This window comes from Cucurbita pepo, chromosome 10 (genome assembly GCF_057944985.1).
Source record: "Cucurbita pepo subsp. pepo isolate OVF chromosome 10, ASM5794498v1, whole genome shotgun sequence".
Classification (NCBI taxonomy): Eukaryota; Viridiplantae; Streptophyta; class Magnoliopsida; order Cucurbitales; family Cucurbitaceae; genus Cucurbita; species Cucurbita pepo.
This window is the reverse complement of record NC_141807.1, coordinates 7,505,483-7,566,430: the sequence shown is the minus strand read 5'-3', so window position 1 is coordinate 7,566,430 and position 60,948 is coordinate 7,505,483. Positions and strand designations below refer to the sequence as shown.

General features: G+C 35.6%; 1 protein-coding gene and 1 non-coding gene across 2 annotated transcripts; one reads left to right on the top strand and one right to left on the bottom strand.

Annotated features, from left to right (window-relative positions):
• Window positions 1-1,680: 1,680 nt before the first annotated feature.
• LOC147790527 (uncharacterized) lies at window positions 1,681-47,244 on the bottom strand. The gene is made up of 2 exons (XM_087127622.1): window positions 46,456-47,244; window positions 1,681-1,992 (listed from the first exon to the last, which is right to left on the bottom strand). The coding sequence occupies exons 1-2, from the start codon at window positions 47,242-47,244 to the stop codon at window positions 1,681-1,683; spliced, it is 1,101 nt and encodes a 366-aa protein (XP_086983748.1).
• TRNAF-GAA (transfer RNA phenylalanine (anticodon GAA)) lies at window positions 27,038-27,110 on the top strand. Its single transcript has one exon. It is a non-coding gene; the product is annotated as a tRNA-Phe (tRNA).
• Window positions 47,245-60,948: the final 13,704 nt, after the last annotated feature.

Sequence of the window (60,948 nt, the reverse complement as noted above, 5' to 3'; positions counted from 1 at the left end):
TGAAAATGTAGTTAGTCAATTATAATATTTGACGTGCTAGTTTTCAAACTACTTTAAATGGGTGTAAAGAGAGCATGAGAATAACTTAGTTTCACTAATCTGACACGTGTTGGGCATGTACTGAACACTTGTTAATACGATGGATACATTACAAATTTATAATCCATCGTATCAGACACTTGACTTTGAATATATTTTGAGAGTGAAACATACATTAAGCTTTTTTTTTAAGTATACAAATATATAAATTTTTTGAAATAATTCTTTTTAATTAATGTATCATTGTCACATCGGTGTCCTAGTAAGAATGACATGTTACTGTTAGGAAGAGAAAAAGAAAACTGTAATATCATAAGAATGGGGAGAAATCTCTCATCCAATTCAAGAATGACTAAATCAAATCTAATTCAAATAACTAGATCAAATCTAATCCAAATAACTCAATCAAATCTAATCCTAACAATCCCTCCCTTAAACTGAACACGAATAGTAATCAGTTTATATCTACGATCTCAGACAAAACTTCCACCAGATAACTTCATCAATTCCCATGTGCCATTTCTGTTTATTGCTCTAGATCCTTTGCTTGTCTCCATTTCTCACTCTTCAATACTTCTCTAAAGTTCACAAAGTTTGTAGGTTCAGTAGGGGTAAACATGGCTGAGCTTCATCATCTTCTTTTCAAAAAAAACTTCTCCTATTGCATAGTCTCTCATCAAGACTGGTGGTCTCTTATTCCTTGCCTTATTCGAGCTAGGAGAGCTTGCTTCAGCCAAAGAGCCAGATGAAATATTTTCCTCTGCAGTATTTTCATCTGCCGCTTCTATATCCTTATTTTCATCTGTCGTTACTATATCATAAAGTCTGTAAGCTTTTGACTCTTCACTAACTCCCAGCAAAACATAACTCAAACTCTTATCATCTAGCTTAGTTCTCTGAGCTGCGTCCTCTTTTTGTCTCTGAATCAACTCGAGCCCACAATATTGTTCTTCTTTCTTCCGCTGCAGCTCTAGAACTAATCGTCGCTGTGCTTTTTCTACCCTTCTTCTATTCTCTTCCAGCATTTTATCTAGCTTTTCTCTCTCTTTTCGTGCTTCTTTTTTCTTTGTCTTGTAGCAGTTAGAGCGGCTTCTTTCTCTTTCTCAAGCTGCACATCAACATCATCAAACAACTTCGTGCGACCTTCCTCTATTCATCTATGTATTTCTAATTTAGTCTCTTCAGAGTTTAGCCTTTCTTCAACATTCTTCTGAATTAGTTCTTCCATCCTCCTAGCTGCATCTTCTTCTAACTTCTTCAACTCTGTTTCACGCCTTTTCTTCTCTTCTAACTCTTTCTTAAGCTTTTCTATGGAATAATTCCGATCAGTGGATGCACGACTAGGACTGGAACTGGATGATTTGGGGAAAGGAGATAACGAGGAAGACCTACTTCTGCGTTGGCGGCTGAGGGAACTTGAACGGCTGCTTCTCCTCGAATTGGTAGTGGAATGATAGGGGGAAGAACTTGAGTCCCTTATGCTTCTCTGACTATGGCGATAGGAATTGGAGCAGTGAGTGTACGACAGAGACCTTGAACCACTTCTCCCCATATGTTTCGATTGAGTTCGAACGGCTGCTACAGGTTGAGATATAGCATGCAATACGAACATTCGATTCAAAGACATCTTTGTCTCCATGATTAAGCCTCTCTCAGGATGAAACACCTTGCATGTTCCATTTTGAAACAAAAAGGTAACCCCTTTGCTTGCAATTTACCAATACTCAACAAATTGTTCCTCAGGTCTGGCACATAGAACACTCCTGTGATTATCATTATGATTTCATTCACTTCCAGCAGTACATTACCCTTTCCGGTTACAACCATGCTCGAGTTGTTGCCCAGCTTCACTGAATCTCTGAAACTTCCATCAAAATCTGAAAAATATTCCTTCTTCCCACACATATGATTGCTACATCCCGAGTCAAGGAACCACATATCTTCTCTATTGGCCTTATTCATATTCACGTAAGTCTCAGCGACATCTCTTCTTGACTCTCTGCATAGTTTGTCTCCTTCTCCTTACTTTGACATTCCCATTGAAAATGTCCTAGCTTGTGACAGCTATAGTACTCCACTGTGGCTTTGTTGAAGGTTTGTCTGCCTCGTCTGGTATTGCTTTGACATTTCCATTGAAAATGTCCTAGCTTGTGACAGTTATAGCACTCCACTATGGCCTTGTGAAGGTTTGTCTATCTCGTCTGGTATTGCTTTGACATTCCCATTGAAAATGTCCTAGCTTGTGATAGTTATAGCACTCCACTATGGCCTTGTTGAAGGTTTGTCTGCCTCGTCCCCTTCCTCTGCCTCTAAAGCTTCCACGACCTTGACTTCTTCCTCCAGCAGACTGCACAAGTGGACTCTCCATCGACATACTTTTATTATGACACACGTAGAAGACTGCTGCTTCTAGTTTTAACTAGTTTAGGGCATGACTCTGATACCAAAATGTTAGGAATAGAAAAAGAAAACTGGAAAGATCAGAAGAATCGGGAGAGATCTCTCATCCAATTGAAGAATGACTAAATCAAATCTAATTCAAATAACTAGATAAAATCTAATCCAAATAACTCGATCAAATCTAATTCTTACATTTATCATATCTATTTGGTATCATATTTATGTCTCGTATCTCTATCTCATTTTTATTTTTGTGACTCTGAGATATTTTGCTTTTATAATAGATATTTTCACGAAAATAAGTTTAATTTATGTTGAGATGGAGAATAAAAATCGACACTTAAGAACGTTGATACTTGGGACTTTGATTCCTCTTGGTGTGAAGCTTGCATCTTGCAATTACTTGGGTAGAGAATGTGTTTCACTTAAAATTCACTCAAGAGAAAATAATCAAATAACGAACCATATTTGAGAGAGGATAACTTTTTTTTTTTTTAATCTTCGAGAAATAAGAAAGAATAAAAGTTAAAACATGGCAGGAATGACATCTTCTTTCATCTTTGTTTTGTTCTCCTAAATGTATATAAAAAAAATAAAAAATAAAAATCTTATATATTTTTAGATATAATTTAAGTACCTATTTAATAAAACTTCATCCAAACTTCTACTCATAAATTTAATTATTATTTATATACAATTGTTAATATGTAAGAAAATACACGTACAAAATGTTTATACTATTGGTAATACACTAGTCTCGGTTGTTTGACTAAAACAATGCAACCATTGTCCAAACTAAAGAATTTGATTTGAGGCTATCTCCTAATATAGTGAGGCTCAATTAGACTTTGTTGTAAGATTCGACCATATCAATTTGAATAGCGTTCTCCAACTATAAATATTGAACTCCAAAGTATTCACGAGCAAAGTAAGTTTGTTGAAACTATCTATAAAAGTGTTACAAAGTGAGTCATGGAGAAGATTTGCCTTAAAATCTAGTTCCAATTAAGGATGTCAATGATGAAGAAGTTCAAGGTGTTGGAAGGTTTGCCATGGAAAATTTCAGAGGTGGTAGATATAATTTAATTTACAAGCGTGTGGTGAATGGTCTTTTCTTTTGGAGGTGCGGGCTATCGATCCCCGTACCGCTCGCATGCAAAGCGAGCGCTCGACAATCTGAACTACATCCCCATGATTTTTACATCATAAACCCTAAATGTCCCATCATCAATAATAGTGAAAATAAAAAAAATATCAAAATATTATTAACAAATAGTTTGGTTTGGTGATGCGGGGGCATCGATAAGTCTGAAAATGAAAAAATATAATAACAAATGAAATACTTTCTTTTGGAGATGCGGGTTATCAATCCCTGTACAACTCGCATGCAAAGCGAGCGCTCTACCATCTAAGCTACATCTCCACAATTTTTACGTCACAAAACCCTAAACTTCTCGTCATGAATAATAGTGAAAATGAAAAATATCGCTACTCATTATGTCATAAACAAGGAAATATTGAATAGAAATAAAATAGTAATAACGAATAGTTTCTTTTGGAGATGCGAGGTATCGATCCCCGTATCTCTCGCATGCTACAATCCCACGATTTTACATCAAAAAACTCTAAACTTCCCGTCATCAATGATATTGAAATGAAAAACTATCCCCGCTCATTATGTCATTAATAAGGAAAAATTTAAAAGAACTAATATATTTAGTAATCGTTTCCTTTGTTGATGCATGGTATTGATCCCAGTACTTCTCACATGGGATGCAAACGCTCTACATCTAAGCTATATCCTCAAGATTCTTACGTCACAAAATCCTAAACATCTCGTCATCAATAATAGTGAAAATAAAAAAATAACGCTATTCATTATGTCATAAATAAGAAAAAATTGAATAGAAATAAAATAGTAATAACGAATAGTTTCTTTAAGAGATATGGGGTATCGATCCGATCCCCGTACCTCTTGCATGCTAAGCAAGCAATCTACCATCTAAGCTACATTCCCACAATACTTATATCAAAAAACCCTAAATGTCCCGTCATCAATTCTAGTGAAAATGAAAAAATATCTCCACTAATTATGTCATAAATAAGGACCCGTCATCAATTCTAGTGAAAATGAAAAAATAACGCTATTCATTATGTCATAAATAAGAAAAAATTGAATAGAAATAAAATAGTAATAACGAATAGTTTCTTTAAGAGATATGGGGTATCGATCCGATCCCCGTACCTCTTGCATGCTAAGCAAGCAATCTACCATCTAAGCTACATTCCCACAATACTTATATCAAAAAACCCTAAATGTCCCGTCATCAATTCTAGTGAAAATGAAAAAATATCTCCACTAATTATGTCATAAATAAGGACCCGTCATCAATTCTAGTGAAAATGAAAAAATATCTCCACTAATTATGTCATAAATAAGGAAAGGTTGAATAGAAGTAAACTATTAATAACAAATAGTTTCTTTTGGAAATGTCGGATATCCGTTTACTGAAACATGCTAAATCTCTACCATCTAAGCTACATCCTCACAATTCTTACATCGTAAGACACTAAATTACCCATCATCAATAATAGTGAAAATGAAGAAAATATAGAGATGCAGGGTATTGATCCCCATATCTCTTGCATGCAAAGCGAGTGCTCTACCATCTAAGCTATATCCCCACAATTATTATATCACAAAGTCCTAAACATCTCGACATCAGTAATAGTGAAAAATGAAAAACTAACCCAGCTCATTATGTCCTAAATAAGAAAAAATTGAAAAGAAATAATATATTTAGTAATCGATTCAATTGAGATGCAAGGTATTGAAGGTATTGATCCCCGTACTTTCCACATGGGAAATTAACGCTCTACCATTTGAACTACATCCCTACGATTCTTACATCAGAAAACCCTAAACGTCCCTTCATCAATAATTGTGAAAATGAAAAAGTATCTCTGCATATTATGTCATAAATAAGAAAATATTGAATAGAAATAAAATATTAATAATAAATAGTTTCTTTTGGAGATGCGAGGTATTGATCCTCGTACATCTCATATGCTAAGTCGTACCTCTCTTATGCTAAGCGAAGCTACATCCCCACAATTCTTGCATCACAAAACCCTAAATTTTTCATCATCAATAATAGTGAAAATGAAGAAATATCGTTACTCAACCTGTCATGAATAAGAAAAAATTGAAAAGAAATAATTTTCAATAATATATTTAATAATAGATAGTTTTATTTTGGAGATGCGTGTGGTATCTATCCCCGTACCACTCGCATGCAAAGCAAGCGGTCTACCATTTAAGCTACATCCCCACGATTCTCACGTCACAAAATCCTAAACGTCTCGTCATCAATAATAGTGACATGAAAAACCATCCCTGCTCATTATGTCGTAAATAAGAAAAAATTGAAAAGAAATAATATATTTAGTGATCGATTCATTTGGAGATGCAAGATATCGATCTCCGTACTTTCCACATCAGAAGCGAGCGCTCTACCATCTGAGCTACATCCCCACGATTCTTAAATTAAAAAATCATAAACCTCCCGTCATCAGTAATTGTGAAAATGAAAAATATCTCCGCTCATTATTTCATAGAGTAATTGTCGTTGCACAGGGCGAGACCTCTAATCCATGAAATTTTTGTACTAGAAATGAAGAAACGGGAGATGGTCCCCAAACATCTGTATGGACCATTTCCAATCGCACTTTCTTTGGTTCCCTGGCAGCGTCAACAAGATTAACCCTACGGCGTGACAATCCTTGAGCTTCCACTCCTCCGTGGTCATGGTATCCAGCTTCACCCCCAAAATGGGTTCCTGAATATCTTTTTCGTATAGATAATCTTCAATCTGCATCTTCTAGAAACTGATATCGAATCCATCAAACTTTTCAATTTCAGTCTTTGAACTTTCCATCTTCACAGATCGTGGTGAATCTCTCCTCGCTCTGATACCAGTTATTAGAATCACACAACAACGCACACACTTGATCTAAATGAACACAAAGAACATGATAGAGAAAATGTAAGAAGAAATATTGACTAATGATTTTGTATTAATGACTTCTGTTATGCAAAGAGGGGATATGGAGAATGAGAAATGTACATTTAGGAATCACTGACTAATGGGTATACATATGATTTCAGTTCATTATATATAGCTTCACTCTATGTAACCGCCTACTATATATAATTATTTAGTATATATATCTCTATCAGATTTTTACTATAAATAGTCAGCCTTCCTATCCAACATTCTAGAGCCCAAATAATTAGGGATTGACATCCTCCTAGAACACAAAGTCATTTACATGCCCCTAGCAAAATGCCTAGTAGTAATGGAATCTAACCCAAGGATCATTCAGACAAACATCCATCAACCAAGCGGGGTGAAAATGATGACGATAGTACAGTTGAGAAAGAATCTTAGCCATGATGAATCTACACTTGCTGCCATTGTTGTATTTGAAAAGGGGGAGCTTAAGTGTGCCAACCTCAACAAAAACTTTATTGCCACTACATGAACACCACGAACCAAAACAAGAAGGTCAGATATTGGGTTTTAACCCCACCAAGAGAGATAAATCACAAGATTAGTTTTATGTCACCTACCACAAATAGATGTCATGCGGCTGAGCCTGAGCTAGTTGAATTCTACAAATAGCAAAATGGCATGTTCACAGTCGGGTTTATTTGACCTCTAAAGGCTCTTGTCACTAATCACTCAAATGCTTGGCAAAGACACCAAGTCAACACCACGACTGAAGAAGGGAGACAAAATAAACCACTAAAGCAACACATGTTCACCCAAAAATACCATCCAGACGGATGAAGAGAAGGGTCGACCACGATAATTTCAAAGCAACTTTGAGTTCAAAGCAACAAGAACCAAAGACTGCTTTGAAATTATCGTGGTCGACCCTTCTCTTCATCCGTCAGTGACTTGAAACGTTATTATTCTGACCAAGAAAACATCAAGTAACAGCAGGTGGTATGACGTCATGCAAAGAAGAAATTGTTTCAAGTGAAGAAAGTAGGAAAGACACCAACAGAGAAGACTTGAAGAGTTAACAAACCGATAAGTGATTTTCAATAGCTCCTAGTAGGTTGGAAAAGACTCCTCAATACTAAGATCATCTAGAAGCGCGTCGCGAGACCTAAAGTCAGCCTCATTCTACAACGTTGAGTTTATGAAGAGCCGGTTGAGAGAGATATTGACAAATTGTGTAAGGGCAGATGTCGCGGTCATGATTGGCCGAGACATGTTGCCTGTGGCTGCATGTTAGATGTCTCAGCTATTCTTGTAAACGATGTGTGGTTCATGGTGACATGCTCATTCCAAACATGTTTTACTTGGTTTCATCTTAGATAGGTCTTTACTATTATTGTTGTGCCAATACGGGGTGTATAATTAGTTCTCAAAATCATATCTACACCCATCAGGACTAAAATGTCCCAAAATGTACTATAGGAGAACGTGACCATTTGTTGTTTCTTCACTTTTAGCTTATAACATTGCTTTATTTGAAATTGTTTTTAACGTATTTCCTCGCTCAAGTTTTCTAAAATATTTCTTCTAAACGTGATTCGAGCATACACTGCTATTGTTCGTTTAGTCTAAATTTTGCATGGTTGACTTGTTCATTGGATTAGAACAAATGTCACATAATCATTGTCTCACTACTGCAAGTCTCACTACTGCAAGAGTGCGATTGTGACACTTGTCTTCCGTTCAGTTGTGGGCCGCATCTTCTGACTAGTTACGTGAGTTTGGCCTGGAGCATACGTGTAGGTTAAAAAAGAAATGGTTGGATGCGGACTGTAAATAAGGGTTGGGCCACGGAAGGTTTATTTTTTTTTACCACATATGAACTTTGGGCTACTGAGTCTTAAATTTGGGTTCGTTTGAAATTTTTTTTTTCGTTTTTTAGTTCAAACGAACCCAAATTAAACCTACTAGTTCCTTCTTTCTTGCACGACTCACTCCTATTCTCTATTCTGCCTCTTTTTGCTCTCTGAAACTTCTTTAAAGGCTATTGTTCACCGATTATTTGGGAGCATCTTCCTTAAAAGAATTGTGACCACAGATGACCTATGTAGAAAATTTGTACCCCCTTTTCTAAAACCTTTAGCGGACAACATACCCAAAACAGATGCGCTGACTAGACTGCGCTACACCTCGTCTCAACCCCCCCCCCCCTCGGAGCATATGGATCCACCTAATCGATGAACACTTAAACCAAACTTGCCCATCCTTTTTGGCACAGGGACTCGAGAACCAATCCGAGTAATCAACAGTGGGGACACCCCTTAAAGCAACAAGCGAGAATGGCTAGGTTGATAGCAGGGTTAAATAAAAGGCAAGTATTAAAAGACGTATCGCATAACCATCCCTGTAAGCAGCTTCATTCTTTCTTGATCTATGAACCGACTTTATGAAAAAAATCAGTCTTTCGGCTGAAAGTGTGACTGTTGGGTATGAATAAGCAGGACCTCTTGGTTCAGGGGAAACCGAAGATGTTGGGTAAGAAAGCTAAGCAGACAAGTACAGGACGGACAAAATGCACATACAAATTGATTGACATGATCCCTCTCCCTCTCTCTTTGGCTAGTTGCCTAGTTGCACGATAAGCGGGAAAGCATACCACGTAGGGAAAGAAAGGCTGCTCGATCTCCTGTAAGGCCAACTCTCAACGACGAGCTCACCAGGTAATGCTATAAGTTCAATAGAAGTCCAAGGTTTCGTCTACTACAGACTAGAAAGCTCTTAGAGGAGCTAACATGAAATGAGAAATACATTCGATTACGGCAACTAATAGATAGCGAACTTTTTGGTAGAAACTAAATGATCCCTTGGCTCGGACAAGGAAAAGGTAGTCGTACTCCTACCTTTTCCGTCGGACGATAGGAAAGTTTGAGCTGAAAGATTGAATCACACCTGATTAGAAAGGCGGGCTTAGCAGGTTTCTCCAAACGTATAAATAAAAAGAGGAAGCAACCGGTTCTAAAGAGGATACCGATACGCATACATTCTCGCATGGAATAACCTAGCTGAACCGGATCAAGGGTCCTAACCTAGTCCGACTGATCTTCTTTGGCTGGCCCCCGCCCCTTGTAACAAGGTCAATGCATATGTGCTTTTTCCTTTCGTTTAGAGAGATAGCTTACCAGCTCTTTCTGCTCATAGCAGCAGTATGAAAAGCGGAATCCTCATCTTGAGTCGAGTCCACATTGCCATACGAATTGACATCGGCCAAACCAAGAGCTCCTATTTTTTCTTTAACGAAAGCGGATCTAACATTTTCGATAAAACCAACATCTTTTAAAGACGGAGTCGCTCTGCCTTGATCACCGTGGACATATGCAGCTCCCGCTTTACCTTTGCCTACTGTGAAAAGGAAAGTTCCCTCACGATAGGCCCTCCCAGCTCCCGAACGTCTTTCTATCAATCGAGAGAGGTATAGAATAGTACACAAACCAACAAGACAAGAATGGACTCATAAGATGGGTGGTCAGGGAAGCGATTTCATTTGTGTTATCCGCCAAGGAAATGATCAAGGAATTCTCTATACACGGTTGAGAGATAACCGTATTGTTGCACATCCTAAATAAAGTACCGTAGGCAAGCGAAGCTTTTGAAAATGAAATCGTGTAGATCTCAGATCCACTTTCTCTTCGATTCGTAAACTTCAATTATAATTTCAATTGAGGATGTCAATGACAAAAAAGTGCAGGAGGCTAGAAGGTTTGTAGTGGAAGAAAATAACAAGAGTCATGGACATCGTTTCGTTTACAAGTTGTATCATGTGTCTTATTCATGGTTACTTAAATCTCGTTGAATTGGTGCGCCTTTCACATCAGAGACATTTGTGCCTTAAACCGAGCTCTTTGCAATAGCGAACTTATTAAAAACTCTTTGCTTGCTGCAACATTTGCTTGACAGAATTGGACCAAAGGACGATATGGACGACGGATCATGAAGTGTGACGTCGGATCTTTGTGCATACCATATTCATTAACTATAACATGGCAAGAAATTGTTTATGTTTTGACTGGGCTTGCCATATTTTGTTGTTCTTATATATCTTTAGTTACCTGTGATTAAAGCAAAGAAGTATAGACATGGTTTCCAACCAACCCTTCCTTTATAGTTAGTTCGACGAATGGGTTTTTGTTATCATTTTATCGTTAACCCTTCCGCTTGATTTTGTTTTATGATATCATACAGGGAATGAGAAGCGACCTTACTTGGACAAAATTATATACCGTTTGATAATTATTGTTGATAACAAAGATAAATTGAATTATAAGCATTTTAAGTTCAAAAGTAACAAATTACTTGTACACTTTTACTTATAATCTTCATATTCTTTATATAGCGATAAGGAAGGGAGGGATAGAAAAGATACTCATAATATCATTATGACTATGCCATATTTCATTAATAAAAGAGAGTAATACATCCACAAACACACACACATATATTTCGAGAGAGAGAGGGCTTATTATAAGTAGAGATAGCATTCTAGTAGTTGTATTGCTACTTGTGGACAAGGAACTTGAGAACTTCTTTAAAAGATGAGAGCTTATGAGTAGGTGGCGATGGATATATCACATGCACAAAAAGAAAGTTATGCACCTTTGTAATAAAAGACCAAGGGATATCATCGTTATTTATAACTTCTATCACAATAATATAAATTCTGCGAGGACGACGTTCTCTAGTCATACCAACCAGACCGTTCACCACACGCTTGTAGATAAAACGATGTCCACTATTCTCGTTATTCTTTTCAACAACGAACCTTCCTGCATTCTGCACTACTAGGATATTGACATCCTTAATTGGTACTAAAGCATCTAAAGGCAACCCTTCCACACGGCTCATTCCAACACCTTTGGTAAATAGTTCCAAGAGACATTGTTAGGCGATTTTGTTCATGAATATTTAAGAATTTGATATTTATAGTTGTAGTTGAATGCTACTTAAATTGATGAAGTGAAATCTTACAATAGATTCTAATAAAACGTTTGTCCATTATAATAGGTTGGAATTAAATTCTTTATAGTTCGAGATAATAGTTGTATTCTTTAAGTTATTGAGACTAGTGTTACTAGTACTTGTTAGTATATTTGAGTATAAATATTAAAATGATTAGTTATTAAATATTGTTTGAATTAAAGAGTTTATAATTCAAATGATCTTCATAACGTAATTCATAAAAAAATAAATAAAATAATTAGGAAGCATTTATGTGCTAGATCAAAATAAGATGCATAAAAAGAACTGGCGGTAATTACTTTATTCATCGACCTTTAATCTTAAAAGTAACTTAAAATATTGCAATATTGTGATTGAATCGCCTATTATGAAATTAGGCCCCAACTAAAAAAATAATACTTTTAAAAGATGGAAAAATTCACAAGCCAACCAAAATGTGTATTCAAAGATGAAGAATTCACAACAACAATCACAAACAATATTGATTAGCATCTTGTCTTTTGGTTTGTCACATTTTCAAACATGAACAAACCTCAATTTCGAGTCGGTGAGTATTATGAATCATAATCGACAGTACTTTGCACGTAGCTTTGAGCATTCACAAAAGGTCGAAAGTTGAATTTCTTTAGAATGGTAACCAAATAATCGATGATTATTGTTGAATTTCCAAAAAATACACCACAAATTTCATTTATAGATATAAATGGAACCATTGATATAAAACCCTGATTATATAATTGCATCTTCACTAACAAACCCACCTCGGAGTGATCATCTTCACCAAAGGCTGCAAATTAAGAAGCCTTCCACGATTACTCAAAAGTGAACTTTTAAGACAAATGAAGCTATATTTGAGCAAGAAAAATCATGTTACATTTGTCTGGGATACCACGGAGCCACCAATGCAAGCAATCACTACCACCCGAAGTTTTTCTGATATTGTAGTTGGATCTATGAGACTCATCCCTCAGATGTCAAAGAGTAATTATATCCAACATTCTTACTTGTATGCCTCTTACAGTACTCTCAACAAATGGATCGCTTGATCTATTCTACTCTACTTTACTTCCTCTTGATAACGGTGTGGTATTGACATAACTCATATTGCTGATAATCATTACTTACATCCAAAACAAGAGTATAGCGGTCGACTATCGTCAAGGACCCATTCACCATTTTCATTCCTACCGACAGAAAAGTTTTATTACATTCATTTCTTTCTCCTTTCTAACTTCTTCATTCTCACATTAAACTTTTTTCTATTTAAAAAAAAAAATTAAACGTGAAAAGAGAGAAAGAAGAAGAAGAACAAAGAAAACCCTTAATTTTGAAAGCTTATCAAATACTCTTTGACCGATGTAAAGAAAGCTTGAGAATAATTTATTCTCACGTCCCTCTTTGACACTTGTTGGATATATATCTGTCCTTCACATGTCGTATCATAATCATATCATATCGTAAAAACTTCGTGGTTATATCCTTCCCTAATTTATCATAGCCTTAACGTCCTTAGACATATCATAGTTGTGTCGTTACCTGAACGTACCTTAGTCATAACTTTACAGGAACGTATCGTAACGCTATCGTTCTATCAATCTATCATAATCCTATCCCTTTCTACCCATAACCTAATCGTATTGTTTTATGAATCCATTGTAACCATATCGTTTTTATCAATCTGTCATACCCATAGCACTTCGATACGAAACCAAACCATAACGTTTCATGAACATGTCTTACTCCTATCGTTACATTACGTTTAGTGCATCCTTCTCGTATTCTATCTCAAATATACCATTGAACACATGGTACCGTAAGTATTATCATACAATTCACATATTATAACATATCATAAGCATATCGATTCACAAATATTTCACACATATCAATATATATGACACTTGCAAAACTACGGGCACAGTCAACATCAAATATAACCATACGGATCGTAAGGCCACCTACCTGATTAGCTTAGGCTAGTGTCCCCAATTTATCCTTAAAAAAGTTTGATTTGTCCTTTGTATTAAAGTCAACCTATATGAACATGACATCAATTTCAATCATTTCTCTAAATTGTATGATGCTCTAGTGTTAGATTTCATGGGAATATTGCATGAGTAAAGTCTTGAAATGTCTATATATCAAAACTGTTTAACACTTTCCAAATCTTGATTTTTGGCCGTTTGTGTGTTTTTTTTTTTTTTTACTTGTGTTCCTGATCTTACTTTGTTATTTTTGTTACATTTTTTTTATAATTATGTTAGCAATTAGCCAATTTAATCAATTCATCCTTTATGTTTCTTTTTTTTTTTTTTAATAATTATGTTAGTCATTAATTTTGGCTAATTTAATCTATTCTATTTATTTTATTTTATGTTATTTTATTTTTCTTTTGCTATTGATGGACGTATCTTTCTAAAACATACTAAATAAAACTAAATAATTGGTTAAGAGAGGATATGAGATATAACTTAAGGTTAAATCTCTTTCCGTATGAGAATAACTCATTCTCATGTCCATCTTTACTATCGTGTACTAAATTAAGGATTTTATTTCTCTTTGGTCATAGCCTTCCTTAAAGCACAAATTTGAAGTGGTAGTCAATTATAATATTTGACGTGCTAGTTTTCAAACTACTTTAAATGGGGGTAAAGAAAGCATGAGAATAACTTAGTGTCACTAATCTGACACGTGTTGGGCATGTACTAAATACTTGTTAATATAATGGATACATTACAAATTTATAATCCATCCTATCAGACACTTGACTTTGAATATATTTTGAGAGTGAAACGTACATTAACCTTTTTTTTTTAAGTATACAAATATATAAACTTATTTATATGAATTTATTTCTAATATAAAATTGATAAATTTTTTGAAATAATTCTTTTTAATTAATGTATTATTGTCACATCGGTGTCCTAGTTTTTTAAGAATGACATGTTATTGTTAGGAACAGAAAAAGAAAACTGGAAAGATAAAAAGAATTGGAGAAATCTCTCATCCAATTGAAGTATGACTAAATCAAATCTAATTCAAATAACTAGATCAAATCTAATCCAAATAACTCAATCAAATCTAATCGTCGCTGTTGCCCAGCTTCACTGAATCTCTGAAACTTCCATCAAAATCTGCAAAATATTCATTCTTCCCACACGTATGATTGCTACATCCCTAGTCAAGGAACCACATATCTTCTATATTGGCCTTATTCATATTCACGTAAGCCATCAGTGACATCTCTTCTTGACTCTCTGCATAGTTTGTCTCCTTCTGCTTGCTTTGACATTTTCATTGAAAATGTCCTAGCTTGTGACAGTTATAACACTCCACTGTGGCCTTGTTGAAGGTTTGTCTGCCTCGTCTGGTATTGCTTTGACATTCCCATTGAAAATGTTCTAGCTTGTGACAGTTATAGCACTCCACTATGGCCTTCTTGAAGGTTTGTCTACCTCATCCCCTTCCTCTGCCTCTAAAGCTTCCATAACCTTGACTCCTTCCTCTAGCAGACTGCACAAGTGGACTCTCCATCGACATACTTTTATTATGACACACGTAGAAGATTGCTGCTTCTAGTTTTAACTAGTTTAGGGCATGGGTCTGATACCAAAATGTTAGGAACAGAAAAAGAAAACTGGAAAGAGCATGACTCTAATACCAAAATGTTAGTAACAGAAAAAGAAAACTCGAAAGATCAGAAGAACTGGAAGAAATCTCTCATCCAATTGAAGAATGACTAAATCAAATCTAATTCAAATAACTAGATCAAATCTAATTCAAATAACTCAATCAAATCTAATCCTAACAGTTACCATATCTATTTAGTATCATATTTATGTCTCGTATCTATATCTCATTTTTATTTTTGTGACTATGAGATATTTTGCTTTTATAAATAGATATCTTCACGAAAATCAGTTTAATTTATGTTGAGATGGAGAATAAAAATTGACACTTAAGGACGTTGATACTTGGGACTTTGATTCCTCTTAGTGTGAAGCTTGCATCTTGCAATTACTTGGGCAGAAGATGTGTTTCACTTAAAATTCACTCAAGAGAAAATAATCAAATACTTGGATAGAGGATGTGTTTCACTTAAAATTCACTCAAGAGAAAATAATCAAATACTTGAGTAGAGGATGTGTTTCACCTAAAATTCACTCAAGAGACAATAATCAAATACTTGGGTAGAGGATAACTTTAAAAAATAATGATTTTTACATGTAAATTCACTCCAGAGAAAATAATCAAATACTTGGGTAGAGGATGTGTTTCACTTAAAATTCACTCAAAAGAAAATAATCAAATACTTGGGTAGAGGATGTATTTCACTTAAAATTCACTCAAGAGAAAATAATCAAATACTTGAGTAGAGGATAACTTTCAAAAATAATGATTTTTACATGTAAAGCTTTACATGCGATAACTTTCAAAAATAATGATTTTTACATGTAAAGCTTTACATGCAAAGCAAACCATATAATCAAATACTTGGGTAGAGGATAACTTTCAAAAATAATGATTTTTACATGTAAAGCAAACCATAAAATAATAACAAATATTTCTCTTTTTTGGAGATGCAGGGTATCTATCCTTGTACCTCTCGCATGCAAAGCGAGCACTCTACCATCTGAGCTACATCCCAATGATTTTTACATCATAAACCCTAAATATCCCATCATCAATAATAGTGAAAATAAAAAATATGAAAATATTAATAACAAATAATAGTGAAAATGAAAAAATATAATAACAAATTAAATACTTTCTTTTGGAGATGGGGTTATCAATCCCTGTACAACTCGCATGCAAAGCGAGCGCTCTACCATCTAAGCTACATCTCCACAATTTTTACGTCACAAAACCCTAAACGTCTCATCATGAATAATAGTGAAAATGAAAAAATATCGCTACTCATTATGTCATAAATAAGGAAATATTGAATAGAAATAAAATAGTAATAACGAATAGTTTCTTTTGGAGATGCGAGGTATCGATTCCCGTATTTCTCGCATGTTACATTCTAACGATTTTACATCAAAAAACTCTAAACTTCCCGTCATCAATGATATTGAAAATGAAAAACTATCCCCGCTCATTATGTCGTAAATAAGAAAAAATTTAAAAGAACTAATATATTTAGTAATCGTTTCCTTTGTTGATGCATGGTATCGATCCCAATACTACTCACATTTGATGCAAACGCTCTACCATCTAAGCTATATCCTCAAGATTCTTATGTCACAAAATCCTAACCATCTCGTCATCAATAATAGTGAAAATAAAAAAAATAACGCTATTCATTATGTCATAAATAAGAAAAAATTGAATAGAAATAAAATAGTAATAACGAATAGTTTCTTTTGGAGATATGGGGTTTTGATCCGATCCCCGTACCTCTCGCATGCTAAGCAAGCAATCTACCATCTAAACTACATTCCCACAATACTTATATCAGAAAACCCTAAATGTCCCGTCATCAATTCTAGTGAAAATGAAAAAATATCTCCGTTAATTATGTCATAAATAAGGAAAGGTTGAATAGAAGTAAAATATTAATAACAAATAGTTTCTTTTGGAGATGGTGATATCCCTTTGCCTCTTGCATGCTAAATGAGCTCTACTATCTAAGTTACATCCCCACAATTCTTGCATCATAAAACCCTAAATTTCCCATCATAAGCTACATCCCCACAAGTGTTGCATCATAAAACCCTCAAATTCCCATGATCAATAATAGTGAAAATGAAGAAAATCTAGAGATGCAGGGTATCAATCCCCATACCTCTCACATGCAAAGCGAGTGCTCTACCATCTAAGCTATATCCCCACAATTCTTATGTCACAAAGTCCTAAACATCTCGTCATCAATAATAGTGAAAATGAAAAACTATCCCGCCTCATTATGTCCTAAATAAGAAAAAATTGAAAAGAAATAATATATTTAGTAATCGATTCAATTGGAGATGCAAGGTATTGATCCCCGTACTTTCCACATGGGAAATGAACTCTCTACCATTTGAACTACATCCCTACGATTCTTACATCAGAAAACCCTAAACATCCCTTCATCAATAATTGTGAAAATAAAAAAGTATCTCTGCATATTATGTCATAAATAAGGAAATATTGAATAGAAATAAAATATTAATAATAAATAGTTTCTTTTGGAGATGCGAGGTATCAATCCTCGTACCTCTCGTATGCTAAGCCGTACCTCTCGTATGCTAAGCCGTACCTCTCGCATGCTAAGCGAAGCTACATCCCCACAATTCTTGCATCACAAAACCCTAAATTTTCCATCATCAATAATAGTGAAAATGAAGAAATATCGCTACTCAACCTGTCATGAATAAGGAAAAATTGAAAAGAAATAATTTTCAATAATATATTTAAAAATAGATAGTTTTATTTTGGAGATGCGTGGTATCTATCCCCGTAACTCTCGCATGCAAAGCAAGCGGTCTACCATTTGAGCTACATCCCCACGATTCTTATGTCGCAAAATTCTAAATGTCTCGTGATCAATAATAGTGACATGAAAAACTATCCATGCTCATTATGTCGTAAATAAGAAAAAGTGGAAAAGAAATAATATATTTAGTGATCGATTCATTTGGAGATGCAAGGTATCAACCCCGTACTTTTCACATCAGAAGTGAGCGCTCTACTATCTGAACTACATCCCCACGACTATATTAGAAAATCTTAAACCTCCCGTCATCAATAATTGTAAAAATTAAAAATATCTATGCTCATTATTTCATAAATAAGGAAAGATGGAATAATATATTTAGTGATAATGAAAAAATATCTCTGTTCATTATTTCATAACTTTAGTGATCGATTAATTTGAAGATGCAAGGTATCGATCTCCGTACTTTCCACATCGGAAGCGAGCGCTCTACCATCTGAGCTACATCCCCACGATTCTTACATTAAAAAATCCTAAACCTCCCGTCATCAGTAATTGTGAAAATAAAAAATATCTCCGCTCGTTCTAACATAGTTTACATATGTGTCACTTGTGTTATTTTAATGTATTTATGTACTTGGTAAATGTCTTTCATACTACAATCTCTTGAAGGGGCATTTTGAGAATCGAACTTTCATACCACTAGACCAAAGTATGTATGAAGCCTTAGGCCTAGGTATTAAGAAAGACTATGAGTATTAAGAGCGTGATGGTAAGTATAAAATGTCGAATATGAAGTTAGGTTGATTTCAAATATGAAGTCCTTAGATAAGAAAAGACTTAGACATAGGGGTATTCCAAGAATTGAACTCAAAACCTCTTGCACCCCAAGTGAGAATCATACCACTAAACCAAATGCCTTTTCTTAAACACCCAATATTTTTAGCTTCTACTCAAATATATTTTTCTCTTAGTAGTTGGAGGGCTATAAAACGAAAAGTTGAATTGTGATAATATACAAGGGTTATCAAATAAATCAACAACCCAACAAAAGAAACAAACTAATCAATTTTGGTTGGATTGATTCGGTTCAGTTCATCAGTTTGTTTGATTTAATTTTTCTATTATGCCTCGTATGACAAGAAAATAAAGTTGTATTGAATGCACCTTAGTTTCATTTATGACAAACTCATATGAAACATAATTGCATTAATAGTACTCAGAGTTGGAGTCTATAAGCATTTCATGAACTTCAGTGCAATTCATGCTTCATTAAAGAGGAGATAAACTTTAGTTAGGTAAGGGAAACCTTAAATTACTTCATGTGGAGCTTCAATTACTATATGCTAGTTACAAGCTTTAGGATTGACTAATTTGACACGAATTCATGGATTTAGGGAAATTTTTGTGTAATTATCAACTACAACTTATGTTTTCAAATTTGTAGGACATAATTTAGGTAGTTGTTTTTATGAGTCGTAAACTTGTTTCTTTGCATAATATGGATTTAGTTGAACTATTATTATCGATAAGATGGAGAAAGAAATTGTCTTTGAATTGACTAATAAACCTAGGTTCATCGTTGTTGTCTTTTAACTTGTGATTTTGCAAAAAGCTTAACTAATATGAACTGTCACGTCACAAGAACTTTAAGGTAAATCAAGAATATACCCTACACATCATTCAAGATGGCAATAAAATGGAGTTAAATTGAACGTACTTTAGTTTCATGTCTGGCGTGTTCAAGATAAAACATAATTGTATTAATGATATTGAGCCTGGAATCTATAAGAATTTAATGATCTTAAGAGAAATTCAAGTTTTATTAGAGGATACCAACTTTATTTATGGTACTAGGAGTTCAAGAATCTAGATTTGAATCTGGTTAAGGAACAGTAAAATGTGAAAGTTTTGAATTCTAGACCAAATTTGTACCTAATTATTTCTTTTTATGACTAATTATAACTTAAGAGAAAAATATTTTTGTAAGGCTAGATTTATCTCTAAAGCTTTCGTGACGAAACCATGTTCAGACTAGCAATTTAAAGTCAGGAGATGCGGTCACAGGTGTGATTATTTTGGATGGGTTCGTAATAGAACTTACCGTTGAGATGAGGGAGCCTTCAAAGGTTTTGCACTCACAGATGGGGTTGTTATGTAGCGTTAGTCTGTCTTTGTGTTTGAGTTTTTTTGTATTTTTTTTTTTTTTTTGTAATTGTATCCCAAACACTTTTTTTTTGTTTGGATAAATTTGATCAACACCGTCTTATAATTTAATTTAATTTTATATATAATGTTGTGTTGTTTTCTCAATCTCATTTTAACTTTACAACATTTTCTTATTTTATATTAATTTACTTTTATTTTTATTTTTTTTAGTCTCAATTTTAGTTTCTATTTGAGTTTTGAACCCTTAAAAGTTGGGTTGTGACAGATTGGTATCAGAGCAGCCAGATTTTAAATTATATAGATTTTTTCTTTGGATAAAGAGTCGTATATCTCTATGACTCAGCTCGATGACACGTCTCTCCGCGACCAAGTAAGCAGTATATGATATGTTGTAAAACTTGTATGAATTTATTGTATGTTTTGATTTTCGTGGTAGTTATAAAATATCCTTGGACGTTAAAGAGTGAACGTTAACTATATAAGACAATACTGGATCAACATTATAGTGTCTAGATATGGTGAGGAGGAAAAGAGTGGTCATGAGATATCTGACTAGCCTTACGAAATTTTTGCAGGGCGAGACCTCTAATCCATGAAATTTTTGCACAGGGCGAGGAGGAAAAGAGTGGTCATTATAGTGTCTAGATATCGTTGCACAGGGCGAGACCTCTAATCCATGAAATTTTTGTACTAGAAATGAAGAAATTGGAGATGGTCCCCAAACGTCTGTATGGACCATTTCCAATCGCACTTTCTTTGGTTCCTTGGCAGCGTCAACCAGATTAACCCTACGGCGTGACAATCCTTGAGCTTCCACTCCTCCGTGGTCATGGTATCCAACTTCACCCCCAAAATGGGTTCCTGAATATCTTTCTCGTACAGATAATCTTCAATCTGCATCTTCTACAAACTGATATCGAATCCATCAAATTTTCAATTCCAGTCTTTGAACTTTCCATCTTCACAGATCGTGGTGAATCTCTCCTCGCTCTGATACCAGTTATTAGAATCACACAACAACGCACACACTTGATCTAAATGAACACAAAGAACGTGATAGAGAAAATGTAAGAAGAAATATTGACTAATGGTTTTGTATTAATGACTTCTGGTATGCAAAGAGAGAATATGGAGAATGAGAAATGTACATTTAGGAAGCACTGACTAATGGGTATACATATGATTTCAGTTTATTATATATAGCTTCACTATATGTAACCGCCTACTATATATAATTATTTAGTATATATATCTCTATCAGATTTTTACTATAAATAGTCAGCCTTCATATCGAACCTTCTACAGCCCAAATAGTCAGGGATTGACATCCTGCTAGAACACAAAGTCATGTACATGCCCCTAGAAAAATGCCTAGTAGTAATGGAGTCTAACCCAACGATCATTCAAACAAACATCCATCAACCAAGAGGGGTGAAAATGATGACGATAGTATAGTTGAGAAAGAATCTTAGCCATGATGAATCTACACTTGCTGCCATTGTTGTATTTGAAAAGGGGGAGCTCAAGTGTTCCATCCTCAACAAAAACTTTATTGCCACTACATGAACACCACGACCCAAAACAAGAAGGTCAGATATTGGGTTTAACCCCACCAAGAGAGATAATCACAAGATTAGTTTTATCTCGCCTACAAGAAATAGATGTCATGCGGCTCAGCCTGAGCTAGTTGAATTCTACAAATAGCAACATGGCATGGTCACAGTCGGGTTTATTTGACCTGCAAAGGCTCTTGTCAGTGATCACTCAAATGTTTGGCAAAGCCACCAAGCCAACCCCTCTACTGAAGAAGGGAGACAAAAACAAACAACTAAAGCAACACATGTTCACGCAAAAATACCATCCAGACGAATGTAGAGAAGGGTCTACAACGATAATTTCAAAGCAAATAGAGAGTTATGATAAGTTAAGGTCAGATCAACTTTGAGTTCAAAGCAACAAGAACCAAAGACTGGTGCGAAAATTCTATGAACTAGTCGAAGTTATCCACAAGATTAGGAAGACATCATATAGAATCCAATTGCTCCTATCGACCAAGAAGCTTTTGGAGGAGCTAACATGAAATGAGAAATACATTCGATTACGGCAACTAATAGATAGCGAACTTTTTTGTAGAAACTGAATGATCCCTTGGCTCGGGCAAGAAAAGGAAAAGGAAGTCGTACTCCTACCTTTTCCGTCGGACGATAGGAAAGTTTGAGCTGAAAGATTGAATCACACCTGGTAAGAAAGGCGTGCTTAGCAGGTTTCTCCAAACGTATAAACAAAAAGAGGAAGCAACCGGTTCTAAAGAGGTCAACGCGTATGTGCTTTTTCCTTTCGTTTAGCGAGATAGCTTACCAGCTCTTTCGGCTCATAGCAGCAGTATGAAAAGCGAAATCCTCATCCTAAGTCGAGTCGGCATTGCCATACGAATCAACATCGGCCAAACCAAGAGCTACTATTTTTCTTTAACGAAAGCGGATCTAATAGTTTCAATAAAACCAACCTCTTTTAAAGAAGGAGTCGCTCTGCCTTGATCACCGTGGATATATGCAGCTCCCGCTTTACCTTTGCCTACCGTGAAAAGGAAAGTTCCCTCACGATAGGCCCTGCCAGCTCCCGAACGTCTTTCTATCAATCGAGAGAGGTATAGAATAGTACAACAAACCAACAAGACAAGAATGGACTCATAAGATGGGCGGTCAGGGAAACGATTTCATTTGTGTTATCCGCCAAGGAAATGATCAAGGAATTCTCTATACACGGCTGAGAGATGGCCGTATTATTGCACATCCTGAATAAAGTGTCGTAGGCAAGCGAAGCTTTTGAAAATGAAAGCGTGTAGAACTCAGATCCACTTTCTCTTCGATTAGTAAACTTCGGATCTAATCATCCTTTCATCTCCGGGTGACTGAGAGAGAATTAAGGCCTGGCGTGCATTCGATTCGATCAATAATAAGGTACAAAGAGGATTGATTAAATGGGCTTGAAGTTCCATTGTCACTGTTGACATCGGAAAGAAAAGGAGACCAACAAGGATTGATTAGGGCAAAGAGGTGAACGTGAGAGCTCAAGAGAAGGGAACTTCCATTGACGAACGGCAACAAACCGGGATAACTCTCTATTTCCTTATTCTCTTTCCTATTCCATCAATTTTACATGATGAAGATGCGGATTCCTCTGTTTAATTCAGTTTGTATGGAGAGCTAAACTTAATAGGGGAGGCGAGAGAGTTTTATATAGTTTAAGTATGTTGACGGTATGATTTTAGTTTATTAAAGAGTTGTTGTTAATAGCCCTAAGCAATGCTCCTAACGTTCTATTAACCACCTTAGTTTGCTCGTTAATCTGAAGATGACATGTAGTTGAAAACAATAATTTGTTACCCAATTTATGACTTAATATTCTTATAAATAATAGCCCTAATCAATGCTCCTAATATTTTGTTACCCAATTTATGACTTAATATTCCAAAAGTGACTTAAAAATTTAACATCCCTATCTTTTTTTTTTTTTTTTTTTTTTGTGTGTGCAGCAAACATTGGCAACATTGACTACAAAACTTCTAAACATCGTGCTTCATGGCAAAGGTCATATGGATCGTGATGAGCATTTTCTCCCATATCTTGGTTTCGCTAACTAAAGTTTTCCAATAACTCCCAAACTTCATTACCTTATATAACCTCTTGGGATAAGGATTCATATAACATTTCATAAAATAAGATCTACCGATGAATTTCATAGCATTTGAAGGTCATCTAGGTCATGAACCGAAGGTAAATTACCTTAGGGGTACTATGGTCATTTTACACTGTTTCTAGGTTTACCTACTTATCCTTATCCAATGACCACCAAATTTCATATCTGGCCTCAACATACTATAATATGCTCAGTATTAAAATTTGATAGGCAGCAGAGCTCATATAGTGGGTTATTTTAACGTTACTTAAATCTCAAGCTATTTGATTGGTTCAGGGTCTTAACTCACGGTTCTTTGGGTTTTTCTTTCATATATCCTTAATTCATACTTGGTTTAGGGTTCATATGAAAATCCAAGCGATTTCTACAAGTATTTCTTAACAAAAAATCCAAGGTGGCTACTTGCCTCGTCGTCGAAGTTTGGGACGTCCATTCTTGAGCTTCCAGTATCTAAATTACTTCCAAATTTCCTTCCACGTACTCCTTATTGTGTCTAGTTTCTAAAACTATAAGATTTTCTATGAGAATCGGTCTAGAATGGGGTTAAAATTGAGAAAACTCGAGAAAAGGTCAAACTTTGAGTTGACTTGGACAGTTCAGTTGAACTGGCCATATCATCGTTTTCTTCCTCTGAACAGGAAGAAGATGTGCATTTTTCGCGTCGCCGCCATCTGAAACTCGGCCTGTACAGTCACATTTACAGTGTTTCTCTCCTCAATTTCTTCATGAAACTTAAAGATGGGTATTATAAGGAAGGGCTAGTGATTGATTTGATACCTTCTCGTGGATCGTAGCCTAAGATATTCGCTTCCAAAGTTCATCCAAAATCCGATTTATCGCTGGAGATAAAACAAAAGATTTCTTATTGAGTAGCCGATTCTAGGGGTTTCAAGGCCCTATTTCTTCATCGAACCTCTTCCATATCCTTTCTTCAGGCTAAAGGAATTGGTTTGGAGGAACGTCTTTGAATGTAAGACGTTAATTTCCAAAAATCATTCTCGGTATGCAACTCACTCGAAACGCCAGATTTTTTGATCTCTTGGGTAGCTTGTTTTACGATGTCTCCTCTCTCGATTCCTTCATCAAGTTTACTCAACTTCTTCCTCTGAAGCTAGAGGATCCTTAATTTGAAGGAAAAGAGATAGTAGATAGGAATTCGACTCTTATCCCCAATTTAATTTCGAAACCTATTTCCTTCAATTCGACACCCCTCGAGGTTACTTTTCTTTGTGGTCTTCTATGGAAGCATTCCTTGGAGGTGTAGAAACTGATTGGAATCATTCTTGCTCGACGAATCATCATGTATCCTCGGATTGGATTTTCATGTTTTTCTTGAAGTTCTTCAATGGTTGATTGAATTGGGGGAATGATTTCTAGGCTCTTTTAGCACTATATTCCTTCATAGAACTTGTGGGTAATCTTGTTGAGAAATGTTAGGAATAACTTTGAAGAGAAATGGTGGAGGATTGCTCTCAAATTTGGAAGAAATCTGAGAGTAGGAGACCCATAATCTAAACGCTTATTGCCCTCGATTGGGGGATCGACCTTTCTCGATTCTTATTCCGTATTGTTGCTCCTACTTCAGACTTTATAGTAGGAGCTTAAACCTACATTGAGAGCTCCAGATTCTTCGTTATTTATAAGTTTGAAGAGAAATGGTGGAGGATTGCTCTCGAATTTGGAAGAAATCTGAGAGTAGGAGACCCACAATCTAAACGCTTATTGCCTTTGATTGGGGGATCGACCTTTCTCGATTCTTATTCCGTATTGTTGCTCCTACTTCATTCTTTATAGGAGGAGCTTAAACCGACATTGAGAGCTCCAAAATCTTCGTTATTTAGAGATCGAACTTTCTGGATAATTTTTCGGAGATATCAACTCCGATCATAGCTTTACCGACCTTGGCTTTGAATACTAGTCGTTGGATGTGATGATCCATGCGTGTTCGTTCTAGATCATATCAAATTTGGGAGGAGATCCGACGGTTGAAATTTGTGTTCGAAGGATTTTGCTCGGATGGTCACGGTAGATGCTGTGATTCTAATTAGAGTCGCATTTCTGTAATTATCCATTCTTCCAGGGGTATTTTGGTAATTTGCCACTTTCCGAATATTTTATTATTATTTTTCTCGAAAAATCCACAATTTTTCTACAAATTCCTCATTGCTTTTTTATCATTTTTCACTTATTTTGAATCTAGAGAAGAACAAAAATTACTAGATTAAAAATAGAGGTTAGTCCATGGCCCACACTCCAAAGTCCACTCTCATCCACGACCAACTATTAGTTACTTGAAAAAAAATGATAAACATGGAGTGAGTAAAACTTAGTAAGAAGGCTACTCGTAGGTTCTTAATCGCGACCTTAAGCTAGGATATTACTTCTTGTTATGTTTTCAGGATCTTAGAACTTAGAGGTCATCGTGTCATGTATCATATACTGATCCTGAAAACCTTCACCTAAAATAACCTTCAATTTTCTCCCCATGAACACATGAGTGGTGTCGTCATAATCATGTAATTCTACTGGTAAATCGTGGTGCAGGACATCTCGTTTAGCTGATGGGAAAGGTAGGCCTATCATAACATCCAACTCATGATACATATTGCAGGACATCCTACCTAAAGAGGAATAGGGGCCTTTTAGTACACATCGTAACGCAGATAATGGTTACTTATGGGTATGGATCCTAGCAACTTATTTAGCATGTTATTCACATAGTTCTAGGTACTTGGTACATGGATTATTGATGAACTTAGGTTTATACATAATGTCATGGGTTAGGCTTTAGGAGTTGAGGTTTTAGCTTAGGAAAACATTAGAGGGTAACCTAACGTGGACTAATTCGTGTGAAAACCTACTAGCACTTTGAGGACCTCTTTCCTTCACCAAACTTATGGGTAAACTTATTTATAAGGTGCAGGAACAAGTTTGGAAATGAATAGTGGACTATAGTTCTCGAATTCTAGGTAAACCCATGAACACGATACCCCAAAACAAAAAACTTGTATCTCTTGATTGGGTACTCGATTAAGCTTGCTTCTTGCTCCTAATAGTCTAACATTTCAATTAATTAGTGGAAATACCTTTACTTAAAACTTAAAAACTTTCATTTTTAATGTTAGCGGGAATAGCTCAGTTTGGAGAGCGTAAGATTTAAGATTTGAAGGTCACCTGTTTATTTTTGCATAACCTGACTATTCAATAAAAAATTAGTCATTATTTCTTTTTAAAATCTCAATGAATCAGCGAAAATACCTTTACTGATGAATTTTCATTTCCAATGATTGCGGGGATAGCTCAGTTGGGAGAGCGTTAGACTGAAGATCTGAAGGTCACGTGTTCGATCCACGTTCACCCCACTTTGTTCATGTTGCATAATTTGGCTATTCTTTCTAAAATTAGTGATTATTTATGTTTAAAATATAATGAATTAGTGGAAATACCTTTACTTATGAATTTTCAATTTTAATACTAGCGTGGATAGCTCAGGGAGAGCGTCATATTGAAGATTTAAAGGTAACGTTTGATCCACGTTCACTACATTAGCGTTTTTTATCCAACTGGCATAAGTTGACTAAGTTGCATAACTTTACTATTCAATCTAAAACATTTGATTATTTATTTTTTATGTTATCTAGGATGGCTTAGTTGGGAGAGCATCAGAATGAATATTGGAAGGTCTTGTGTTCAATCTGCATTCATTGCATCTTATAGTTTTATGAATTTTTATTTTTAATGTTAGCGGGGATAGCTCAGTTGGGAGAGTGTCAAACTAAAGATTTGAAGGTCGCATGTTTAATCTCCACGTTCACCGCACCTGTTTCCATTTGCATAAGCTGACTATTCAATAAAAAATAAACTAGTTATTATTTATTTTTAAAATTTCAATGAATAATGAATTAGCGGAAATACCTTTACACATGAATTTTGATTTTTAATGTTAGCGGGGATAGCTTAGTTCGGACTGAATATCTGAAGGTTACATGTTTAATCCACGTTCACGGCACTTGGTTTACGTTTCATAAAAAATAAACTAGTTATTATTTATTTTTAAAATTTCAACGAATAATGAATTAGCAGAAATACCTTTACACATGAATTTTGATTTTTAGTCTTAGCGGGGATAGCTTAGTTCGAACTGAATATCTGAAGGTTACATGTTTAATCCACGTTCACCGCACTTGGTTTACGTTGCATAAGTTCATTAAGTTGCATAACTTTATTCAATCTAAAATTAGTGATTATTTCTTTTTAAAATATAATGAATTAGCGGAAATACCTTTACTTATGATTATTTTTTCAAATATTAGCGAAGATAACTTAGTTTTGAGAGCGTCAAACTGAAAATGTGAAGGTCACGTGTTCGATCCACGTTCACCGCACCTGATTCAAGTCACATAACTACACTCGTGACTATTCAATTTAAAATTAGTGATTATTTCCTTTTAAAATATCAATGAATTAGCTAAATACTTTACTAATGAGTTTTCATTTTTAATGTTAGCCGGGATAGCTTCGTTGGGAGAGCGTCACTAAAGATCTCAAGGTCACGTGTTTGATCCACGTTCACTGCACCTCATTCAAGTTGACTAAGTTGCATAACCTGGCTATTCAATCTAAAATTAGTGATTATTTCTTTTTAAAATCTCAATGAAGTAGTGAAAATATCTTATTAACTGATGAATTTTTATTTTTAATGTTAGCGGGGATAGCTTAGTTTGGAGAGCGTTCAAGTTGACTAAGTTGCATAACCTGGCTATTCAATCTAAAATTAGTGATTATTTCTTTTTAAAATCTCAATGAAGTAGTGAAAATATCTTAACCGATGAATTTTTTTTTTAATGTTAGTGGGGATAGCTCAGTTTGGAGAGCGTCACTGAAGATTTGAAAGTCACGTGAGAGCATCACTGAAGATCTGAAAGTCACGTGTTTGATCCACGTTCAATGCATCTAATTCAAGTTGACTAACTTGCATAACCTAAATATTCAATCTAAAATTAGTGATTATTTCTTTTTAAAATTACTTGACTATTTAATCTAAATTTATTGATTATTTATTTTTCAAATTTCAGAATTTTCATTTTAATGTTAGCGTGGATAGCTCAATTGAGAGTGCGTTTGTAGATAGCGTGGATTCCTAATTCTTTATTTGACTATAAATGCTCTATAACACATTTTGTAAAATGACTCATTTTATTGCATGGAACAATAAAATTGATCTTCCCTTAGAATTGTCAATACATTCTACTTTCAATGTTGCTAAGTTGAGTCCTTATGATGTAGGTGATGATTTTTCTTATTTGAGGACGAATCCTAAAGAGGGGGATGATGATAAGAATCACAGTGTACATTCTACTCTCAATGTTGCTGAGTTGAGTCCTTTTGATGTAGGTGATGATTTTTCTGATTCGAGGACGAATCCTTTTGAAGAGGGGGATGATGATAAGAATCACGGTGTTCCAACTGGACCTATTACACAATCCAAGGCCAAGAACATTCAACAAGCATTCATACTTCATCTACAAAATTTGATAGGCTAGGTTCAACCATCATTTCATGTGTGACAAGCTGATTCGTTTGAGTCAAGACCATTTGGAGATTCAAAAGTAAATATTTGCATGGTTGAAGTAGCGGATGAAGTTGCAGGCATCATTTCATGAGTGGTTAGAAAACTTTATGTCTTATTTTAATTTCATAAGGTTTGTAATGCTCAAATTGACTTCGTCTTCTGTGGAGATCTAAATGGATCGAGATTAAATCACGGCCACTAACTTCTTTTGTGGGGAGACTATAAATACCCACACATTATTATGTAAAAGCATATTTGTGATCAATGAAATTGATCTCTCAAGTTGAGATGATCCCTCGTGTAGAAATTCGAGCATATCTTTGTCATTTCTAAGTTTTATGCAATTCTTGTGGTAGATTGCATCTGAGTCATTCAATCAAGCCTTGATCAAGTTCGATTGTGGAGTGACTCAATTTAGAAAAAGGCTCCATAATCTAATTCTAGCTTTATCTCTTGGTTGATCCAAATTTTGTATAAGAAGGAGCGTCGATTGCATCGATTCCATCAACAGTCTTCCCATGAGTTTATGGTGCATGACCCATTTTTTATACCATTCACCTTCGAGCGCCACCATAGTTTCGCGTCGTCCATGAGATGCATTGCGACCAACGTAACTCTTAAGTCCTATGAGCAAGTTCAAGTAACCTTCAAGTATTGTTCTACGTCAAAAATAAAGCTTTTTAATTCCTTAGCATCCCGGTTTCCATTTAAGGGGTTGTGTTCTTGGATTTTAAGTTTGTTAAGCCCACATGAACTTGGCTTGAAGTGTGGTTCTCTACAGCCCAACTTGTCAAACTCACTCGGGTGCTCATCAACCATGATGTCGTTCAACAAGAGAGACCTCGAAAACGATTGGATTATCGCATTAACCATTTGAATCACCTGCTCATCTCAACCATGACGTCGTTCAACAAGAGAGACCTCTAAAATGATTGGATTATCGCATTAACAATTTGAATTACCTGCTCATCTCAACCATGATGTCGTTCAACAAGAGAGACGTCGAAAACGACTGGATTATCGCATTAACCATTTGAAATTGAACAAAATATCTATAACATAACTCTAACAAAGGTACAAAGTTCATAAAAGTCTATTTAATCTAAGATATAAACGGTAAAATAAAATTGTGAATGTTTGATTAATCCACCACACCTAAATGATGTGAAAGTTATCTTATTTATAATCAAATAAATTACAAGGATATGGAAATTGTAATAAATTGAATATTTGTCTTATAATAAAATATCAAATACAAAATATACGGAAAAGTATAATTTATTACTAAATATCCTTAACAAAAATGAAATAAAAAAAATAATATTCCGTTGCCGGGAATCAAACCCAGGTCTCTTGGGTGAAAGCCAAATATCCTTACTGTTGGACGACAATGGATTTTTGGTATAGATGTCCTGAAGTCTTTTGTCAGATCACTGAAGAGTTTTAGCATGATCTTTTGCTTAATGTCTAACTCTTCGACACGTCCTTCCCTGTGTGTTAAAGTTCTCAGGGCTACCGCGACGTTTCAAGCTGTTCGATTGTGTGGCTCTTTCTTCAAAAGAGTCAATATAAAATTTTAGGTCTTTGATTGGCAACCCATCCAGGGGAGTGTCGATTGCATCGATTCCATCAACGATCTTCCCATGAGTTTATGGTTCATGACCCATTTTTTATACCATTCACCTTCGAGAACTATCATAGTTTTGCATTGTCCATGAGATGCATTGCGGCTAACGTAACTCTCAGGTCGTATGAGAAAGTTCCTGTAGCCCTCAACTCTCAGGTCGTATGATAGAGTTCTTAGAGCTACCGCGACATTTCGAGGTGTTCGATCGTGTGGCTTTTTCTTCAAAAGAGTCAACATCAAATGTCAGGTCTTTAATTGGCAACCCATCAAGGGGAGCGTTGATTGCATCGATTCCATCAACGATCTTCCCATGAGTTTATGGTGCATGACCCATTTTTTATATCATCCACCTTCGAGCGCCACCGTCCATGAGATGCATTGTGGCCAACGTAACTCTTAGGTTCTATGAGCAAGTTCTTGTAACCTTCAAGTATTGTTCTACGTCAAAAATAAAGCTTTTTAATTCCTTAGCATCCTGGTTCCATTTAAGGGTTTGAGTTTTTGGATTTTCAGTTTGTTAAGCCCAACATGAGCTTGGCTTGGGGTGTGGTTCTCTACGACCCTCCTTGTCAAACTCACTCTGGTGCTCATCTCAGTCATCTCAGCCATGATGGGGCTCAACAAAAGAGACCTTGAAAATGACCGGATTATCACATTAACCATTTGAATGACCTCAACCTCACTTGTTGAAATTGAACCAAATATCTATGACATAACACTATTAAAGGTTCAAAGTTCATAAAAGTCCTTTTAATCTAAGATACTATTGAACTTGACTATTATAGTGCCTCTCAAACCAAGTTCATAAAAGTCTTTTGAATTTAAGATATTATTGAACTCATCCATTATAGTGCTTCTCAAACCTAGGTAAAGTATAAATATAATTGGTGACAAAAGATGAAACTATAAAATAAACGAAATAAGAAAATAAAATTTCATTTTCGAGAATCGAACACGGGTCTCCTTGATGAAAGCTAGATCTTCTGTGTAATGTCTAACTCTTCGACACGTTTTTTTTATGTGTGTGATAGAGTTCTCAGAGATACCACCACGTTTTTTGTTGTTTGATCATGTGGCTCTTTCTTCAAAAGAGTCAACATCAAACATTAGGTCTTTGATTGGAAACCCATACAGGGGAGCGTCGATTGCTTCAATTCCATCAATTGTCTTCCCATGATTTTTTGGTGCATGACCAGTTTTTTATACAATTCACCTTCAAGCGCCACCATAGTTTTGCATCGTCCATGAGATGCATTGTAGGCCAATGTAACTCTCAGGTCCTCTGAGCAAGTTCCTATACTCTTGAAGTATAATATCAAAACATATTAACGTATTTGATATGTTAAATATTAAAATAATTGATGTGTATCATAAACATTAAATAAAAATATATATTTTAAATTTGAATGAGATTCATATTAATTAAATATATATTATGATATTCTACGATATTTTAATATTATTGAAATAAGATATTATATCTTAATGTATTAGGTATTCAAATATATAATTTGACAAAAATTATCACAAGTTCACTTTAAATAGAACCCTAGGGTTAAGTCAAAAAGCATCGAACACTACATACTGTGACATTTTAGGTGATATTTTGCAGAGGAAGCTAATAAGGTCTTCAAAGAGCATGTGGTCATGTCTGGCATTTTAGGTTAACAGCATGGTGAAAAGAAACCAGAAATTCTGATACTGGTAATTAACTACAAACCTTTGAATAAGGTTTTAGAATAAATAAGATATCCAATCCAAAACAAAAATGATTTGATAAAAAGAATTCAGAGTCAAATGTTTTTATAAAATTGGACATGAAATTGGGATTTCAGAAAATTCTAGTTTCCTAAAAGGACAAATATAAAATAGCATTTAATGTCCAATTTAGAAAATATGAGAGGAACGTCATGCCATTTAGGCTAAATAACGCTCCATCCGAATTTCAGAAGATTATGAATGATATTTTCAATCCTTTCAAAAACATTCGATAGTTTATATTGATTATGTGTTGATATTTTCTAAAACCATTAAGATCAACACTTTAAACATCTACATACATTCATTAATGTAATCAATTCATTAGTCAAATAAACTCTCTGCTTAAGTCTTATTGACCCAAGGGCAGATCTCATAATGAAAGGTGACGCATCAAATATCGGATATGGAGGTATCTAAAATTGTCAAAGAGGATAGAGAATCAATTATCATATTTCATTCAAAATCCTCCAATAATACCATACAAATTACAAAATAGTAAAAAAAAAAAAAGAAAGTATTATTTCCATGGTACTCTGTGTACAAAAATTTTAAATAAAATTTAATCAACAAAACTATTAAAATCGATTCTAGAGTCAAATTTAGTTTTAGAAAAAGAAGGGAATAATCTTGTTTCAAACTAAAAAATAATTTTGCTAGATAGAAGTAAATTCTGTTGTGGTTTGATTTTAAAATTCGACCTATAAAAGAAGTTGAAAACACCTTGGGGGATTACCTATGGGAGAATTTCTAACAAAGTCTCTCTTCTTAAACTGATACTAATCCAACCAATCATTTACATGGACTCAAAAGTTCAATTACCTATAAAAGAAGTTGAAAACACCTTGTGAAAGTATCTAAGGATACTATGACCTCTAGCTTTGTAAAATCCAGCGTTGTTGGCGCTTATCAAAATCGCTGCCAAAATAAAGTTTAACAAGTGGTTCTATGGTGTAGTGGTTAGCACTTTCGACTTTGAATCTAACGACCTGTGTTTAATTCCTGATAGGTAATCCACCAATTTATACAAATTGGTCCATAGACGATTCGGTAGGGTCACTTTTGGACCGATAATCTGTAGAAGGGGTCACTAAGGTTGAGATCATACAAAATTGGACTATAGCTCAATGTTAGAGCATTTGATTGCAGATCAAAAGGTCAGCAATTCGAACCTAGTTGGGTCCTCTTAGGTTATGGAGCTGGCTGCTTATTTATAGCTTGGTCAACGATTATATCCGGTAAAACTATATTTGGTAAAGGTATATCCGGTAAAGCTATATTTTGTAAAGCTATATATCATAAATAGCTATATATAGTAGCTGGTTAAATCAGGTAAAGCTATATATAGTAAATGGCTATATAGGTATATCCGGTAAAGCTATATATCATAAATAGCTATATATAGTAGATGGTTAAATCGGGTAAAGCTATATATAGTAAATGGCTATATATAGTAGATGGTTAAATCGGGTAAACCTATATATAGTAAACTGAACTATATATATATACCATCCGCTAGAGCTTTGAAAAGTACTTTCTATTCTATGTAATTCTCTCTTACTATACATACGTGAAGTCATCAATAGAAAAATCCTTTTAGCTAGAGTTCTCCTTGCACTTTTCTCTATCATGTTCTTTGTGTTCATCTAGATCGAGCGTGTGCGTTGTTGTGCGATCCCAACAACTGGTATCAGAGCTAGGCGAAATTCACCACGATCTGTGAAGATGGAAAGTTCAAAGATTGGAATTGAGAAGTTCGATGGATCCGATTTCGGTTTCTGGATGATGTAGATTGAAGATTATCTGTACTAGAAAGATCTTCACGAACCTCTGTTGGGAGTGAAGCCGGAATCCATGACCATGGAACAGTGGAAGCTCAAGGATCAACAAGCCTTGGGTCTGATTCGGTTGACGCTATCCAGAAACGTGGTGTTCAACATTATCAAGTAGAAGACAACGTCAGATCTATTGAAGGCGCTGTCAAATATGTATGAAAAACCATCGGCTATGAACAAGGTGTATTTGATGTGGAGATTGTTCAATCTACAGATGTCTGAAGGTGGACCTGTTGCTGATCATATAAATGAATTCAATATGATCATAAGTCAACTGAGTTCGGTGGAAATTAATTTCGAAGATGAAATTAAAGCGTTGATTTTGATGTCATCCTTACCCGAGTCATGGGATACTGTTGTTGCCACAATCAGTTGTTCTCGAGGATCTGACAAACTGAAGTTTTATGAAATTCGAGATGTAGTTCTCAGCGAAAGTATTCGCAAACGGGAAACTGGAGATTCATCAGGCAATGATCTCAGTGTTGATTGAAGGGGAAGAAGTAAACCGAAGGGCCCAAACAAAGGGCGATCAAAATCAAAGAACCGAGAAAAATCTCCAAATAGACCAAACGTAACGTGTTGGAATTGTGGAGAAAAAGATCACTTTCGGACAGGTTGTACAAGACCAAAGATGCATCTTTTCATCAGAAGACATTGGGGATGCTCTAATCCTCAGCATGGACAGTTCGATTGAATCCTGGATTTTGGATTCAGGTGCATCTTTTCATTCGTCTCCAAATAAAGAGTTGTTTTGGAATTTCAAGTCTGGAAATTTCGAGAAGGTGTACTTTGCTGACAACAAAGATTTGGAGATTAAAGGAAAAAGAGATGTCTGCATAAAAACTCCGGCAGGAAATGAGTGGACATTAAAGGATGTCAGATATATTCCTGGTCTCTGAAGGAACCTGATCTCTATTGGTCAGTTGGACAGCACAGGTTATGCAACAAAGTTAGGGAAGAGTTCGTGGAAGATTATGAAGGGTGCTACGGTGGTAGCACGTGGCTCAAAATCTGGAACCTTATACACCACTGCAGGGTGTATGAACATAGCTGCTGTTGCTGAGAGTGCTTCAAATTCAAGTCTACAGCACAATAGACTTGAACCAATGAGCGCGAAAGGAATGAAGAGGCTGGCTGTGAAAGGAGTTTTAGAAGGTCTGAAATCTGTTGATGTGGGTCGTTGTGAGAACTACGTTATGAGCAAGCAGAAACGAGTTAGCTTCACAAGGACCGCCAGAGAATTGAAGAAAGTGCGATTGAAAATGGAACCAGATGTGGAGCAAGGTTCCAAGACCACGAAGACAGTGGGAGTTGAGCTTGAGTTGCAGGGAAACTCACCTAGTGATGTTGTAGCAGATACTCAAGAAACTCCTAAGACTACTGCTGAGGAACCAGATGTGGAGCAAGGTTCCAAGACAACAAAGCAAGTGGGAGTTGAGGTTGAGTTGCAGAGAAAATCACCAAGTGATCTTGTAGCAGATACTCAACAAACTTCTGAGGTTGTTACGGAGGAATCAGCAGTGGAGCAACTGACACCTGAACTGGTGTTGAGAAGATCATCCTGTACTATTAGAGTACCAGATATGTATGTACCTTCATTACACTATCTGTTGCTGATGAAAGGGAACCACAACCCTTTGATGAGACCCTACAGTTGGAGGATACAACCAAGTAGGAGCAAGCCATGGATGATAGAACGTCTAGGCTTCAAAAATGCGTTGTACTGACATTGAGTACGTGGCAATAGTTGAAGCTGGAAAGAAGACGATATGGATGACTGACTATCTGGAAGAATGGGCAAGAAGCAGCACGAAGATTCTTAACAGAAATAGTCAGAGTGTCATACAATTGGCGAAGGAACCCGGTCTATCATTTAAAGAGAAAACACATAAGACGATACCATTTCACTTGAAGGTTAGTGAAAGATGATGATGTGTTTGGAGAAGATAGAGGGTGCAAAGAATCCAGCAAACATGTTGACAAAATGTGTTGATGTTGGAATATTGAGGTTGTGCAAAGCCTCAATTAATATGGTGACATGAAGACCATGAAGATGCTCATGGTCGTTTGAAAATGAAATTCTTGGTTGACTAGATCAGTCTCCAAGTGGGAGAATTTTTAGGTTATGGAGCCTACTGCTTATTTATAGCTTGGTCAACGGTTATATCCGGTAAAGCTATATCCGGTACAGCTATATTTGGTAAAACTATATCCGATAAACCTATATATGGTAAATAGCTATATATAGTAGATGGTTAAATCGGGTAAAGCTATATATAGTAAATGGCTATATATAGTCGACGGTTAAATCTGGTAAACCTATATATAGTAAACTGAACTATATATATATCCCATCCGCTAGAGCTTTGAAAAGTACTTTGTATTCTCTGTAATTCTCTCTTACTGTACATACGTGAAGTCATCAATAGAAAAATTCTTTTAGCTAGAGTTCTCCTTGCACTTTTCTCTATCCTGTTCTTTGTGTTCATCTAGATCGAGCGTGTGCGTTGTCGTGCGATCCTAACAGGCCCTTCTATCTTGGATAGAAATTTGTTACACTTTTTAGACCGACACTATGTCTAAGGGGTCACTAAGGTAGAGAATTTGACCGGTCACCCGTTTGAACTTGGTTGGGCCCTTTTATTTTGGAGAGACACTTTTTACACTTTTAGACTGACACTCTATAGAAGGGGTCACTCAGGTTGAAATCATGCAAAATGGGTCCATAGCGCATTTGACTGCAGATCAAGAGGTCACCCATTCGAATTTGGTTGGGCCCTTTTATCATTTTACTTTGTTTTCAACCTCTTTTAACTTGCAATCCGTGCTTGGAGAACCCACCGAAATGTGAGTTTGTAACCCATCCGTTAGGGTTCTTGGAATGATTCTCTAGATTATCCCTTCCATGTTGGGAGTCGGGCCATAGGTCTTGGGTGAAGGAACCGTTGGTTTTCTCATTGTCTTTGAGATAACAATTCTTTTCTATTTTATATAAATTTTTTAAATATGGGTTCATTTACAAATGCATGCTAACACCCTTATTGTTGAATAAATGACATGAAACTAGTTTCACATAGTAACGTTGCCTTTTGCTCCTATTGGTGGAAGGATAATAGGTCGATTATACCTATAGGGTAGTTTTAAGCGTGACAACGAGACTAATTTTTTTTTTTTTAGTTAAAAATTAGAATTATAACAATCTGCCTAAAACCCTCAGACTAATTTTGCTTCATTTCTAAATGCAAGCAGACAAAGTAGAAAAATGAAAACATGTAAATTGTAAACTAAAACATTTCAAAGAAATAAATAAGTTTTGATGGTACCAATGCTAACCAGAAAACAATCAACCAAATTTATTTCGAACATAGAAAACTTCATGTCTCCATTTTGTAAAGCCAATAAACCAAAGGGCCTAATATAGAGAAATAAAAAAAATGTTACCCTCATTTGTGTTGTGTTGTTTCATAAGTGATCAATGGATGTTGACTTTGACCAATTCCTACTATTTTTTTTCTATATTTTGAAACTATTTTAAACACTTTTTTCTTGTACTCCTTATAATTTTACCTTTTAAGGTTGTAAATATTTGTGCACCGGTGACTATTATGATTATTAGTCAACTGAGTTCAGTGGACTATTATGATTATTAGTCAACTTAGTTAAGTGGAAATAAATTTTGAAGATGAAATTAAAGTATTAATTTTGATGTCATCTTTACCTGAGTTTTGGGATATTGTTATTAATGAGATTCAATCTAATGCCATTAGTAATTCACAATGATAATATTCAAAATACTTGACAAAAAAGAACAGTCAACGTAAGATATTTGAAAAAAATAAATATTTTGTCCTCTATGATATATCAAATCACTCATTTGAAATTCCTTAATAATAAACCGGAAGTCTTACATCTTTTATAGTGAAAAGTTCCTTAAATAGAAGTCTTATTAGATACTTCTAAGCATTTAGAGATCAACTAGACACAAAGCTAAACATTCTAAAAAAGATTAGGGGTTAAACTTTTAAGTTAACTTAATTTAAGAAACTTATGATTTTAATATTATCAAGAGTTTAATTGAGCTACGTCAATTCAATCTAGTGGACCCAAGAATTGAACCAAACCAAACCAACTAGTTAGTAACATGATTTAGTGGAAGCATTTTCACACAAAGTAGAAGCAATAATGGAGGGTTTGAAATAATATAGTTTTCACCCCTTGTTTCTCGAGTGAATATTGAAATAATATAGTTTTCATGTTAAGTTTTGCACGGAAGAAAGAAAGACGGGGATGTAAAGTATTATTTCAATTTGTTTGTAATATACAACAATATATAAATTAACTATAAGAAATATATAAAATTACATGTTCTCCAAGAGCTTCAATCAACACCGGAGGGTTGCTTCTGCAACCACTCTAAAGGTGCTCAAGATCACAACGAGTTAGATAAAACAACTCTAGAACTTTGAATCCAATAACTTGAGTTTGACTCATGATAGGATCTCCCTTCTTGTGGAATCTGCATAAAATAGGAAAACCATTCCAAAATAAATTTTTACAAGGGGTTCTATGGTGTAGTGGTTAGCACTTTGGACTTTGAATCCAACGACTGTGGTTCTACTCCCAGTAGGACCTTTGACAACACAAGACATTTTAAAACAAAACAGTGTTACCACTTCCCATGAGTGCATAGGTGGCGTTGTCATAATCGTGGCATCCTGCTAGCAAAACGTGGATCAGGCTGCTCACGGTACATATACCATAGCATCCCACCTAAGAAGAAATAGGGGCCTCTATGCATAATGTCATGGGTCAAGCTTGGAACTTATAAGTTCTTAGGAATAGCCAAGCATGATATTGTTCACGTAGTATAGACCAAGGGTACATCTGGGGAATCTAGACTTTAGGGATACCACTTTAGTTATCCTAGGAGCCCGGGGAATCTATTACTTTAGGGATAACTTAGTTATCCTAGGAGGTAAAGTCATATGGATCGTGATGAGCATTTTCTCCCATATTTTGGTTTCGCTAACTAAAGTTTTCCAATAACTCCCAAACTTCATTACCTTATATAACCTCTCGGGAAAAGGATTCATACAACATTTCATAAAATAAGATCTACTGAGAAAAGGTCAACTTTTGAGTTGACTTGGAAAGTTCAGTTGAACTGGCCGTATCATCGTTTTCTTCCTCTGAACAGGAAGAACGTGGATCGTAGCCTAAGATATTCGCTACCAAAGTTCATCCAAAATCTGATTTATCGCTGGAGATAAAACAAAGAATTTCTTATTGGGTAGCCGATTCTAGGGGTTTCAAGGCCCTATTTCTTCATTGAACCTCTTCCATATCCTATCTTCAGGCTAAAGGAATTGGTTTGGAGGAACGTCTTTGAGTGTAGGACCTTAATTTCCAGAAATCGTTCTCGGTATGCAACTCACTCGAAACGCCAGATTTTCGATCTCGTGGGTAGCTTATTCTACGACGTTTTAGCTCTGGATTACTTCATCAAGTTTACTCAACTTCTTCCTCTGAAGCCAGAGGAATCCTTAATTTGAAGGAAAAGAGATCGTAGATAGGAATTTTGACTCTCATCCCCAATTTAATTTTGAAACCTATTTCCTTCCATTTGGCATGCTCTCGAGGTTATTTTTCTTCGTGGTCTTCTATGGAAGCATTCCTTGGAGGTATAAAAACTGATTGGAATCATTCTTGCTCGACGAGTCATCATGTATCCTCGGGTTGGATTTTCAAGTTTTTCTTGAAGTTCTTCAATGGCGGATTGAATTGGGGGAATGGTTTCTAGGCACTTTCAGCACTCTATTCCTTCATAGAACTTGTGGGTAATCTTGTTGAGAAACAGTAGGAATAAGTTTGAAGAGAAATGGTGGAGGATTGCTCTCGAATTTGGAAGAAATCTGAGAGTAGGAGACCCATAATCTAAACGCTTATTGCCTTCGATTGGGGGATCGACCTTTCTCGATTCTTATTCCATATTGTTGGTCCTACTTTAGACTTTATAGGAGGAGCTTAAACCGACATTGAGAGCTCCAAATTCTTCGTTATTTAGAAGTTTGAAGTGAAATGGTGGAGGATTGCTCTCGAATTTGGAAGAAATCTGAGAGTAGGAGAAACACAATCTAAACGTTTATTGCCTTCAATTGGGGGATCGACCTTTCTCGATTCTTATTCCGTATTGTTGCTCCTACTTCCCACTTTATAGGAGGAGCTTAAACCAACATTGAGAGCTCTAGAATCTTCGTTATTTAGAGATCGATCTTTCTGGATAATTTTTTGGTTATATCAACTCCGATCATGGCCTTATCGACCTTGGCTTTGCATACTAGTCGTTGGATGTGATGATCCATGCGTGTTCGTTCTAGATCATATCAAATTTTGGAAGACATTCGACGGTTGAGATTTGAGTTCGAAAGATTTTGCTGGATGGTCACGGTAGATGCTCTGATTCTAATTAGAGTGACATTTCTGTAATTATCCATTCTTCTAGGGGTATTTTGGTAATTTACCAATTTCTGAATATTTTATTATTATTTTTCTTGAAAAATCCAAAATTTTTCTACAAATTTCTCATTGCTTTTTTATCATTATTCCTTTTTTTTTTTTTTTTTAATCCCCTTCTAGATTAGGAATTACAAATCCGAAAAGATTTTTTATAATTGATAAAATGACTTTTTTGCCCTTTTTGTTTACTTTTTCGTTTCCAATCCTTTTCAAAAGGCCTTTAACTCCGTGAAATCACTTGTTAGGGTACACGAGTGACTTGACTAAGTCATTTGTTCTTGCTTAATCCTTTAATTTTTTTCCTTTCTATCCATTGGGTCTTTCATGAGTGGCTTATTCTTATGGGAGATAATTTCCTTCATTTTTTGGGTGTTACATATACATACTCGTTAGAAACACAAAATAAGAAGCAGACTTAAAAGAAGAACAAAAAATACTAGATTAAAAATAGAGGTTAGTCCATGGCTCACACTCCAAAGTCCGCTCTCATCCATGACCAACTCTTAGTTACTTGAAAAAAAAGGATAAACATGGAGTGAGTAAAACTTAGTAAGTAGCATACTAGTAGGTTCTTAATGGGACCTTAAGCTAGGATATTACTTCTTATTATGTTTTCAGGATCTTATACTTATCTTGAAAACCTTCTCCTAAAATAACCTTCAATTTTCTCCCCGTGAACACAATTTTCTCCACATCTATCTTTTTTTAAACACTTTTGAAAGTTAACGAGTAGTTTTGCAGCTTTTTTTTTTTTTTTTTTTTTTTTTTTTTTTTTGAAAATTCAACCGTATTTTCTTAGAAAACAAATTAATAGTTTCTATAGATTTTTTTTTTTTAAAGATTAAGTGTATTATTTAAACTTCTAAAAAAATTATGAGTATTTTTTTAGATAAAGTGCAAAGTTCAATGGTATTTTTATTAATTTAGCTTATAATTTAAAAAAAAAATACAAATTTTTGTTGATTAAGTTAATATTAATTTTATTAAAATAAATAACACCACATCAAAATTAATTTATTAGGAATAAAATTAAAACTAAAAAATTAATTTATTTTAAACTAAAAAAATAATTTATTTTAAAACTAAAAAGTATACTTAATTGGACTAAAACATCCCTTATCCCAACTATAAAGAATTTAATTCCAAGCTCTCTTCTAATAGACAAACGATTTATTAACATCTGTTGTAAAATTTTACTTCATCAATTTAAGTATCGTTCAACTATAAATATCGAATTTTAAAGTATTCCTCGGCAAAGTAAATCTGTTGAAACTATCTATCAAAGGTGTTCCATAATGAGTTGTGGAGAACTGTTTCCTTCCATTCTAATTGCAATTAAGGATGTCAATGACAAAAAAGTGCAAGAGGCTAGAAGGTTTGTAGTGGAAGAAAATAACAAGAATCATGGACATCGTTTTGTTTACAAGCTGTATCATGTGTCTTATTCATGGTTACTTAAATCTCGTTGAATTGGTGCGCCTTTCACATCAGAGACATTTGTGCCTTAAACCGAGCTCTTTGCAATAGCAAACTTATTAAAAACTCTTTGCTTGCTACAACATTTGCTTGACATAATTGGACCAAAGGACGTTATGGACGACCATAGCTCACTGTATTGGTCTCCAATCATGAAGTGTGACATCGGATCTTTGTGCATACCATATTTATTAACTATAACATGGCAAGAAATTTTTTATGTTTTGACTAGGCATGCCATATTCTGTTGTTCTTATATATCTTTACTTACCTGTGATTAAAGCAAAGAAGTATAGACATGGTTTCCAACCAACCCTTCCTTTATAGTTAGTTCAACGAATGGGTTTTTGTTATCATTTTATCGTTAACCCTTCCGCTCGATTTTGTGTTATGATATCATACAGGAAATGAGAAGCGACCTTACTTGGACAAAATTATATACCGTTTGATAATTATTGTTGATAACAAAGATATATTGAATTATAAGCATTTTATGACATGCCATATTTCATTAATCTTCATATTCTTCATATTCTTTTATAATCTTCATATTACTTGTACATCTTTTACTTATAATCTTCATATTCTTTATAATCTTCATATTACTTGTACATCTTTTACTTATAATCTTCATATTCTTTATAATCTTCATATTCTTTATATAGCGATAAGGAAGGGAGGGATAGAAAAGATACTCATAATATCATTACGACTATGCCATATTTCATTAATAAAAGAGAGTAATACATCCACAAACACACACATATATATTTCGAGAGAGAGAGGGCTTTATTATAAGTAGAGATAGCATTCTAGTAGTTGTATTTCTACTTGGGGACTAGGAACTCGAGAACTTCTTTAAAAGTTCTGCACCTTTGTAATAAAAGACCAAGAAATATCATCGTTATTTATAACTTCTATCACAATAATATAAATTCTGCGATGACGACGTTCTCTAGTCATACCAACCAGACCGTTCACCACACGCTTGTAGATGAAACGATGTCCACTATTCTCGTTATTCTTTTCAACTACGAACCTTCCTGCATTCTGCACTACTAGGATATTGACATCCTTAATTGGTACTAAAGCATCTAAAGGCAACCCTTCCACACAGCTCATTCTAACACCTTTGGTAAATAGTTCCGAGAGACATTGTTAGGTCGATTTTGTTCATGAATACTTAAGAATTTGATATTTATAGTTGTAGTTGAACGCTACTTAAATTGATGAAGTGAAATCTTACAATAGAGTCTAATAAAGCGTTTGTCCATTAGAATAGGTTGGAATTAAATTCTTTATAGTTCGAGATAATAGTTGTATTCTTTAAGTCATCGAGACTAGTGTTACTAGTACTGTTAGTATATTTGAGTATAAATATTAAAATGATTAGTTATTAAATATTCTTAATTGTGTGTATCTTACAGTACTCTCAATAAATGGATCGCTTGATCTATTCTACTCTACTTTACTTCCTCTTGATAACGGTGTGGTATTGACACAACTCATATTGCTAATAATCATCACTTACAGCCAAAGCAAGAGTATAGCGGTCGACTATCGTTAAGGACTCATTCACCATTTCCATTCCTACCGACGGAAAAGTTTTATTACATTCATTTCTTTCTCCTTTCTAACTTCTTCATTCTCACATTAAACTTTTTTTTATTTAAAAAAAGAATAAACGTGAAAAGGGAGAAAGAAGGAAGAAGAAAAAAGAAAACCCTTCATTTTGAAAGCTTATCAAATACTCTTTGACCGATGTAAAGAAAGCTCGAGAATAATTTATTCTCACGTCCCTCTTAGACACTTGTTGGATATATATCCGTCCTTCACATGTCGTATCATAATCATATCATGTCATAAAAACTTCGTGATTATATCCTTCCCTAATTTATCATAGCCTTAACGTCCTTAGACATATCATAGGTCTGTCATTACCTGAACGTACCTTAGTCTTAACGTTACAGGAACGTATCCTAACGTTATCGTTCTATCAATCTATCATAATCCTATCCCTTTCTACCCATAACCTAATCGTATTGTTTTATGAATCCATCGTGACCATATCGTTGTTATCAATCTGTCATACCCATAGCACTTCGATACGTAACCAAACCATAACGTTTCATGAACATGTCTTACTTCTATCGTTACATTACGTTTAGTGCATCCTTCTCGTATCCTATCTCAAATATACCATTGAACACATGGTACCGTAAGTATTATCATACAATTCACATATTATAACATATCATAAGCATATCGATTCACAAAAATTTCACACATATCAATATATATGACACTTGCAGAACCACGAGCACAGTCAACATCAAATATAACCATACGGATGGTAAGGCCACCTACCTGATTAGCTTATGCTGGTGTCCCCAATTTATCTTAAGAAAGTTCGATTTGTCTTTTGTATTAAAGTCAACCTATATGAACATGACATCAATTTCAATCATTTCTCTAAATTTTATGATGCTCTAGTGTTAGATTTCATGGGAAAATTGCACGAGTAAGGTCTTGAAATGTCTATATCAAAACTGTTTAACACTTTCCAAATCTTGATTTTTTGGCTGTTTGTGTTTTTTTCTTCTTTTTTTTTTTTTACTTGTGTTCCTAATCTTACTTCGGTGTGTTTGTTACATTTTTTTTTAATTATGTTAGCAATTTGCCAATTTAATCAATTCATCCTTTATGTTTCTTTTTTTTTTTTTTTTAATTATGTTGGTCATTACTTTGGCTAATTTAATCTATTCTATTTATTTTATTTTATTTTATTTTTTTGCTATTGATAGACGTATCTTTCTAAAACATGCTAAATAAAACTAAATAATTGGTTAAGAGAGGATATGAGATATAACTTGAGGTTAAATCTCTTTCCATATGAGAATAACTCATTCTCATGTCCATCTTTGCTACCATATACTAAATGAAGGATTTTATTTCTCTTGGGTCAAAACCATCCTTAAAGCACAAAATTGAAGTTGTAGTTAGTCAATTATAATATTTGACGTGCTAGTTTTCAAACTACTTTAAATGGGTGTAAAGAGAGCATGAGAATAACTTAGTTTCACTAATCTGACATGTGTTGGGCATGTACTGAACACTTGTTAATACGATGGATACATTACAAATTTATAATCCATCGTATCAGACACTTGACTTTGAATATATTTTGAGAGTGAAACATACATTAAGCTTTTTTTTAAGTATACAAATATATAAACTTATTTATATGAATTTATTTCTAATATAAAATTGATAAATTTTTTGAAATAATTCTTTTTAATTAATGTATCACTGTCACATCGGTATCCTAGTTTTTTAAGAATGACATGTTACTGTTAGTAACAGAAAAAGAAAACGGTAAGATCAGAAGAATTGGGAGAAATCTCTCATCCAATTGAAGAATGACTAAATCAAATCTAATTCAAATAACTAGATCAAATCTAATCCAAATAACTCAATCAAATCTAATCCTAACAATCCCTCCCTTAAACTGAACACGAATAGTAATCAGTTTATATCTACGACCTCATACCAAACTTCCACCAGGTAACTTCATCAATTCCCATGTGTCATTTCTGTTTATTGCTCCAGATCCCTGGCTTGCCTCCATTTCTCACTCTTCAATGCTTCTCTAAAGTTTACAAAGTTTGCAGGTTCAGTAGGGGTAAACATGGCTGAGCTTCATCATCTTCTTTACAAACAAAAACTTCTCTTATTGCATAGTCTCTCATCCAGACTGGTGGTCTCTTATTCCTTGCCTTATTCAAGCTAGGCGAGCTTGCTTCAGCCAAAGAGACAGATGAAATATTTTCCTCTGCAGTATTTTCATCTGCCGCTTCTATATCCTTATTTTCATCTGCCGTTTCTATATCATAGAGTCTGTAAGCTTTTGACTCTTCACTAACTTCCAGCAAAACATAACTCAAACTCTTATCAGCTAGCTTAGTTCTCTGAGCTGCCTTCTCTTTTTGTCTCTGAATCAACTCGAGGTCACAATATTGTTCTTCTTTCTTCCGCTGCAGCTCCAAAACTAATCGTCGCTGTGCTTTTTCTACCCTTCTTCTATTCTCTTCCAGCATTTTATCTAGCTCTTCTCTCTCTTTTCGTGCTTGTTCTTCTTTTTGTCTTGTAGCAGTAAGAGCGGCTTCTTTCTCTTTCTCAAGCTGCACATCAACATCATCAAACAACTTCGTGCGACCTTCCTCTATTCGCCTCTGTATTTCTAATTTAGTCTCTTCTGAGTTTAGCCTTTCTTCAACATTCTTCTGAATTAGTTCTTCCATCCTCCTAGGTGCATCTTCTTCTAACTTCTTCAACTCTGTTTCACGCCTTTTCTTCTCTTCTAACTCTTTCTTAAGCTTCTCTATGGAATGATTCCGATCAGTGGATGCACGACTAGGACTGGAACTGGACGATTTGGGGAAAGGAGATAACGAGGAAGACCTACTTCTGCGTTGGCGGCTGAGGGAACTTGAACGGCTGCTTCTCCTAGAATTGGTAGTGGAATGATAGGGGGAAGAACTTGGGCCCCTTCTACTTCTCTGACTATGGCGATAGGAATTGGAGCGGTAAGTGTACGACAGAGACCTTGAACCACTTTTCCCCATAAGTTTCAATTGAGTTTGAACGGCTGCTACAGGCTGAGATATAGCATGCAATACGAACATTCGATTCAAAGACATCTTTGTCTCCATGATTAAGCTTCTCTCAGGATGAAACACCTTGCATGTTTCATTTTGAAACAAAAAGGTAACGCCTTTGCTTGCAATTTACCAATACTCAACAAATTGTTCCTCAAGTCTGGCACATAGAACACTCCTGTGATTATCATTATGATTCCATTCACTTCCAGCAGTACATTACCCTTTCCAGTTACAACCATGCTTGAGTTGTTGCCCACTGAATCTCTGAAACTTCCATCAAAATCTGAAAAATATTCCTTCTTCCCACACATATGATTGCTACATCCCGAGTCAAGGAACCACATATCTTCTCCATTGAAAATGTCCTAGCTTGTGACAGTTATAACACTCCACTGTGGCCTTGTTGAAGGTTTGTCTGCCTCGTCTGGTATTGTTTTGACATTCCCATTGAAAATGTCCTAGCTTGTGACAGTTATAGCACTCCACTATGGCCTTGTGAAGGTTTGTCTGCCTCGTCTGGTATTGCTTTGACATTCCCATTGAAAATGTCCTAGCTTGTGACTGTTATAGCACTCCACTATGGCCTTGTTGAAGGTTTGTCTGCCTCGTCCCCTTCCTCTACCTCTAAAGCTTCCACGACCTTGACTCCTTCCTCCAACAAACTACACAAGTGGACTCTCCATCGACATATTTTTATTATGACACACGTAGAAGACAGTTGCTTCTAGTTTTAACTAGTTTAGGGCATGACTCTGATACAAAAATGTTAGGAACAGAAAAAGAAAACTGGAAAGATCAGAAGAATCGGGAGAAATTCTCATCCAATTGAAGAATGACTAAATCAAATCTAATTCAAATAACTAGATAAAATCTAATCCAAATAACTCGATCAAATCTAATCCTTACAGTTATCATATCTATTTGGTATCATATTTATGTCTCGTATCTATATCTCATTTTTATTTTTGTGACTCTAAGATATTTTGTTTTTATAAATAGATATCTTCACGAAAATAAGTTTAATTTATGTTGAGATGGAGAATAAAAATTGACACTTAGGGACGTTGATACTTGGGACTTTGATTCCTCTTGGTGTGAAGCTTGCATCTTGCAATTACTTGGGTAGAGAATGTGTTTCACTTAAAATTCACTCAAAGAGAAAATAATCAAATAACTGCCTAGTGGGTGCCAATTCTACCAATTTATGACCTACCAGGCGATCCGTTATATAAATAGGCAAATGGGCCCTTATGAATAAAAATAGTATGCCCCATGTGGGTATAATGGTAGATGCTCCATCCGGACCAAGTTACTATTCTTTCTTTTTCAACCAATTGGAGCCCTCCCTTCACCACCGCCATGGGGTTCTCGTCTACAGGGTTCATAACTACTCCTCTCACTACAGGACGCTTACCTAGCCAACATTTAGATCAGGCTCTACCCAACCCACACTTTTCTGGGTTACCCCAGCATTCCCCACTTGTTCGACTATTGCTGAGCCAGCCATTTTCGGATATCAAACGTATCTCCCCAGAAGAGAAGGTGTAATTTGAATGTAGCCGATTTCCCCTCTTTTGCAATCTGCCATATTTGAGAGAGGATAACTTTTTTTTTTTTTTAATCTTCGAAAAATAAGAAAGAATAAAAATTAAACATGGCAGGAATGACATCTTCTTTAATCTTTGTTTTGTTCTCCTAAATGTATATAAAAAAATAAAAAATAAAAATCTTATATATTTTTAGATATAATTTAATTACCTATTTAATAAAACTCCATCCAAACTTCTACTCATAAATTTAATTTTTATTTGTATACAATTGTTAATATGTAAGAAAATACACGTACAAAATGTTTATACTATTGGTAATACATTAGTCTCGGTTGTTTGACTAAAACAATGCAACCATTGTCCAAACTAAAGAATTTGATTCGAGACTATCTCCTAATAGAGTGAGGCTCAATTAGACTTTGTTGTAAGATTCGACCATATCAATTTGAATAGCGTTCTCCAACTATAAATATTGAACTCCAAAGTATTCAGGAGCAAAGTAAGTTTGTTGAAACTAGCTATAAAAGTGTTCCAAAGTGAGTCGTGGAGAAGATTTGCCTTAAAATCTAGTTCCAATTAAGGATGTCAATGATGAAGAAGTGCAAGCTGTTGGAAGGTTTGCCGTGGAAAATTTCAAGGGTGGTAGATATAATTTAATTTACAAGCGTGTGGTGAATGGTCTTTTCAGTCCCATATAGGCCTTGACCCCAAATTTTATAGTATTGTGATAGAAGCTATAAATGACAATAATATAAATTGGTCAGATATTGCAATTGTGAAGAAGTTCCGTCATATGCATCGGACGCTATCGTCATCCTATAAGCTCTTATCTTTTAGGAATTCATCAAAGCTCTTATCTTTTAGGAATTCATCAAATTCCCTCTTCACAAGTAGCAGTATAACTACAGATTGCTTTCTTTACTTACAATAAGTCCTCTCTCTATATGTGCTTGTGGGACATTACTCTCTTTTATCTATAAAAATGGCATAGTCATAATGATAATAATCCTTATATAAGTATCTTTTCTTTTTCTCTCGTACCCACGGATACATAACATGTTAAATTAACTCATACTTAAAAAAATAATTTCTCTCTTTTGGAGATGCGGTTTCTTTTTCTCTCGTACCCACGGATACATAACATGTTAAATTAACTCATACTATTAACTCATACTTAAAAAAATTAACTCATACTATTAACTCATACTTAAAAAAATAATTTCTCTCTTTTGGAGATGCGGTTTCTTTTTCTCTCGAACCCGGATACATAACATGTTAAATTAACTCATACTTAAAAAAATAATTTCTCTCTTTTGGAGATGCGGGGTATCGTTCCCGTACCTCTTGCATGCTAAGCGAGCGCTCTACCATCTGAGCTACATCCCCACAATTTTTGCATCACAAAATCCTAAATTTCCCGTCATCAATAATAGTGAAAATGAAGAAATATTGCTACCCAACATGTCATGAATAAGGAAAATTTGAAAAGAAATAATATATTTAATAATAGATAGTCTTATTTTTGGAGGTGCGGGGTATCGATCCCCGTGTACCTCTCGCATGCAAAGCGAGCGCTCGACCATCTGAGCTACATCCCCATGATTGTTACATCATAAACCCTAAATGTCCCATCATCAGTAATAGTGAAAATAAAAAAATATATCAAAATATTAATAACAAATAGATTGGTTTGGCAGGGCATCAATAATTGTGAAAATGAAAAAATATAATAACAAATTAAATACTTTCTTTTGGAGATGCAGGTTATCAATCCCCGTACAACTCGCATGCAAAACGAGCGCTCTACCATCTAAGCTACATCTCCACAATTTTTACGTCACAAAACCCTAAACGTCTCGTCATGAATAATAGTGAAAATGAAAAATATCGCTACTCATTATGTCATAAATAAGGAAATATTGAATAGAAATAAAATAGTAATAACGAATAGTTTCTTTTGGAGATGCGAGGTATCGATCCCCGTATCTCTCGCATGCTACAATCCCACGATTTTACATAAAAAAATTCTAAACTTCCCGTCATCAATATATTGAAAATGAAAAACTATCCCTGCTCATTATGTCATTTATAAAGAAAAATTTAAACGAACTAATATATTTAGTAATCGTTTCCTTTGTTGATGCATGGTATCGATCCCAGTAATTCTCACATGGGATGCAAACGCTCTACCATCTAAGCTATATTCTCAAGATTCTTACGTCACAAAATCCTAAACATCTCGTCATCAATAATAGTGAAAATAAAAAAATAACGCTATTTATTATGTCATAAATAAGGAAAAATTGAATAGAAATAACGAATAGTTTCTTTTGGAGATATGGGGTATCGATCCGATCCCCGTACCTCTTGCATGCTAAACAAGCAATCTACCATCTAAGCTAATTATCTCATAAATAAGGAAATGTTGAATAGAAGTAAAATATTAATAACAAATAGTTTCTTTTGGAGATGCGAGATATCTCCTTACCTCTAACATGCTAAATGAGCTCTACCATCTAAGCTACATCCCCACAATTCTTGCATCATAAAACCCTAAATTTCGCCTCATAAGTTACATCCCACCATTCTTGCATAATAAGACCCTAAATTTCCCATCATAAGCTACATCCCCACAATTCTTGCATCATAAAACCCTCAAATTCCCATCATCAATAATAGTGAAAATGAAGAAAATCTAGAGATGGAGGGCTCATCAATAATAGTGAAAATGAAGAAAATCTAGAGATGGAATGGAGGGCTCATCAATAATAGTGAAAATGAAGAAAATCTAGAGATGGAGGGTATCGATCCCCATACCTCTCTCATCATAAGCTACATCCCCACAATTCTTGCATCATAAAACCCTAAATTTCCCATCATAAGCTACATCCCACAATTCCCATCATAAGCTACATCCCCACAATTGTTGCATCATAAAACCCTCATCAATAATAGTGAAAATGAAGAAAATCTAAAGATGCAAGGTATGGATCCCCAAACCTCTCGCATGCAAAGCGAGTGCTCTACTATCTAAGCTATATCCCCACAATTCTTATGTCACAAAGTCCTAAACATCTCGTCATCAATAATAGTGAAAATGAAAAACTATCCCGGCTCATTATGTCCTAAATAAGAAAAAATTGAAAAGAAATAATATATTTAGTGATCAATTCATTTGGAGATACAAGGTATCGATCTCCGTACTTTCCACATCTAAAGCGTGCGCTCTACCATCTGAGCTACATCCCCACAATTCTTACATTAAAAAATCTTAAACCTCCCGTCATCAGTAATTGTGAAAATGAAAAATATCTCCGCTCATTATTTCATAAATAAGGAAAGATGTAATAAAAATAAAATACTAATAACATAGTTTACATATGTGTCACTTGTGTTATTTTAATGTATTTATTTACTTGGTAAATGTCTTTCATACTACAATCTCTTGAAGGGGCATTTTGAGAATCGAATTTTCATAGCACTAGACCAAATGCCCTTGTTGTTATACCACTTGAAACGTATGTATGAAGCCTTAGGCCTAGGTATTAAGGTCGTATTGCAGGAAATACATGAAGTCCTCCGATGTAGAATGTAAAGAAAGACTATGAGTATTAAGAGCATGATGGTAAGTGTAAAATGTCGAATATGAAGTTAAGTTGATTTCGAATATGAAGTCCTTGGATAAGAAAAGATTTAGACATAGGGGCATTTCAAGAATAGAACTCAAAACCTCTTGCACCCCAAGTGAGAATCATACCACTAAACCAAATGCCTTTTCTTAAATACCCAATATTTTTAGCTTCTACTCAAATATATTTTTCTCTTAGTAGTTGGAGGGCTATAAAACGAAAAGTTGAATCGTTATAATATACAAGGGTTATCAAATAAACCAACAACCCAACAAAAGAAACAAACTAATCAATTTTGGTTGGATTGATTCGGTTCAGTTCATTAGTTTGTTTGATTTAATTTTTCTATTTTGCCTCGTATGACAAGAAAATAAAGTTGTATTGAATGCACCTTAGTTTCATTTATGACAAACTCATATGAAACATAATTGCATTAATAGTACTCAGAGTTGGAGTCTATAAGCATTTCATGAATTTCAACGCAATTCATGCTTCATTAAAGATGAGATAAACTTTAGTTAGGTAAGGAGAACTTTAAATTACTTCATGTGGAGCTTCAATTACTATATGCTAGTTACAATCTTTAGGATTGACTAATTGGACACGAATTCATGGATTTAAGGAAATTTTTGTGTAATTATCAACTACAACTTATGTTTTCAAATTTTTAGGACATAATTTAGGTAGTTGTTTTTATGAGTCGTAAACTTGTTTCTTTGTATAAAATGGATTTAGTTGAACTATTATTATCCATAAGATGGAGAAAGAAATTGTCTTTGAATTGACTAATAGACCTAGGTTCATCGTTGTTGTCTTTTAACTTGTGATTTTGCAAAAAGCTTAACTAATATGAACTATCATGTCCCAAGAACTTTAAGGTAAATCAAGAATATACCCTACACATCATTCAAGATGGCAATAAAATGGAGTTAAATTGAACGCACTTTAGTTTCATGTTTGGCGTGTTCAAGATAAAACATAATTGTATTAATGATATTGAGCCTGGAGTCTATAAGAATCTAATGATCTTAAGAGAAATTACTGTTTTATGAGAGGATACAAACTTTATTTATGGTACTAGGAGTTCAAGAATCTGAATTTGAATCTGGTTAAGGAACAGTAAGATTTGAAAGTTTTTGTAAAGATAGATTTATCTCTAAAGCTTTCGTCACGAAACCATGTTTAGACTAGCAGTGTAAAGTTAGGAGATGCGATCACAGGTGTGATTATTTTGGATGGGTTCGTAATAGAACTTACCGTGAGATGAGGGAGCCTTCAAAGGTTGTTCACTCACAGATGGGGTTGTTATGTAGCGTTAGTCTGTCTTTGTGTTTGAGTTTTTTTGTACTTTTTTTTTTTTTTTTTTTTTTGTAATTTTATCCCAAACACTTTTTTTTGTTGGGATAAATTTGAACACCACCTTCTTATAATTTAATTTAATTTTATATTTAATGTTGTGTTGTTTTCTCAATCTCATTTTAATTTTACAACATTTTCTTATTTTATATTAATTTACTTTTATTTTTATTTGTTTTCACTCTCAATTTTAGTTTTTATTTGAGTTTTGAACCCTTAAAAGTTGGGTTGTGACAGATTGGTATCAGAGCAGCCATATTTTAAATTATATAGATTTTTTCTTTGGATAAAGAGTCGTATATCTCTATGACTCAGCTCGATGACACGTCTCTCTGCGACCAAGTAAGCAATATATGATATGTTGTAAAACTTGTATGTATTTATTGTATGTTTTGATTTTCGTGGTAGTTATAAAATGTCCTTGGACGTTAAAGAGTGAACGTTAACTATATAAGACAATACTGGATCAACGTTATAGTGTCAAGATATGGTGAGGAGGAAAAGAGTGGTCATGAGATATCTGGCTAGCCTTAGGAAAACAGAGAGTTGTCGTTGCACTTGGCGAGACCTCTAATCTATGAAATTTTGGTACTAGAAATGAAGAAACTAGAGATGGTCCCCAAACGTCTGTATAGACCATTTCCAATCGTACTTTCTTTGGTTCCCTGGCAGCGTCAACCAGATTAACCCTACGACGTGACAATCCTTGAGCTTCCACTCCTCCGTGGTCATTGTATCCAGCTTCACCCCCAAAATGGGTTCCTGAATATCTTTCTCGTACAGATAATCTTCAATCTGCATCTTCTAGAAACTGATATCGAATCCATCAAACTTTTCAATTCAAGTCTTTGAACTTTCCATCTTCACAGATCGTGGTGAATCTCTCCTCGCTCTGATACCAGTTATTACAATCACACAACAACGCACACACTTGATCTAAATGAACACAAAGAACGTGATAGAGAAAATGTAAGAAGAAATATTGACTAATGGTTTTGTATTAATGACTTCTGGTATGCAAAGAGAGGATATGGAGAATGAGAAATGTACATTTAGGAAGCACTGACTAATGGGTATACATATGATTTCAGTTTATTATATATAGCTTCACTATATGTAACCGCCTACTATATATAATTATTTAGTATATATATCTCTATCAGATTTTTACTATAAATAGTCAGCCTTCATATCCAATCTTCTAGAGCCCAAATAGTCAGGGATTGACATCCTCCTAGAACACAAAGTAATGTATATGCCCCTAGAAAAATGTCTAGTAGTAACGGAGTCTAACCCAACGATCATTCAGACAAACATCCATCAACCAAGAGGGGTGAAAATGATGACGATCGTACAGTTGAGAAAGAATCTTAGCCATGATGAATCTACACTTGCTGCGATTGTTGTATTTGAAAATGGGAGCTCAAGTGTGCCAACCTCAACAAAAACTTTATTGCCACTACATGAACACCATGACCCAAAACAAGAAGGTCGGATATTGGGTTTAACCCCACCAAGAGAGATAAATCACAAGGTTAGTTTTACGTCGCCTACCACAAATAGATGTCATGCGGCTCAGCCTGAGCTAGTTGAATTCTACAAATAGCAAAATGGCATGTTCACAGTCAGGTTTATTTGACGTGCAAAGGCTCTTGTCAGTGATCACTCAAATGCTTGGCAAAGCCACCAAGCCAACACCTCTACTGAAGAAGGGAGACAAAAACAAACCACTAAAGCAACAGATGTTCACGCAAAAATACCATCCAGACGGATGTAGAGAAGGGTCGACCACGATAATTTCAAAGCAAATAGAGAGTTATGATAAGTTAAGGTCAGATCAACTTTGAGTTCAAAGCAACAAGAACCAAAGACTGGTGCGAAAATTCTATGGACTAGTCGAAGTTATCCACAAGATTAGGAAGACATCATATAGGATCCAATTGCTCCTATCGATACAGACTAACCCTGTTGTCCACGTCAATAACTTGAAACGTTATTATTCCGACCAAGAAAACATCAAGTAAAAGCAAGTGGTATGACATCATGCAAAGAAGAAATTGTTTCAAGTGAAGAAAGTAGGATAAACACCAACAGAGAAGACTTGAAAAGTTAACAAACCGAGAAGTGATTTTCAATAGCTCCTAATAGGTTGGAAAAGACTCCTTAATACTGAGATCAGCTAGAAGTGCGTCGGGAGACCTAAAGTCAGCCTCATCCAACAACGTTGAGTTTATGAAGAACCGGTTGATAGAGATATTGACAAATTGTGTAGGGGCAGATGTCGCGGTCATGATTGGCCGAGGCATGTTGCCTGTGGCTGCATGTTAGATGTCTCAGCTATTCTTGTAAACGATTTGTGGTTCATGGTGGCATGCTCATTCCAAACACCTTTTATTGCTTTCATCTTAGATAGGCTTTTACTATTATTGTTGTGCCAATACGGGGTGTATGATTAGCTCTCAAAATCATATCTACACCCATCAAGACTAAAATGTCCCAAAATGTACTATAGGAGAACTTGACCAGTTGTTGTTTCTTCACTTTTAGCTTATAACATTGCTTTATTTGAAATTGTTTTTAACGTATTTCCTCGCTCACGTTTTCTAAAATATTTCTTCTAAATGTGATTCGAGCATACACTGCTATTGTTCGTTCAGTCTAAATTTTGCATGGTTGACTTGTTCATTGGATTAGAACAAATGTCACATAATCATTGTCTCACTACTGCAAGAGTGCGATTGTGACACTTGTCTTCCGTTCAGTTGTGGGCCGCATCTTCTGACTAGTTACGTGAGTTTGGCCTAGAGCATACATGTCGGTTGAAAAAGAAATGGTTGGATGCTGATTGCAAATAAGGGTTAGGCCACGGAAGGTTTTTTTTTTACCACATATGGACTATGAGCTAGTGAGTCTTGAATTTGGGTTCGTTTGAAAAAATTTGGTTCGTTTTTTAGTTCAAACGAACCCAAATTAAACCTACTAGTTCCTTCTTCCTTGCACGACTCACTCCTATTCTCTGTTCTGCCTCTTCTTGCTCTCTGAAACTTCTTTAAAGGCTATTGTTCACCGATTATTTGGGAGCATCTTCCTTAAAAAGATTGTGACCATAGATGACCTATGTAGAAAATATGTACCCCCTTTCTTAAAACCTTTAGCGGACAACATACCCAAAACAGATGCACTGACCAGACTGCGCTACACCTCGTCTCACCCCCCCCCCCCGGAGCAAATGGATCCACCCAATTGATGAACACTCAAACCAAACTCGCCCATTCTTTTTGGCACACGGACGCGAGAACCAATCCGAGTAATCTACAGTGGGGAGACCCCTTAAAGCAACAAGCGAGAATGGCTAGGTTGATAGCAGGGTTAAAGGAAAGGTGAGTATGAATAGACGTATCGCATAACCGTCCCTATAAGCAGCTTCATTCTTTCTTGATCTATGAACCGACTTTATGAAAAAATCAGTCTTTCGGCTGAAAGTGTGACTGTTGGGTATAGATAAGCAGGACCTCTTGGTTTGAGGAATACCGAAGATGTTGGTTAAGAAAGCTTAGCAAGCAAGTACAGGATGGAAAAAATGCACATACAAATTGATTGACATGATTCCTCTCCCTCTCTCTTTGGCTAGTTGGCTAGTTGCATGATAAGTGGAAAAGCATACCAGGTAGGAAAAGAATGGCTGCTCGATCTCCTGTAAGGCACACCCTCAACGGCGAGCTCACCAGGCAATGCTATAAGTCTGATAGAAGTCCAAGATTTCGTCTACTACGGACCAGAAAGCTCTTGAAGGAGCTAACATGAAATGAGAAATACATTCGATTACGGCAACTAATAGATAGCAAACTTTTTGGTAGAAACTGAATGATCCCTTGGCTCGGGCAAGAAAAGGAAAAGGTAGTCGTACTCCTACCTTTTCTGTCGGACGATAGAAAAGTTTGAGCTGAAAGATTGAATCACACCTGGTAAGAAAGGCGGGCTTAGCAGGTTTCTCCAAACGTATAAACAAAAAGAGGAAGCAACTAGTCCTAAAGAGGTCAACGCATACGTGCTTTTTTCTTTCGTTTAGCGAGATAGCTTACCAGCTCTTTCGGCTCATAGTAGCAGTATGAAAAGCGAAATTCTCATCCTGAGTCGAGTCCACATTGCCATACGAATCAACATCGGCCAAACCAAGAGCTACTATTTTTTCTTTAACGAAAGCGGATCTAACAGTTTCGATAAAACCAACCTCTTTTAAAGAAGGAGTCGCTCTGCCTTGATCACCGTGGATATATGCAGCTCCCATTTTACCTTTGCCTACCGTGAAAAGGAAAGTTCCCTCACGATAGGCCCTCCCAACTCCCGAACGTCTTTCTATCAATCGAGAGAGGTGTAGAATAGTACAACAAACCAACAAGACAAGAATGGACTCATAAGATGGGCGGTTAGGAAAACGATTTCATTTGTGTTATCCGCCAAGGAAATGATCAAGGAATTCTCTATACACGGCTGAGAGATGACTGTATTTTTGCACATCCTGAATAAAGTACCGTAGGCAAGCGAAACTTTAGAAAATGAAAGCGTGTAGAACTCAGATCCACTTTCTCTTCGATTCGTAAACTTCGGATCTGATCATCCTTTAGTCTCTGGGTGACTGAGAGAGAATTTAGGCCTGGCGTACATCCGATTCGGTCAACAATAAGGTACAAAGCGGATTGATAAAATGGGCTTGAAGTTCCATTGTCGTTAGGTCGAAGATCTCTACTAGGTTTAGTGCACTTTGGTAGTTGCGAATGTTGCCGTAATCGAATGTCTTTCTCATTCAACATTCTCTCTTACCAAGCACTCATACTCGCCAGAGTTGAGGAGACAGTCCGTGAGCTAATTGGGTTTCGAGATTGCGTATACGCGAAAAGAGCTCGCTTTCGACTTTTTCCTCGGCATTTTATGCCCGGTTCTGGTTCAGGAAAGGGTCTCATCTCTTTCATTGGAGCACATTGATGCCAAAGGAGTCTTCGGAACCGGTGGAGAGGCTATGATGACTTCAGGCTATTCAAATAGCATGGCTGATACCACAAAGAAAGGGTATCTAAGTCACACTAGTGGAATAGATTTTTCATAATAATTATCTCGATATATGATACCAAAAACCTGCCTGATGACTGATAAGGTAAGGGGTTTCAAAAGACAAAAGAATGACAATTCTACGTGTGATAGAAAATGAGATCTTTTTTTTTTCAGTGTGCGTGGTGACACAATCGCGCTTTCGAAGGCAGCGGACTAGCGATTGTGCGGCACTCACTTTCCAGCGACAAGTGAACTTAAGCCAATTTGTTCTTGCGTTGCCTACGGCCAAGCGACGTACGATCGAGCCTCTAGCCTCGGTTTTAAAAGAAGGTTTTAGAAAACAAGGAGAGAGAGAGATTTTAGAAAGAGAGATTTTGGAAAGAGACGTTATATAAGCAAGCAAGAGAAAGATAACAACGGCTTAGCATATATAACCTTGGGTAGGGAGAAGTTGACAACTAGTCATATCCCCCTATAGTACATTCTGAGCCATTTTAAGTCTGGCAGGCCTAGACATGATATTTTTGAGGCGTCATACGCCCTAGAATTACAAAAGAAAAAACATTAGAATGAAAAGACATGACAAGGGTTGGCTTGTCATGGGCATGCAGCCATGGGCAACATGCCCTAGACGAGCATGACCGTGACATCCTCCCCAACCTAATTGGTTGATGACCCTGTCAACCGACTACTTTCAAACCTTGCGATGTGGGTGGCGGCGGAGTCCAGATCTTCGGCGCGTTCCCAGCTTCTTTCCTCTGTAGGGAGATTCTTTCATTTGACAAGGAATTCACGAATCGTCCGTACAGGTCTTCCTATCTTCCTAACCCTGTCGGCTAGGATCTCTTCTACTTCTTTCGTTTCTTTCTGCTTCAGATCGATGCTCGGTCTTGTGGTTGCATTCTATTGGTCGTCGTCTGGGTCAGGGTGATAGGGCTTCAAGTTGCTCACATGAATTACTGGGTGGATTTTCATCCATGCGGGTAGTGCAACTCGGTAGGAGGTAGCCCCGATCTTTTTAAGAACTTCAACCGGGCCTTCATATTTTCGAACTAGTCTCTGATTCTTTCGGCTGTGAAATCTGATCTATTCTGGTCTCAGCTTGATAGAAACTTGATCTCCTGCTCGGAATTGAAGGGGTCGACGCTTCTTGTCCGCCCATTTTTTCATATGCTTGGAAGTCTTTTCTAAATATGCCCGGGCTATATCTATCCTCTGCTTCTATTCTCTTGTAAAGTTGTGAGCTTGAGGATTTTTCCCTGCATAAGAATGATCAATAATATGGGGTAAGGCCGGTTGTCGTCCACTTACAATTTCGAAGGGACTCTTCCCTGTAGACGAGCTTGTTTGGCAATTGAAGCAAAATTGGGCGACATCTAACAGTAGTATCCAGTTCTTCTGGCGAGCGTCGACGAAGTGACGTAAGTATTCTTCGAGCAAGCAATTGAACCGTTTTGTCTGTCCATCGATTTGAGGGTGATAACTCAAGGAGATGTTTAAGGTTGTTCCCAAGAAGGCGAATAACTCAGTCCATAATGTCCCAATGAATCTGCCATCTCTATCACTGATGATGCTTGACGGAATGCCCCATAGCTTTACAACGTGTTTGAAGAACAGTTGGGCTATGAGTTCTGCCGAGCATAATTTTGGAGTGGGGATGAATGTCGCATATTTTGAGAATCGGTCTACAATAACCAAGATGGCGTCATATTCCCCGACTTTTGGGAGGTGTGTTATGAAGTCCAGAGATACACTTTCCCAAGGTCTTGTCGGCACAGGTAGAGGTTCCAAGAGTCCAGAGACTTTGGCTTTCTCGACTTTGTCTTGTTGACAGATGAGGCACGTCTTGGTGTATTGCATGATGTTGTCTCGCATGTTTGGCCAGAAGTACCCCTTCTTTATTAGGGCGTACGTTCTTTGCCACCAAGGGTGTTCGGCCCATAAGGTATCGTGACATTCTTGAATGAGCTTCTTCCTCAGTTCCCCCGTTCTTGGGACATACAATCTGTATCCTTTGGTCAATAGGAGGTCTCCCTCAACCCAAAACTGTCGTGTTTTTCCAGCTTTAGCTAGTTCGACGACGGCTTTGGCCGATGGGTCTTTGTGTAAATGTTTGTTGATGATGTCGCGCATCGATCCATCGATCCTACTTGAGTGAATATGGACTAACA

What these genes read in the sequence shown, in the direction of transcription:
- LOC147790527 (XM_087127622.1), bottom strand. Translation starts at nt 47,244, where the DNA reads ATGGAGACAAAGATGTCTTTGAATCGAATGTTCGTATTGCATGCTATA. An exon ending in TGAGTTATGTTTTGCTGGAA is followed by an intron (nt 1,993 to 46,455) that starts GTTAGTGAAGAG and finishes AATATGAATAAG; the next exon opens with GCCAATAGAGAAGATATGTG.